Source organism: Falco cherrug, chromosome 11, assembly GCF_023634085.1.
Source record: "Falco cherrug isolate bFalChe1 chromosome 11, bFalChe1.pri, whole genome shotgun sequence".
Lineage (NCBI taxonomy): Eukaryota > Metazoa > Chordata > Aves > Falconiformes > Falconidae > Falco > Falco cherrug.
This window is the reverse complement of record NC_073707.1, coordinates 8,511,348-8,583,436: the sequence shown is the minus strand read 5'-3', so window position 1 is coordinate 8,583,436 and position 72,089 is coordinate 8,511,348.

Below are 72,089 nucleotides of genomic sequence, written 5' to 3'. Positions count from 1 at the left end.
TTAATTCAAGGGGTGAGAACACTAGATTTAGATTAAAGTATTTTCGCTGCAGAGTAGGGAGAAGGATGTGTCTAGTCTGAAGGCAGGGAACATCACTTTCCTGTTCTGTAGTTTTTTATCATAGAATCACTGAATGGTTTGGGTTGGAAGGAACCTTAAAGCCCACCCATTCCCACCCCCCTGCCACGGGCAGGGACACCCCCCACCAGCCCAGGTTGCTCCCAGCCCCGTCCAGCCTGGCCTTGGGCACTGCCAGGGATGGGGCACCCACAGCTGCTCTGGGCAGCCTGGGCCAGCGCCTCGCCGCCCTCATGGGGGAGAATTTCTTCCTCATATCTAATGTCCATGTGCCCTCCTTCAGCTTCCAGCCATTCCCCCTTGCCCTGTCGCTACGTGCCCTTGTCAAAAGCCCCTCCCCAGCTTTCTTGTCGGCCCCTTTAGGTGCTGGGAGGCTGCTACAAGGTCTCCCCGGAGCCTTCTCTTCTCCAGGCTGAACAACCACAACTCTCTCAGCCTGGCTTCATAGAAGTGCTCATCTGATCCTCTTTGTGGCCTCCTCTGGACTCACTCCAACAAGTCCATATCCTTTTCATGTTGGGGGCCCCCGGGCTGAATGCAGTACTGCAGGTGGGGTCTCACAGGAGCAGAGTAGAGGGTGAGGATCACCACCCTCAATATTCTATATTGACAGGGAACACACGTACTGAAAGGCCTGGCCTTTCTGCCTTCTGTTCAGAGATAGCCCTAGAGCACTGCTTTGCGTCATCTTGTCTGAGCTTATGCAAGGCAGACCACACGACTTGTCCAAATAACATCTCCTTTAAATGCGCATATGTTGTTAGATTTTGCATTTTACAGCTGCCAGCAATTAACGTTATGTCAAAATTTTTAAGACATATTAATTGGCTATCAATCATTTTTTGCAGTAGTATATAGTAATAAGAAGTCTCAGCCTAACTACAATTCATTTTAATATGAATTAGTTGAATAGAGCACTGGTGATGAAGCTTTGAGGTACTTACTAGAGGAGAAGCAAACTTCTGTTTTTGTAAAAAGCATTTTGTTCAAATGATCCCTGCCAGGTTCTGTAACATTTCAGGTCATCTGTCAGCAGGGAGTACAGGCTTGGGGAAAACAGAAGTTCTGTGGCTGGGGAGATCTCTCCCTGGGTAAGTCAGTAGGAACTGAAAAAATACTTAAAAATAAAATGCCCTGGATAACAAGGATGTTCTTCAGCAGTCAGCTATTTTCTGTGTTTATTTGCACCTATACAAAGCTCTAAAGTGTCTCCAAAACTACAGCAATGGCTGATTCATGTGGAAAAGATAAGCAATGTTTTGTAATGGAGACTCTCTCTCCGCAGCACAGAACACGAAGTTGGTATGGCAGGCTTAGTTAGGAGCTTCTGTCATGGGGTTCCTAAACCTTCTATGATCTACCACAGCACAAACACACATACACCCTCGTTACCTTCATTTAGTAGAGTCATCTCTTTACGGTAGATAAAGACAAAGTATGATATATTGTCACTACTTGCCTACTGGTCAGTAACAAGCAGTCAATACAGTACGTTCTTACCAGAATGCTGAAGCACTTTGTTGCACTTCTGTGCTAAACTTTCTATTTTCAGCATCAAATTGGGATATGAATTTCAGGACTAACAAATAATGGGATCTGTGGGATATATCCTTGAAATAGCTCTTGCATTGATTTCTCAGCGTAGCAAATAGCTTTCAGTTTGAGAAAGTCCCAGCAGATAATAAAAGGGCTCCCCACTTCTCCCAGCACCACAATTCATACTTTGAGAACAACATATGAAAATTCATTACTGCAAGTTTCCACTGATTCTCTCACTCCAGAAGTAAAGCCTGAACCATGCACTGCAATCAGCCTTGTCCTTTCAGTCTTCCTGTAAAGATTTACTGGATAATTTTTTCATTCTGTCCTCATGTTGTCGATATTGTCACAGAAGTCAGTAGAAGAGTGCACATGACATAGCAAACTGCCTCATTCCAGTCTGGGATTAGATGTCCTTAAAATTTTATATTTTTCACTACTGGATATATATCATGTTCCAGTTGTGCCCAATGAAATACTACATAAACATACGGAAGATTGATGGAGATCCAGCACTAACAAAGCCCAAAAGAAGAAATATATGATCTCTGGATTTGGATGGAAAAAGATTCTCAGGAGAAGAGACTTGGACTGTCATTCTTAGTTGATCTCAGATATCTCACATTCCAGTGTTATTCCCTTACCAAATAAACATATTTTAGCACACTTAACCACACATCAGAGTAATAACCTCATCTCAAGTTTTTGTGAACAGAAAAGTCAAATGTTCTTCAACTCCAAGAAATGCTTTTGCTCCCCCCTCATTTCCTATTTGGCAAGGATCATGCTTACCAAACCAACTTTCCATTAATTTTGCTGCCTGAAGACATCTAGAAGCTTCTCACTACTTCAAACACTAAGTTCAGGGAATCACATGGATGTAAAACTAAAAAAAATAAAAAATATTACAGAACTGAGTGTCAGCTGAACTGAGGGGTTGGCTCTGATTAAGAGCAATACTGAGCAATATAAATTAACCCAAGTAATCTGATATAATTCAAGACTGTATACCTGTATTTGTGCAGAGTGAAGTAACTAAGCTTCTACATTCCTCTGAGCTCAGTTTCCTACAGGGTCTTTGGTTTCGCATTTTTCCACACTCAGCTGGCAAAAACCTCTCTCTCATTTGCAAACTCAAAGCTAAGACTGATGCACTTCAGCTCGCTTTCTGCCATATGTTTCAGTTTCACAACTTTGGTCTTCTATTTACAGAGTCTGAGAGTGGGGTTTGCTATTTTTAGCACTTCTGCCTGATGAAAAGCTTGTTTTCTGTTGAATTGTAGCAGAAAGATCACAAAAGCTCCAAAACTGTCAGATTACAAGTTCTGCAGCATGCACCCCTCTGATGGCTTTTTAGCTTTGTATAGCTCAAAAGCACAGCTCAGGCTGTGAGTGCACATGCTGTATTGACCCAGGGCTTCATATATGCACTGAAATGAGCTCTTTCTTCTCCTTGGCAACAATAAATAATCTGATAAAAAAAGACATAGCATCTTATAAAACGGATTGTTATATTTTTGCAGAACTCCCCACGGGCCAGCAAATTTTGATCCAGCAGACTGACATCTCCAGGCATATCAAATTTTGAAATAAAGTATCAGCACCTCTATCAAAATATATATCACTAGCTTACACAAACCACATGCCACCTCATCCATCTTGGAGTACTCTGGACCTAAAGTCCGTCAAATGAGAATGTAGATGCTCTGAGGTGGTCAGTGGCAGGGTGACAAGGGACAACTTTAAATAAGGCTGCACTGTAGTAGCTAACAGGAAAACAGAATGAATTTATACATTTTAAAGCAGACTTAACTGCTGTATTTGTTCTCTGTTTGCATAAAATTGTGTATATAAATGCAAAAGAAATCACTTTCCAAATTAAAAAAAAATATTAGAGGGATATGACAAAATGAAAAGTAGTATAAAAGAACAAGAATTGTTTATGGTCTCTCCTAGGGCAAAAGAAGGGGGCAGCCCAACGAAGTTACATGCTACAGGTTAAAATAACCAAATGAGGGGAATATTCAGACAACATGCAATTGATCCTAGATAAAAATTACATTAGTCCAACCTATCTCAATCATTCCTTTCTGGGCTTTCATCTAATTGTATTAGTGCAAGACCATTAAGTTAATTAGGTTTGGAAGATCAAGAGCATCTTCCTTCCAGAGAAATCTGATAAATCCACATTAAAATACCTTGGGGGATCAGCCTTTTGTTCATGGGGATGATTCTACTTCGCCAGTGCAGAATCTTTCCCCAAAATACTAAGACTTTCCCCATTTACCATTCAATACCCCTTTCTTTCACAAAATAAAATATTCATAAATTGCAATTATATACTGTCGTGACCCGGTGATATTTGTTACTTTTTCAGCTTCTGAGAGTTTCTAGAGCAGTAAATTTCCCAGCTTCCTCATCACATTTGCTTTGATTAGTTAGACCTGCAATTTAGGAACAGAGCCCAGAATCTCTCCTCCTCCCATGCCTCGGAGAGATCTGATACCTTCCTATTCTATGGCATTATGCCCCTTTTAAAACAACTGAAAACTGCACAGAGCTGCCAAGTTGCCTTCTCATATTACAAATTCAGCTCCAAATTTCTGTCCGCCATCACATCCAGCTCTTACCATTACTGATAATAGGTTTCTCTCCTGTCCTCCCTCCTGCTGTTGAAAGTATGTTTCGGATTATTTTCCCTACAAAGGTGTTAGCTGTAGAAGAAAATACAAATGAAACTTTTCATCCTGAATTTCTAAGTACTGGAGACATTTCTAAACAATGTGGTAGAAAAGGACATTTGGAATAAGAAAAAAAGGTCGCTTGCATTTCACTTCAGATTAACATTTGCAACTTTGGGTTCATTTTACAGTTCACTTCAACATGTTCTGCAGTTGCAAAACACACCCATGCAATTGTTACACTGCAGAAACTAGAACTCCAGCTATACATGCTAAGACCTAGGTGTCAAGATGTATTTAGAAGGATGTAAACTATTGGAAATTAATGGAGTTGCAAGCTTAAATACTGCATTGAAGCTGGGGTCAAATTTTAGACACAAATTAAGACAATGCAGAAGCTAAAACCACTCAAGAGGAAAGTTTTCCATGGCCTTGGCTCCACTGCCATAGTAATGTGACTCTTTAGGTGTTGACAATGCATGAGAATGTCAGGATAAGACTCATTACAGAGCAATCTCCATGAAATTCAGTGACCTGTGACACCAAGTGGATCAGACTAGACAATCTGATTACGTCTTCTGTGAACCTCCTAAGAGAGATGGATTAGACCCTCCAATGAAAAAGAGTTGACAGGGCCCCCCACTGCTCTTAGACCAGAGGTCTCACCATCACTGCTTCCAGACAGAAATGAAAGTCAGCCTCTCTTGCAGTTGTCCCTGAAAGTTGCCAATATTATTTTTTTTCTTGAACAGTAAGGACCAGAAAGAAGCTTGGAATTTTTGTTCTTTATAATTCTGCTGGAATCAAGGAGTGGAGAAGTAGAGAAGCCGGGAATTTGTGTTACTTGGAATTTAAGCATGAATCCATAAAGGTGGGATACTCCACTTGACAGAGTGCCCTTGAATTAAAGGGAACCAATAAAAGTTGTTGTTCTCACAGTTCAAGTTACTTAGGTTTGTGCCCTAATTCTGCACAGGCAGGACAAGATGCACACATATTTTGCTTCACAATTAATAGATGGTGCTAGTGATCCTTGGTTCTCTCATCAATCAGTTTTATCCATCACAAACAGAGAAGTTTCTATACGCAGCCCTGTTTTTATTGTAAGCAATATAAGAGAGTCTCCTGGCAAACAGAAACGGTTGAACAACATTTGCTGCATTTGGCAAATGGGAAAAGTGTCACCTCACAGCTATTATTTCAAGTGCATTCAAAGCAGAAAGAGATAGGCCAGTGCACTAAAATGTTCAAGAGACAATGAAGTATGAAAGATCCACAGAGCAGAAACTGTGAATTATGACAACCACATAGCTTTAAAACACTCTCATGAAAGAATTGCCTGAGTTTTTTAGGATTCTCTAAAATTAAAAGTCAGTAAAATAAAATAACCCGCATTTCTATGACACAGAACAATTGCCCTGTTCCACTCAGATTTGCTCCTTTATAGAAAAAGGAACTGGGTAGAATCAGGCTACTTTACAACTACAAATCCAACTCTGCAGACACCAGTTACCTGCAGAGGATGAAGGACTTTCCACTGGGCAGTGGGCCTCAGAAAGAGCAATCACTACTCCAGGCAGAGGAGAGAAACTGCTGCTAGATTAAAATAAAACTTACAGTGCTTCACAAGGAAATCCACAATAAAGGGTGGCTGCAGAGACAAAGTTCTTACACAGCCTTCTTTCAACAGAAGATAACTGTACGTACCTGACGTGATCTGGGAGCCACCCAACAAACTGCTCCTGCAAACAATCTGGATTGATTCCACCACTTTTAATGGAGCAGTGGAGCTGTTGCAGAGCTCGCAGTTCACCTTGTCTGGAAACAACTTGACTGAAGGCAATCAAGAGTAGTTTTACAGCCAATGACTGATTACAGGGTCCCTCAGATGTCATTTCGGCCTGCTTACAAGGGTCGGTGGTCAACAAACCTATTTCTCCCACCTGAGCAGTTCTAAGGTTGAGTGTCCAGTTAACAGCGCAAACACAAACATAATAAAGCATGCTATTTCATAGTGGGGGCAACATGCAACATTTTTTCTCTGTGACCAAGCTAAACATGTATGACCAGCCTTTTGCTTTTGGTAACAAAAAAGAAAACTGTCCCAAACAGGTGAACAAGGTAGCCTGTCTGGCTGTGCCTATCCTGGTGCAGTTTGCCAAGTGCTGTCAGGTTCTAGCCATATTGATGCTCTGAGTGAGTCACCACAAACCAGCTGTTCTCAGGAGGAAGCTGCTCAGGCCTGTGACATGCAGAAGAATTTATCAGTATGACTCCAGCTGTGCTCCAAAGTTCTTGCTTCATCAGCTTGGACTACATGGGATTAGTAGCCCCAGCTGTTATACCTACCTCCCAACCCCAGACTGACCAGGAATCAAACTAGGCCTCTGAACGCACAAGGAAAAGCACAAAACTGCTCTGACTTAATGGCTGCTTGAAGTCCCCATCTCCCCACCTTCTTGATATTGTTGTTCTAAGTGATGCTCCTACCCATCCCTACCTCCTGAGCAGCACTGAGGTACCCAATGCTAAAAGCAGCTCTCTCTGAGTTCCATATCAACCATGGTGCAAGCTGACTAGGCAAGGAGATGGTTACCAGGCCCAAAGATCTACATTCAAACCAAAGTGCAACTTAAAACTTGGAGTCTTTGCCCTTTAAAATATTTTCCTGTATCATTACATGCCAAGAAAATGAGTGAGCAAACAGAGAAAGGCAAACAGTGGAGGCACTGATTACAAAAGTCTATTTCTGATATTCTTAATGTGCTTAGTGACATCATCCATCACAGCCAGCTGTTAGAGATTTAAGTTGAACAAATTAAAAGCCTGCTTTTTGCCCTAGGCATATTTTGCTTTGTAGCGCATCTCATTAGTGTGGTTTCCTTTAATGGCTCATTTAGGTTTTGGACTGAAAATTAGAAATAAAGCAAAAGCTAATTTAAGCAAACATTTTTGTACAACCACTTGCTGGCACCTCAGAACCGAGGGGGCTTGAGAAGGGTAGGCAAATAAGGGCTTTCTGTTCATCAACCTCACCACAAGTTTTTTGATGCTAAAATGTTTTAGGTTCTAAATACTGCAGAAGGAATATTTATTTTCTTAAGAAATACTTCCATGAGATTTTAGAGGTTTAAAGTTGATATATCTACCCTCAGTGGCCAATTTTAATTGGCAATATCCCTTTTAAAACAAAGAACCCTAGCTCCAAAGAGGTGCCGTGAATGAGAAAACAAATCTGGTTTTGAGAAGTTCAGATGCCTGGAACCTGACATCTTCAAAACAGAAAGAGCTTTCCCCAAAAGAATAAGCTTCCAAAGAAATTGAAGGAAAGGCCCACAGGGTGTGGAGAGGGAATCTTAAGAACTTAACAGAAAGTTTCCAAGGTCTGTCTACATGAAAGAATCAGGTCTTAAGACTACAAAACAATAGTATCAGATAAAAAAACCTACAATTTTTTCTCTGTGGAGCTAATCAAGCCTTAAATTGAATATGCAGAAAATGCTAAGTTTTTGAGTAAAGCAATGAATCAGACAAAGCTCTCACCCTTCTGGCCTCATTATGTATCACAGCCACTTGCAATTACATTCCTGATATTTCACTGTTTTACGTTAATGACACATGATCCTACATCCCAAAGATGCTCCATGGAACTTAAGTGTTTAATGCTGCTGAACTTTTCTCCATATGCTGCTGTTGCAAAAACATTTATTTCCTCAACAGTTTAAGTGACACAAGCAGCATCTTTAAGAGACTGGCAGCAAACATTGATCCTCTTAAATACAAGTTACACAAGTTGTTCCAAGCTCCTTAGACTACCCAGTGAATTCCACAAAGTCATGGAAATCCAGTTCAGGGCTGATGCTCTAGAGGATGAATTGAAAACAAAATAGCTAATTGCATAGGGAGCTGCTGCTTTCCAATCCACAGCATCCTTAAAGAAATTGAATTGTTTGAACTTGTGAATTGTTTCACAGTAGTGCATATTTCTGGGGTACCCTTCACTGTGCACAGATGTTATTGCTCATTTGAGTGCGCATTACAACATTTTCAGTCTGCATTAATTTATCCAGATCAGGAAGCTACTTCTAAGTGGTCACAGCTATCAGCTCCCCTCCTCTGGCTCACAAATCTGTTTTGGCAAAAGCAGTTACTCACTTCAGCAGAACACCCCTTCAGAGAGACATTCCTGCAGCTGAAATCCCACTTGCATGATCTCCCACTTCTTCAAAAAAGGCCCAAACACTTGTCAGATTCTAAGTAACACAGAAGAACAGAAAAGATGAAGTCAAAACCTTTAACTGTTGACTACCTTTAACACAGAGGTATTGCAGATACAAGAAGGGACTGACGAAGGATTTTGCACAGTATCAGTGTAGTATTGATGAAACACCCACACTTCACGTGCCTAGAGGCACCATGGATTGCTTTGTAATAGGCTCAAAGGATGCTACCAAATTTCATAGTTGTGAGTTATTCCTGAGTTGCCAAAGGGTCCTCTCTCTCAGCAAATAAACTGTGCATCAAACCCTGAGCACATAATAACTTCACTAAGGAGAGTGGAACTTAAGCAACCCCAGCTGAGGAGCTGGGCTTGTTAACGTATCAGTTTCGTTCTCAGCCTCACATGCTCAATGCAGGAACTGATTTGCAACAAAAAGTCATTCTCGAAATTGTTAAGCCTCAAGCCAGGCATAGGTAGCAGGGGCCACACTCTGCCAGGTGCTCCCAGAACTCCATCGTAAGCTGCAGAGGACATTTCTGTGCACTACCGGAGAAGGTCAGGAGGCACAGACAGTACTGAAAGGAACAAAGTAAGTTTAGCTCACTTTTTGTCCAAATTTTCTCTGCTGGGCTCAAAGGAAAATAAGACAACTAAAGCTTGCCAAGATTTTTTCCTTACTACATTTGCTTTAAAAATCCATAGTTTGATATCTAAATTATTCATGTATTTGGACTGAACATAAAGAGTTTGAGGAAAAATACAGTTCAGAAGTTTGGGAGTTTTTATATGTTCTAAATAAAACATGTTGGATATTTTTCCCAAAGCTGTTTGTAACTTAAGAGGAAATGTTTTAACTTAAAAAATATTTCTTTAATGTCTGAAAATTTTGGATTAACTAGAAAGGACTACCCACCAGTTTCATAGCCAAACAATAACAACAAAAAATCCTGCTATTTCAATAGCTCTAAAGAACGTGCATTAGAAGAGAGATTGTGTACTGCACTACATCATTTTTGGAAAAATGTTATGAGAAATACTGTGGGAAACCTACCTGCAAATAAAGCCATAAATAGACCTGGTAACTTGTCCATCACTGCTGTCACAGACTGGTAGGCTGTTTTCACAAGTCCCTATGAATAACTCCTTGTAACATTCAGGTTTTGAGCAGGGAAAGTCACTGCACTGAAGCAATCTCAGAGGAAGAGGTACTTTCTGGACATTTGTGCAACAAACTTCCCATCACAGAAGGGATTTAGGTTTGTTGGTTTTTTTTTTTTGGTGGCTCCAACAGCAGCACCCCATTTTGGTAACTTTCTAGAGGCACTGACAGACTAATTCAAAAGGCTTAAAGTAAAGAGGTGACGGAAATCGAGTCTGAGAATTGATTCAGAAGGAGTCTTGTTGGTTTTGTGGTTTGGAAAAGTATTGTAGAGGTTTCAGGCAGAGCGCCCACTGACTGAAACTTGCAAGTTAAACTCTGTAAATCCAGATCTTGTGCTGAAAATACAAATCCTCTTTAAAACATACTCCTGTAACTGTCTTTAGATATAAACAGTGTGCTCCCCAAAGTTGTTTGATTTATTATGACTGTATCAGTTACATAAAAAGATTCTCTCCATAAAACTTTTTGTCCTCTTAAAGTTTGAGGCATGCCTTTGCTCAAGGTAGCTACCTGAGGAGGGGGGAGAAATCTCAAATTATTCACAAGTTTGAATTAAATTCAGTGCTGTGTTTGCTGTGGAATTTAATCATAAATCATAATAACTACTAACAGTAATGTGAGGTATGGGGATAGCACATCACACTGAAAAGTTATCCACTACTGTATCAGCAGATGCTGGGTAAGTGCATGACTTCCAAGTTTGAGCCAGAACCCAAAAGCTGCCAGTTGCAAGGTAACTCCATGAATGACAGTACAAAAAGCAGCAGCAAATAGTATGGCTGTTCCAGATACCGGGGCAGGCCTACGTGCTGTGGTTCAAAGGCAGTGCCACACAGCCTCTTAGCATTATTCTCCTTACATGTTTTAAGTCTTCTTCATGGATATATTTGTTGCCAATAACGGTGTGTAACTTTGAATGTTTCTTTCCAGCCTCTAGCTGGAAATAAATTATTGCAAACAACTGGTAACCCCACTTTGATTTACACTGCTGAAAAACAGGGGTACAAATTAAGTGTGGAACAGGTAAAACTAAGAGCAGAATTACATTCGGTGTCTCTGGCGCCTAACTTCTCCCAAGTAGTGCCATGTGTGGTGAATTGTTTTGCTATAAATTTGACATAAAATTGTGTGAAGATAAGTTTATAGGAATAGCAGTACTTTAAAAAGGGTTTCTAATATCTGTTTTTTGAAAGTGTCTTTTCAGTGGATTTTGGTCAATACCTTAGGAATCTGCATTTACACATGGAGCTATTCAAAACTCTTAAACAAACCTTTAATCTTAATTCCATTGAACAGAAGGGAGGCAACGACTTCATGTTAGATCAGGGATATGGACCTATAAACAGTAAGCAGCTGAATTTAATTTTAGAAAGCTCTCTTCTGTTTTCTGCTCACGGACTGCTCTAAAACCATATCCCCACTGAATTCTCAGTCTGACTGACTTCTAAAGCCAGTTACATTAAAGGTTTAGACTTAGATAATCAGGCAGACGACACCACTGTTCCTATCGCTCTTCTAACTCCTAATCAAAACCATTCCACAGTTCTTCATTTAGATACAGAAGAGAAATATCAGATTTCTACAAAAACATGGAGAAACCTCAGCAGCTGTTAGTTTCTAGATTAGTAAAATGTAATTGGAAGGTAGGTGCTGATTCTAACTCATTAGCAGACCCTGCACAAATACTGTGGATGACTGCCTGCCATGCTCCTCAGCACAAATGTACCATTAAAAAATCACTTTCTGAAGACCAGAGATAACAGAGGTCACTAGCATTAGGATCAAGCTTCCAGATAATCTTCATATTAAAGGTCTTCAGGTGCAATGAAGACCAGGCGGCACACATGTGAGCGAAAATCTAAACATAATCCGCAAACTGGCAAACTGAATACTGAATTAATTATAATACTGAGGGACTACATAAAAGAATCGAGATTACTGAACTCCTAATTACTGAATTTGATTACCCTGGAAACAGGGTAGCTCTTCACTTAATCTTATCACCTTCAATTCTGCTTTGGACAGACACAGTTTTGTTAAACTGGTGCTGTATCTCAAATTAAGTCTCTGCAAGATTTGGCGTGCAGTAGCAACCTTGGTTGAAAAGCCTGAAAAATTGACAGCTAGGTAAACTACCCAAATATTTTAGCTCTTGAAAACACAAATTTCTCAGAATAGGCTGCCTCACAAATATGCTGCCATGCTTCACAAAGTGCTGCAAAACAAAGGAATAGTCACATTCTTGCAGTGCTTTGGTTTTTTTATTAATAGCTCAATCTTAAACAGATCGTACTAAAAAGGAATAGGCGGAAGTAGCAATTTAAATAAAAACCTGGGAAGATTCAGGTTTGTTAATGTAAGTTTTAGATTTATTACAACTGATTTACCCAGGCCCAATGCAACTAAGTTACTCTATTATAACGATAGTTTCCTGCCAGTGAAATTCTCTGCATCTCCAAATAAAAAGTCTGTTCCTCATGCACTTCAGGAATTCAGAAGCACACTGTTTAAAAGGAAATGATCCAAAAATAGAGCAGAACAATGTTCTGTTCACTTTTGTAAGTTAATTTGTTGCAAAGAAACTTGTTAATATATTTAAAATTAACTCACATTTGAATCATGTCATTTATGACTTGTAGAAGTATGCAGACAAAATTTTCATGAACACATTACAGCACTGCATTGATATTCTGGCTGCCATCTGAAATTAAAGTGGACACCTCCCTTTAAAATGTCTCATTGCATATTGGAGTTACTGTTCTGCTCATACCTTCCCCTTCCAATACAGCATTTCTAAACAAAAGTTTTGCTCCTCAAAACACAACAACATACTACAGTATGTCCAAATCCCTTGAGCAACAGCATGGCAAACACATCATCAGCTGATCTCCAGAAAACTAATCATTTCCTTCAAGGTTGGACAAGAACATTTCATTAAACAAAGGTAGAAATATGCCTCAATTTGCTACCCAAGCAATTAATTTTGCCAGAAACATTGATGAGCACTTTATTAGAAATACATCATCATTTGAAGCACAAGGTGAGCAACACTAATGTACTTTCTTCCCACACCATTTCAGCTCAACATTTCCCCCTCATTCCAATCTCAGTTCCTGCTGATTTAAAGCGCCTTCAGGCAATATGAAACACCGTCACAAAAAGTGCACTGGAAGAGCTGGGGGATGAAAAAGGGATTTCACAATCAGGTCCCAAGGATGATGAAAAGTCCTACATTCAAATGTAAGAGACTAGGACTAAGATTTTGGTGGAGCAGCACTTGTGCATTTTTTTCAACAGTACTGTGAACTATGGTGTTCATATTCTGTTCATTTCAAGGCATCCTCCCTGCAATTTGTTCAGAAAAGTAATAAGCTGGTTGATATTAAGTACCTTTATTTCATATTTATTTCAATAGAGATTTTTTCTCCCACCTCTATGATTTTTTCTGCTTTGGACTGCATCACTATTACCTGGCAGTGAAAGTATTGAAGTTTTAGTATGAAATCACCCATTTTCAAATATTTAATTCAAGGCACTGAAAAGTGCCACACAAATGCACAGTTAGAAAGACCCCCTCTCAAAAGTTTACTATCTTAACAAAAAGACAAAGGAGGTATAGTTTCTTAGGAGTCTGTAATTATTCTTTTCACAGGCAAGGAATACGAGCATAAAGAAACCACAATTGTCCAAGGCTGTGAGAGGTTTTAGAATGGAGCCAAGGAAACAATTCAAATCTCCTGAGACCTAATTCACTACTGAATTCTCAGGAAACATGTTGGTAATATACACAAATACATATTTTTAAAAACACTTCAGAAGACTTATAGGCTACTCCCTTCAAAGGAAAAAACACAGTCAAGATGCTTAGTGGCATGCCCCCCCCCTTTTTTTTTCCTCCACTCTTTCTGGAATTATCCAATTTAAGCATTGCTCATTGTTTAAAAAGAAAGAAAACTTTGGCAAAGTAAGTATTCTCAGAAGGAATCTAGTATACTTTCAAGCTAGGTCAGTTTGTAAAGTCCCCAGGGCATAAACATGGAAATAAAATGCACTTTAAACTAAGCAAATAGAAATAAGAATATGCTGTAAAATGAGCATGGCTTTTACCATGATTGTGCTCATACAATTAAAAATAAACCAAAAAGCAAATGCTACCACCATATTCATCCCCTTACACTAATAAAACACTCCGCAACTCTGAACTGGCAGTCAAGGAACTCACATCCCATCTCCAAAACCCCTGTTGATCCCTTCAGCTTCATTACTGAGATCCAATACCCTTCACAGCAACTGCAAGACCGAGTGAGGCTCATACACCAAACTACCACCCTCAGCAAGTGACATCCTGAGGGCCCTGCAGGCCAGGCAACCCCCCTCAGCCTACCGCAGCTAGAAGTGGACAGGTGAAAGGAGGGGTGTACCCACACCCCAGCTGAAGCCTTGCCCTTTTCCTCTATGAGAAGACCACATGCAAGTCACAGGGGTCTCTGAAGGTTAGTCCTAGTAAGGTATAGCCAATGTCTGAACCCAAGAAAGACCACTCTCCGGGTTCAAACCCTGTTTCTTTCTCCCCTGACCCTGGGGGTCCTGGTGGAGATCAAGTTGAACATGAGCCAGCAGTGGGCCCTTGCCACAAAGGAGGCCAGTGGTGTCTTGGGTTGCTTTAGGCAAAGTATTGAGGGAGGTAATCCTTCCCTTCTAACCAGCACTGGAGTGCTGTGTCCAGTGTTGGGCTCCACAGTACAAAAAAAGACATGAACATGCTGGAGGGAGTCCACCAAAAGGCCATTAAGATGGTTAAGGAACTGGAGCTCATCACATGTAAGGAAGGGCTGAGAAAGCTGGGACTGTTCTGTCTGCCTGGAGAAGAGAAGGCTCAGGTGGATCTTATGAACTTACATCAATACCTGAAGGGAAGGTGTTGAGAAGATGGAGTCAGGCTCTTTGCAGTGGTGCCCAGTGAAAGGACAGGAGTAAATGGGCACAAACTGAAACACAGGAGGTTCTGAACATAAGGAAATATTTTTTTACTGTGAGGGTGACTAAGGGTGACTGGCACAGGTTGCCCATGGAGGTTGTGAAGTCTCTACCACTGGAGATATTCAAAAGTCATCTGAACACAGTTCTGGGCCACCAGCTCTAGGTGGCCCTGCTTGAGCCCCCCTGCTGCATCTTCAGAAGTCACTTCCAACCTCAACCACTCTGATACATCTCAGTATCCTTGCTCATTCCAAGGTTGAAAAAAGGAAATAACATCCGCAGATACTTCACTTTGAGTTAATTCAAGAAAAAAAAAAAACACACCAATTTTCATGCCTGATGCTGAGAGCAGAGCTGCTGCATATATTTGGAGCTCTGTTGAGTACCACAAAAAGTTATGTGGGTGCAACAGCTCACTTTCACTGAACTACAGGCTCAAGGCCTCACCTATACAAGTGCTATTAGGAATTGCACAAGCCTTAGCAAATGGCAAGGAAGAACAAGATCCTGCTGTGGTCTCTTGGTGGGCAGCAGTAAGCTGAAAGCTAGTTAGACCCAAGACATGCACCAAGAGGACTACATGGGAAGCAGCTCACTGCCTAAGGCTGGTGTAATGAGTCAGGAGTATCAGACCTGGAAAAAGAATCAGCCAGGCTACAGAAAGGTATTCTTTCAGGCTCCTCTGACCTATCAGGAAGAATTCACCTTTCATACGCTAAGCAACGTAAACACAATCACGAGTAACTTATACAGAGCAATGCCATTTACCACAGGACTTTACAAATATTAAAAGTGATAAAATGTTTAAAAATATATTCCAGAAACAGTGTAAGGCATAAGAAGCCAAATTTTTCATTGCTTAGACCTCCAGCAGCCACTTAAACCAGGACAAAATAGAACTATCTATACTAACCTCATATATGAATTTGAACACACATTGAAAATTGAGTCCAGTAAGGACTGTAAGACAGTAATGATTAGTCTGAAGAACACATTGTTTGTGTTCAATGCTCATTTTGTCTCCATTTGTAATTTAAATGCTTACATAACCAGTAATAGCAACACATCAGAGTTCTCATTAAACAGGAGCAACTTCCTCTTCAAACCTGAGCAAGACGAAAAGTCAACAGGCTAGTGAACTAAATAGAGGTTGTAAAGAAACACACCCCTCCACACACACACACTGCCCCTAACCATTGGTTAAGAAGAGTTTTTAAAATGCAAATTAGATCTCCAGATGGTAACAAATCATTACAACTAGAAAACTTTTCAGCCCAGTACTTTAATTTGAAGATGACATATAGTTTAATGTTGATGCTATAAAACATCAGTGCTGGTTTTAACTTGCCGTTCTCCTTTCCCATCAGATTTACTGCAACAGAATTGAACCAGGGTTACAAAGAGCATGAGTAGTTAAAGAAATTGTGTTCGATCCTGGAAATAGTTTCAGAATGGACAATTAAACCCATTTTTCCAGCAACTTAGATAGTCTCAGCAGTCAGTGTTGTAATTTGTTGTAAAGACTAACACACATGAAATATTGTGGCTATCAGCTTCTAGCTTTTTAATGGTGTGATGCTGACCACAAGAGCGCTTTGATAAAGCAAAGCATAAAAAGACCAGAAAATAGAATATTTTTCATCTCCACTTTTCATAACTGAAAAATCCTCAGACTATTGAGATGAAAGGCACCACTAAGAGGACTTTTACATTAGTTGTCTATGATATGCAATTCGAACGTTCCTGCAGGAAAATGCTAATCCCAGAGTGACATTAATATAAGTCTGACAATGACACCAAGTAAGACTGCATAGGGATCAAACGAGACTTTCAAGAAGTCTTTTTCTGTGGTTTGGGCATGGGGATGGGACAGAAACATCTGACACTATTTTGGTTTTTTTTAAACCTCTAAAGAGCATTTTTTCCTCCCTGACATAATCTATGCTCTTCTAATGAGGGGTTATATTTGTCTTACTGCATACTGTCGCTCACCTGGAGTGAACTCAAGCTATACTGTGAATTTATGCACAGTATCCAGTGCAAACAGCTCCTGATCTCAGTTGTCATGTCTAAATACCATGACAACGCAAAATAGGAAGAAATATTCCAAAAAGGAAACACAAAGCTTGGTGTACAAGAAAGTTAAAAATTCATTCTTATACATACACACACAGAGAATAATAGGATCATTTAGGTTGGAAAAGAACTTTCAAATCATCAAGTCTAACTGTTAACCTAGCTCTGCCAAGTCCAAAACTAAACCATGTCCCTGAGTGCAACATCTAAACCTCCAGTGATGGTTACTCCATCACTTCCCTGCCATACCTGTTCCAAACCTTGACAACCCCCTCAGTAAAGAAAGTTTTTCCTAATCCCCAATCTAAACCTCCCCTGGCACAACCTGAGGCTGTTTCCTCTTGTCCACTTGTTCCCTGGGAGCAGAGCCCGACCTCCCCCCCCGCCTGCAGCCCCTGTCAGGCAGCCATACGCGCCCCCCTGAGCCTCCCCCTCCCCAGGCCGAACCCCCCCAGCTCCCTCAGCCGCCCCTCACAGCACTTGTGCTCTGGACCCTTCCCCAGCCCCGTTCCCGTCTCCGGACACGCTCCAGCCCCTCCATGTCCCTCTGGCCCTGAGGGGCCCAACCCTGAGCCCAGGAGTCAGGGGCGGCCGCACCGGTGCCGAGCGCCGGGGGACGGTCACTGCCCCGGCCCTGCTGGCCACACTGCCTGGGACACGAGCCAGGCCGCTGCTGGCCGCCTTGGCCACCTGGGCACACGGGGGGCTCCCGCCCAGCCGGCCCAGCCAGCCCCCCCAGGCCCTGTCCCGCCGGGCCCTTCCCAGCCCCCTGCCCCAGCCTGTAGCGCTGCCGGGGGCTGCTGTGCCCCACGGGCAGGGCCCGGCGCTGAGCCCTGCCGACCCTCACCCGCTGGCCTCGGCCCCTCGGCCCGGCCTGCCCAGCCCCCCCGCAGAGCCCCCTGCCCCCCAGCAGCTCAGCTCCCCCCAGCTGGGTGCCCCCTGCCCTGACTGAGGGGACACTCGCTCCCCTCGCCCAGCCCGGCGGTGCAGACACGCAGCAGGACGGGCCCCGGCGCTGAGCCCTGGGGAACCCCCCGTGTGCCCGGCGCCAGCGGGATGTGACTCCATTCCCCACCGCTCCCTGGCCCGGCCGCCCCCCAGCTCCTGACCCCGCGCAGAGCCCCCCCGGCCCGGCCGGGAGCAGCCGGTGGCTGCAGGAGATGCTGTGGGGACGGTGCCAAAGGCTTCGCTCCAGCCCGGGCAGCCACCACCCGCAGCCTGTCCCTCACCCGTCAGGGGGGTCACCTTGTCCCACAAGGAGATCAGGGCAGCCAGGCAGGCCCTGCCTGCCATAACCCCACGCTGGCCGGGCCTGACCCCCCGGCTGTCCTGCACGTGCTGGGTGATGGCGCTCAGCACCGTCTGCTCCGGCACCTTCCCTGGCACCCAGGGCAGGCTGGCAGGCCCGTAGTGTCCCGGATCCTCCTTCTGGACCTTCTTGTAGATGGCTGTCACACTGGCTGACCTCCAGTCTTCTGGGACCTCCCCAGTTAGCCGGGACAGCTGATAAATGATAGAATGTGGCTCAGTGAGCACTTCTGCCAGCTCCCTCAGCACCCTTGCGTGGATCCTGCCTGGCCCATAGACTTGTGTCTCAGTGGTGTACCTGGTCGTTGACCGTTTCACCTTGGATCATGGGGGCTTCATTCTGCTCCCTGTCTTCCAGCTCAGTGGGCCGGGTACCTGGAGAACAACTGGCCTTACGATTAAAGACTGAGGAAAAGAAGCTATGAAGTACCTCAGCCTTTTCTTCATCCTTTTTCTCTACGTTTCCCCAACATCCAATATAGGATGAAGTTTAACCTTAGCCTTTCTCTTTTTGCTGATGTATTTATAGAAACATTTTTTATTGTCTTTTACAGCAGTTCCAGAGTAAGTTCCAGTTAGGCTTTGGGCAAACTATACAGTACATATATACAAGTGTGTATTTAATACTTCAGAGGCAGAATGAACCCACATTCTTCCTGTTTCCAAGCCTGAAACTCTTAGTAGCAACAGATGAATAAGTTCAAGAGGAGAGAACAGAAAAGGGGATGCCAGACTGAACTCATGTGAACAGTCATATCGTGTGTTGGTGTCATAATGGAGGGTCAAACTGCAAGTCTACAAACTGGGAAAGACATTTGAGGTAGACTGTAAGGGGGAAGGTTTTAATTGTGACTGATAAGCTGTTAGAAATAGGCCTGTCTGATTGAGCAGCTACTGCTTTAGAAACGTTTATTACATATACTCGGGAGGCCACATTAACATAACATTGTAAGAATTTAAATTGAGAATAACTCCAAGTCACACCAGATTAACAGCTCAGAATCTGTCCTTTTATAACTGACAAATTCAGCAGCTTGTTTAGCATCTTGCCTGACATACAGGAGTTCCGACAGCACACAACACCTCTCATCTTCTGTTGTGCTCTCCAGCTGAAGGATGGATCATACTGAAGTCCCTCAGCTGGAACCTTACCCAGAATTTGTCAGGTGGCCTACCAAGCCATTCCTGACTACTGATGGAAAATACCGTCAAATGCCAGTATTTTACAGTTGGGTTTGAAGGTTACCTATTGTCAAGCACTTCACATGATACTGAAAACTGAAATAGCTGCAACCTATGTGGAATGGAAAGAAACAAAACACAGCTGTCATTTTCAGGGCTTCAGCTGCACACGCACACACACAGAGGCACACACACCTTTAGTTCAGATGTTTAAATTCTTTTAAGTGCAGCATCTTGGGTTGCCCTAGAGCTACTTCTGAATCTCATCTGATGCTTGGATGGGGTTCACTATTCAAAGGGCACATTATCAATTCCTGGTACCCAGGGAGAGAACTGTGCCTGGAGAATTTTCATTTTCAATGTCAGGACAAAAAACACAGTTATAAGTGAAAGAGAAAAATAATATTACATAGCAGTCCACATGTACGTATTCAAGACCCTGACTGCTTGGTGTCTCTAGCTCTGTATTGTGGAATCTAAATTTATCATTAAAGCCATAACCTTTAGTTAAAGAAAATCTAGGGATCAAAAGAGCAAAGCAAAGGGATGATAAAGTCAATACAATCTTCTGTATAACATCAGACATGAATTTTCCACTGCACCTCCTGCAACCAGTAGACTGAAAATGAAGCTTCCAATGCGGGTACTACAACCACCAAGTAATTGACAAAGATCAACTTTTATAAAATGTACTTAAGTTTCAACTTGTCCGTCTTCAGCATTCAGCACAGGATTTCGTTATGTTTAGAAAAAGCAGTACACCTTGAAAACAGCCATAAGATTTCCCCATGTAGTATCCCCGCACATACACCAGTCATGCCCCTGGTTACATACACACACAACACAATCAGAAAGTAACGATAGTGTCTGCTTGTGCCCACAGGATGTGAAAATCTCCCACTCATTCACTGAAATATTGGAACAGATGACAGCATCAGCTAATTTGAAAGCTTAAACTGTCCAAGCAGTAGTATTTAGCTACCATGCTTAGTTCTTAAAACTATTCTCCCCTTGATGACTGCTCCATTTTTCAAGGGTCAAAGGCTACAATTTCACCCAATAGAGAAAAGAATAAAACCAATTTACAGAAAATGCAAGTGATACAACTAATTAACTGTCCTATTTCAGAATACTGAAACATTTGTTTTTAAAACTAACTGCACTTATTCAAAATATCTAGTTTACTGTGACATACAAATGCCAGGATCTACTCAGGCTTAGACTCTGGTGGTTCTATGGACCACACCAGCACTGGCCAGAGTATTAAAAATTGGAGGTGAGCACCAAGACAAGGAGGAATCAAGGAATGAGTGAAACTACAGCAGCCCATCTGACACTTATCAAAGCAAACTATAAGCCAAAGCACTGTCAACAAATTTTTTTAGGCACTGAGGCAAAGCGTTTCAAGGCCAGGAATCAGAAAGTGGCTAAACGAAGTTGCATTTGGATGAGTGACTAGAATAAACATTTTGCAGAGAATTTGCAAGGGATACTTTTGTGAAGTTCATAGCCTTGCTGGAGGATGCAGTAAGGGCTTTGCAATGACTAAGTGACTTGAGTACTGTTCACACTAGTGCTGGGGAAGCTGAGCTGAGGTTTTAGTAATGTTATGCATTAACTTTAGTCCTTGCAGGACTCTCCCATTCAGAATACTTGTTCTTGAGAATCTCCTCCCGCCTCAGTGTGGATAAAAGATTTTTGTCAAAGGTTGTGCTTGCTCTGGGAGTCAGTAATAAAATGCTGGCTGCCTTGTATCATATACAATAAAGATATACGCTTACACTATGAAGCATGAGAGAGTTTCTACCAGAGACAGGGCCTCGTCTTACTAAACACAGCAGAAAATGCTTAAAGAGCCCTTCACTTGCTGCTTCAGTGTGCTCCATAACTGAATTCCCCTCCCTCCCACTTTATATTCACAGCTCATTTTCTTTCTAAGCTGATCAAGCTAATGATGTTTAAAGTCATATCATATTTTTCACCATTGTCTGTTTAAAATTGAACATAGAATCTCTCATACCTACTTTAAGAATATTTTATTTCTTTTATCTTAGTATTATGCACTAGGAGTATGATAAAGTAGTCTACTATCAGCACTTTCCTTAATATTTCGATGAGATCGTTTTGACTGGCAAGGCAGAAGCAGAGCTTCCACAGGAGATCATAAGAACGATGCTGTTGAATGCCAAGGAAATCCATTCTAAACAGGTCTCATTATCACACAAGCTATGGACTATCATGAGCAAATCTAAGCTCTATACATTGCCAGCTTTCCTTTTAATAACCTTGATACTTATTTGTCCCCTTGCTCATCTTTTCCTACCAAATTGCTCTACTTTCCAATGAAATCCTATCTTATCCCAGAATTCTGCCCATCTCTGGCCTCAATCTATTATTACTTTCAGTGAGTAGCAATCTGAAATGTGTTAGCCTGACAGTCCTGGAGAATCAGCCCAATACATCATTGTTCAGGTGCATGATAAATAAACAATTGTTACAGCCATGTTTAGCCTCAGCTATATTCTGAAATGTTGTCTTCTCAGATAGGTTCTCTCAGGCCTTCTGTTGAAAAGATTCTCAGAAACCCACAGAAACAATGTAAACAGAGTAAAAGCAAAGCAAAATGCAGACAGTGTGCAGTCTATACCATGAGTCCAGTTTGTGCATGTATTAAATATAAATTGAAACACAGAGCTTCATGAAAATTGGTATCATAGAGCAAGGTGCTGATAAGACAAGAAACTAAAAACTAAGGTCAGACGTAGCCCAAAGTATGCAAGTCACAGCACCCATTATTAGAAATCTATACCCACATTTGGTGCCAGGCCAGTATTGAGCCAAAAGGGGACTTCATCAAGGTATTACATTAAGCACGCTACTGTTGTGTTCGGCTGGATTAAGTTCTATTTGAAGGCTATGCAATTCCTTCACCCTCTTAAATCCAATGGAGATGAGCACCTGCCATTATCACTGAGCTCAGTGATAATGACTTGAACACACATGTGCAAGAAGCACTGCATTCAGCAGACATCACCTTGTATGTTAGCACCACAGCTGAAGTACGAGGTTATCTAGGATGATGGAGAAAACATACCCTGTGAGAAAGTTTAATAATGTCAGGTACAGCAGGGACCAGGACAGAGATTAAAAATTCAGCCTTACAGTTGTCACTTCCCCAGTGCTTTTCACGACCCTTAAAATAGCAGTCTTTGGTGAAAAGTGTAAGCCTTCACCTCTGCAGAAACAAAAGCATTGATATTTTATTACCAATGTGCTTTCCCACAATTGGTGAAACAATGTCGTGGTAATCTAAATATATTCTGCATGTAACACAATAGCTATACCGTTGCACATTTTATAATTTAAAGAACATTTTTCACTGAAATTACATCTCAACTATTCCACGTTTCTTTATAAGAGCTGCAAACCATGTGTCTGCCCTTACAAAAGGGCCACTGAAAACAAATACTGTATACAGAAAAGAATTTGTTGAAAAAACTTTTAACACACTTTAAAATATAAATGCAGTTAAAGTATGACTCTCTGTCTTACTTTGTAGTGGTGTGATTGTGTCAGAGAAAATTAATTCCTTTCCAATTTATTTATTTACTAGTATCTTAGCAGATTTTAATTTTGTTGACACCTGCACCTAAAAATGATAAAAGCACATCCATTCTGCTTCTCACACTAGCTTATTCTAATGCATATGAGGGCAATTACTTCTTGACAACTCTCTGATGAATAACTGTGCTCTTTGCTAAGCTTGTCACATTGATCACTGGCCAGCAATACAATTAATAAAGTATTGCTGTCCACACAGCACATTAATAACTAGCCTGAACTAGAGATGGCAAGTCTGATAGATCCAGTGCATTTTAATCTTTCATACCCTGCCAGCTCAGAAGATTAAAGGAAATCTCCAAGACAATCTCCACATGCCAACACTGGGTTCCATGGCATCTCAGCCAGGGTTACAAACTTGAGACCTAATATTTTATTAATGTAACTCAGTTGGACATTTCAAGTTTCATTTCCAAATGTTACAATGCCTTCTGGCCAAAGCATTATTTATTTATTTATTTATCCTTCCTATTTATACTTCTGAAAGGTGGAATTGATTAAAGTTGTCAGTTCAACCAGAATTCATTAGAAAATAATGACCATAAATTCAGTGCACTCTGAAGCGTTGCTTAATAATTCCATAACATTTAGAATGGAAACAATCAATCTAGGAAAAGGTCCCACCTCTCCAATACAGGAAAGGATGAATTAAAGCTTGGTTATGAGCAGCAAGTCTGGAGCTTTCCCCCAGCATTTTATGCTAATTTTAATTGTTGCTTTTAGAGTTGTGCCAACAAACAGGCTTTAGGCAGAATATTTGATTTCTAAATGTATTATAATCTCTTCTTTTAGTCAAGTCCTCAAAAGAAAGCAAGTTCATTTGGTAGAAAAATATTTTCAAGAACCCCAAGAAGCCGCTGTGTCATCCTTGGAAATACCTGCTTCCATTTGACATTACAAGAAAATTCCAATTACATCTTAGACCTTGGACCAACATCCACAATATCCACATCAGGTTCTCTCCTGTTGTCGGTCCTGAGCTTTGCCTAGCTTCCAGTCACTTGGGGCTGATCTTTCCTGACAGCCACAAGGAAATATGGTACAGTAGAGATTCTCCCCTAGGATCAAATAATTGTCCTTCAAATACACTAGCTTTACTAGATCAAAAGGTTGATTTTTTCCAAAAGAGAGAAGAAGCATTCAAAATGGGACAAAAATTAAGGGCAGAGGGGAGTAAATAGGATATGTAAAGTGTTACACTTGAATACTCACAGCCTACCAAAACCACTGGAACTTGACAGCAGTCTGTCAATACCATGTCTACAACAATACACCAAGCACTTGGTTAAAAGCTGTTCCATGGAGGAAAATTACAGCAAAAGAGCAGGGGAAGGGAAGCCAAGCCCAGAGAAGACACAATTTATTCCAGCAGTATGAGTAATAAGTACTGACACAACTTACCAGCTGAAAACTCTTGCCTACCTGCCTTCAGATCAAGAGTGGTGTCCGTGCCTGGCATGCTTGTGTTGGTCACGGTGCAGACCTGTATCCTCATTTGCACTGGGCTGATTCTGCCCTTGCAGGCACTAGCAGTTTGACACCTCAAGTAAATTAAGAAACAGAGAGGACATCTAAGGTGGCATAAACCCTCTGTAGCATTTCACTAATACAACCATAATGCTTCCAGGAGTTGAGGTAGCCTCCCTGTTTGGCACTGCACTGTATGATGCAGACCATGCATTGCTAAGATATAAACAAGCCTCCAGGGAGTTAGACCCACATTGTCCTGCATCACAGATACTCTCTTATTGCTCTCCAATTTATAAGTGGTCTGCCTGGAGGGGCAGTGATCCCCCCTGAAGACAGGTGGAGGGGACTATCTGACATGGTGCTGCATGAAACCAGTGTAACTTTCTCTGAAGTATTTTGTAAGGGTGCCAAGGCTGCTCAGCACACCACCTCAGGCAAAGACCAGATCGCCACTGCAGTCTCTCTGTTCCAGCTGATAAGCACAGGCTCACTGAAACACCTCCTCCTCAGGTTGCCAAGGTGCAAAAAGCCTTAGGATAAAGCTTCCTAGGCAACCTAAAGTGCTGCAGTCCTGTCTCAAGGTTATGGCTGACAGCAACCTGCTCAGCTGTAGACAGAGATTTGCTGTCTATTAGACTATCTCATTGTGAGCTAAGCCCAGCTCACAGCCCAGGAATGTATTATACCCATAGGCAATTTGCTAAAAATGTTCTTAGCCTCCTAATAGCCCTCCAGTCTTCAATACCCTGCTTCACATCACCAGGAATGGAAGCTGTGCCATAGGGCTGTCTTGCTATGATATTTTTAATTATGCTTTAGTTTGTCTTTGGTTTCAAGGGCATGTTTAACACCCTTAGGCTAACACAATGGGATATATTATTTGTCTATTTACATTACATTAGAATAAAAGTTAAGAAGAATAGCAGAAGCAATGTGGATTTTGGAAGCTTCTTCACATTCTGTTTTAATAGAAAAGTTTAATAAGGGAATCTTGACTTTCAATAATGAAATGAAAGTTTATTGAAGTGGCATATTATACTGGCAGTAGATTGAATCACAGTTTGCACTTAATTACAAAGGTGGTTTTCATAAGATTAACCATGCAAATTAGTTGTCTCTTTCCTATGTGTTTAAGGATTGCAGGACCAAAAGACATTTGTATTGTAAATTTTGAACAGAAAGATAGCAGCACCCAGTCATAACACTAGTTAAAATTGTCTGTTAGGAGTATGCCTAAAAGCATTTTCCTTGTAACACACCACTTTCCCAGCTTAATGTACCAGTTCAGCTGCAGAGATTCATTCTACCATGAAATTTAGCATGCAAACTCATTTGGGGAAAATAGTATGCATGTGAAATGTCACTAGAAAGGATATCATTGGAAACAATCTTATAATAGCCCACTGAGGATGGATAGATAGGAGCTGCCAGAAGGTATAACCGAACAGACATTTCTTTTGAGATGGCAGAAGCCTCAGGAAAAGGCATAGAAAAACCTGGAATTTAATGCCTAGAGATAGTGCTATCAAGAGCTCTCAGCATAGGCAATACAAGGGCAGCATGAACTGGTGAGATAGCTTAATGATAAATGCTGGAGTTAAGGAAGAGGAGACTGCTGGTGGAACCATTTACCCATCCACCTGGGAGTTATGCCATCAAATGAAAAGTGGCAAAAACCCATGTGCAGTTTTATATAGTCTGTTCTCCTTATTTGGCCAATTTATTTTTTTTTCCAAGGGAAAAGAAAGAAAATTTGACCTTAGGGAGCTAAGCACTAAAAGCAACATTTAGAAACTTTTCAAAGGCAGCAGTTAAAACAAGCTCTTTTCAAATGCATTTGTTCTTTCAGTTTTCTGAAAGGTCTGATGAAGGCAGTTGTCACTGCAGGAAAGTCTCAAAACACTCTCTAGCAGTGACCCTCAAAAAGTCAGAGGAAGAGTGTTTTCAAGGAAGTCTTCAGAGTGAGAAAAGGTACTACGCAGTGATGACAAGTAAGACTGAACTAAATGGTGGTGCTCTGCCTTCCATCAACGCTTTTGCTCTCTGCAAGCCCCAGCATAAATGGGTCCTATGAGGTCATAGTGAGTCTGTCCCACTCAAGATTTTTTTTTTCATTTTTATTTCTTTGATGTAGGGACACAATTTTTAATCAACGAAATGTGCTTACATAAACCAACACATTATTACTGGGAATGCATGGTCTTGGAAGGAGTTTACAGATATTTTCCAGAATGCTTGGAACCAACTCTAGTTAAAGCAGACAATGGAGTGGGAATATGTGTTTTGAGTTGATTTAGTTCTTCATTTTAATCCCTTAGAATTCATTTCAAATGGGAATACCCAGGACAACAGAATAATTGAATAGCAGAACATTTGTCAAACATTCTCTCTCTGCAGGAAAGTAACACATCACAGGAACTGCAGTGATTCCTACCACACCACATGTCCGGCCAGTTCTGCAGTTTGAAAATGATGCCTGAGGCAGCTCCAGGTCTGAGGAAGCTCAGACATTGCTAGCCATTCTAGTATGGCTGCTACATAAAGCATATTTTCAGGGCTGCTGCCATGTGCAAAGAATTGAAAGGCAGAAGGTACTTCCTCCTTGATGGGGAGCTGCAGTCACTAAGGGTCGTGTTCACAGAGAGTATTAAAATGCAGAATAAAGTACAGCATCTTTACTGCCACAGGACTCTGTTCCCTATTTACTAGACTAGTCTCAATTTCAGCAGGGCACAGTGAAGCCTGATATGAGGAGTGACTGACAGGACCAGAGACAACATATAATACCACAAAGGTGTCTGGATGCAGCTGGAATGACAGCAGTGTATGGAAGGAAAGCATATTTTTGAAATAACATGCTTTTAATCATCAGGTGAAGTAAATGGGTGCTAGCCTCCAAGGATTCATTCAAGAAATTTTTGGTGAGCAAATGTCTTTGTAGGTGACAGGAAGTCTTCTGTCTGGAAGAATTCCTCTCTGGAGAGATCACTGGAAAAAAAGTCTTCAGGAGTCTGTTGCAACTCCTACTCTGGGACACCTTGGTGATGGCCTATACAGCCAGACATAGCAGTTCAGCACTCAGAAAATGAAAAAGTGGGAGCAAAACCCAGAGTCAGTCAGGTCAGGTGCTGCCCAAACTAGTCAGGTAGGTGCTGCCCAAAATCTTTGCCTTGGTGTCTTGGGAACAGGAAGGCTATAAGCAATGTAAGGAACAGATAGTATTTTTGAAAGGAGGAGAGAAGAGTAATTGTGGCCATTGACTCAAAAACAGTAACATCAAGCAGTGTGTCTCTCAGCCTGTAACATGTAATATTCACTGAAACTCTGTTAACGACTGGGGAATGAAGAAGAAAACTAAACCAAGATGACACAAAAGTCACAGATTCCAAGCAAAAAAAGGGCATATGGTGGTTCAGATACCTAAAAAGAGCACAGCACTCACATTAAGAACTGGAATTGTCTAATCTTCCAAATTTATCTCAGCATCAGCCAGAAGCAGTAAAATAAATGCTCTATATTTATTGACAACGACTCACTTATAAACTGTGATAGGTTTGTTTATGTAAGCTGACCACTATTTTATAATGTTGCCTTGAAAGTTGCCCCTACACATACTAAGATACTTCTGCAGGAAGTCTTGCTTAGTTAAAGAAAAACTAATTACAAATATATAGGCACACTGTCCTGGGTGCACCAACACTCTCTGCCCCCTCCCCCCCCTCCCTGGGCAAATGGTCCATACTCAGGAGTCTGGGAGACCCTGGCACACACATCCTTTCCAACATCTGTAGTTTATCATGTCCCATAGAGTACCACAGCATTGCAGGGACCTTTTCAGTACAAGGCCATGACTGACTTTTTTCCATTGCTTTGCACATGCTGCCCTGTTTTATACCTTTCCTTGAACAGCCTAAGGCACTATGGCACTGCAGTCAGGAGAAAAATCACCACAGATAAATATTCTTTCAAATAAAATACAAAACTATCTTCAAGAGTGTAGGGGTAAAAATGAGAGAAACACTTTTTGGCTGTTTGATAAAAAGAATGAAAAATGCATGCAGTATACTTACTGTTTTGAACAACTGAGCAGCTGCAACTTGACTGTAGGCAGACAGCAGCTGATCCCATTTGTCCAGAAAGTCAAAGTGAAAAACCAATACATAAATAAGAGACTGAAAACAGCACTAAAAAGCTCCCTTGATAGTCTAGAAAGCTATCAAAGCACATTGTTAGAGTAAAAGAATATGTAAGTGTCCATGTAAGAGCACAGTCTGCCCGATACTTACAACTCAGTAGAAAAATACAGCAATGAAAGTGTAGTGTGTAAATCATAGGCATGGATAACTACATTGTTATGGAGGATAATTGAAGTAGAATAAAACCACAAGAAAATAAGGTGCAAATACTGGGAAGACTGCAATAGAAAAGTATCCTTTTCTCTTTCTGAAGAGACTTGGATATTTGGACAGAGTGTTCAAGCATCACAGCTTATAGGGAGTGCGGGTTTGCAGCTGGTACAGCAGGCTTCTTCCCCCTGCTCTTCAGGTTATATAGCATTTGTTGGTGAAGGGCTGGACACTTCATCTGCAGAGATACACGTGGAGGGGACTGTAAGGATGCTGATTGCACTGCAAGACAACATCCTTGTAAACTTAAGGGATATTTGTTTTTCTTTAAGTGATAAACTAGGACTGAATTCCCAGAGTTTTTGCAAATCAGCATTACTGAATCATACCTTAACCCCAAAACCTTGCTCTTCACAAATTTTAAATATTTGCATTTTGGGAAGGACCATAGCCAAGACAATAAAATTTAAGTAATCGAATATGAAGTTACAAATTTCTTTCACTTGAGAAAAAAACTCCTCTTAAATCTTACACTAGTGAAGCCAAAACAGAATGAAGAGTGAAGCAATTCAGTCTCAACTACTAGTAGCTGAGATCTAGCACTTCATTCTGCTGCGCTAATAATCATTTAATTAATGACTAGTCTTTGGAATAGCTGGAATCACCTCTACCTGGAAGTCTGCCATGGTTCAGCAACCCCCAACTACAGATACCCAGCCCAGAACCACAGATTATTGCTGCTCAGTCGACATGTAGAGATGGCAAGGAAAGCACATGTCATGGAACAGATCCTTTGTTCCTTATCCAAATGGAGCAAGTCCAATGCCCAGAATCCACTATCAGTTTAGGAGGTTTTTTTCTATCATGATTTTTAACACTTGCTCCCTATAAATACATTCACAGGCACCATTTAAAAGTCACTTCTTTGTTCAAAAATAAAAGGAACACAACAGCAGGAAGACATTATGCAGTAACACATTAGGGCAAACTATATGTAAAGGAAGCCTGCCAAAACTAGTTTTTCCTCCTTTTCTGTAAGGCAGCACTGCTGGTTGTATTTTTTTTTTCTTAAGCTGTCTTGCTTGAGGGCTTATATGAGTATACAGTAAAGACAGAAAAATCTTCATTTTATTTTCTGCTTGTTCGGGCTGTTGTCAGCTTCATTGCCATGACACCAAACCTCCTTTTACGTTTCTTTGTGAATACACAGCTGTCATACACTTAAGGCCTCAGTGGCCAGGCGCAGCATTCCAGTGCTTTTTCCACAGCCTTAAGCCCTGGTGCTCTTTGTGAGGAGTTGAGACCTGACTGCAGCACTGCAGAAGACATTTTCCTTCTTCTTTCCTAGGGCTGTAGCCATCAGAATCCGCAAGTTTTACTTTGTGTCTCTTCCATATATGGCTTTCCTCTCCAATTTATCATCCACATAATAGAAGCATGCCCCTAAACTAAATACCTCAAGTCAGGTAAGGTAATATAATACAAATACAAGTTGTCTTTATCTTCCCAAGGCCACACAATGTGTAAAAAGTTTTTATAGCTCCAGATGCCTATATTATTGAATTTAAAATAAAAGCAGCATTTTTTTCTAGTTCCACTGAACAACTAACTTGATGTGATGCAACCTCTTTTTCAAAAAGAACATTTTCACTTCGGTCTTGAAGAAAAAAACCCACAAAAAACCCACACTGATAAAAATCTGTTTTGAGGCCCTGCAACATAAACTAAGCACAGCAGGGCTTTCACTGTAATAATTTAACTTGTCAGTTCACATCACAGACTGACCTGAAGAATTCATGGGGCATAACTGATCAATATTATAAAGGGTTTGGATGGCTCCGCAGGAATAGTCCAGTCTTAATTTGCGGTCAGTTCTTATTCCTTTTAAGACTCATTAGCAGGAGACAACATAAATCCAGAGATGGGAGAACGAAAGCAGAAAGCTTTGTATCAACAGCAAGGCCAGCATAACAAAGCAAAACAATCCTGTGTTTGGTTGAATTGTATGCATCCTACTGCAAATCTCTTCCAGCTCTTCGGCAAGGACAAAAAAAAAAAAAACAAAAAAAAAACCCACAAAAAACCACCACCAAAAAATGAAGTATGGAATCACTGGCAATAAGGAGGAAGAGGCCTAGTTTCTAGGGACTATGTATTTTCTGTAGTTTGAATTGAAGATGAAAATCAACCACAGGTATAACAGACCAGATTCTCAGCTGGCACAAAAAGGTTTCATTCTAATGAATTCTGCAGAGAAGAACAATTTCCATCAACTGAGGTGTTGAAACAGCATCCTTAAACAACTGTTACCTTCACCTTTCATTTTCTCAAGCAATTCCCTGAATGCCCATCCCATCTCATGACTTTGCGCAACAGACTGCAGAGACACAAGCCAGTTTTGCATAAGAGGAGTACCACCGGGAGCAGCACAGCAACACCAGCATTGGCACAGAGCCACTGACAAACCCTGCAAGTCCACTCATGCAGACTCCAGGGATATCTGGAGCCCCAGCCTCACATGCTGACAGGCAGTGCAGCCTTAGGGATGCCAGAGCTACACAGGCTGCATGAACCGAGGCCCGCTGCCCTGTTACCAGCTTAAAAGTTATATTCAGAAGAGGGGCAGTTTTGCCCTAAGTATGGAGTAGTCTCTTTGAATACCAATCTATTTATACAGAGTGCAAGAGGCTGCTGGCTTACTCTTTCCTTCCTCCTTCCAAATGGCTACATTTAATAATTCCCAAAAGAAAGGAACTCCCCAGACCAAAATGTCCAATGTCTTACGAAACAACAGAGCAGAGCAGCAATACATGAACTCCAGTAAAATTAGTGGGAAAACTGAAGCTGTCAGGTAATTTGCAAATGGTCTTTTTTCTCAGCCCAAGATGTCAGAAGCATCTCCAGCTGGAAGAACTCTTAAAGTTAGGAGTCATGGCATACTACCTTCACTCACACCATGCAATCATCTTTAAATGGAGTCCAAGAAGGAAACCAACATCCTAACTAGTTGTGAAGGCTGACTTGCAGGAGTAACTTATTGTGTAGCCAGATGAAGTATTACCGCATGCACCCAGGAGTCAAATTCAGGCAGGATCATCAGTCTGCTGACAGATTCTTCTGCAACAAAGTAAAAATGGAAAAAATATGCAAAGCACTCCTAATTGAAGGGCCAGCTGGAGGTCAAGTTGTAGCCTGAGCAGCTGTAAAAAAGGTTACCATTCCATAAATTCTAAGACTAAAAATGTTTTTTTATCTTTAGAGGGAGGCAGTGAGAAGCAATAGTGCATGGTAGTGACAACATGATGTTAGAAAATAGAATGCATGCAACAATCCTCCTGATTTACTTGCTCTGGCAATCTACATGAAACAAAGGATCAGCTCCTCAGAGAAGAGGTCCTGAGCCCGATTAAAATACAGTTCAACAGGATGGAAAGAATTATTTCCATGGACTGTTACTCAGTTGCATAGGCAATATTAACTGATGGTTACAGAAGTGGCTGAGCTTCAGAGGAAGAGAGATTCCTTAAAAATGCAACAGGGCATCAGCTGCAGCTACTCAAGTCCAAGAGAATTTTGTAAAGTATCATTGCATCCAAGCTCTTGATTTTCCAGCGCCCAAGACTTAACAATTTAATAGAAATGCCATGGAAACATTCAAAAAAATCTTATAACTTTTGTAATTCTATATGTAACAGAAGCACATTCAAGATATGCTTCAAGGTGCCTGCTTCCAATTTCATCTATGATAGACTGTTTACTCTGCTTCATCTGTTGCAGACCAACTGTCAAGCTAGAGAAAGATTGCTGAAGCCCGTTCTGAAATATCACTTTGCCCAGCTAAATCAAACATCATTTGTTTTCTGAAGTAAGGCTGATGAAATCATTTTGATGATCAGAGTAGCTAGTAAATGTTGCAGCACAAACAAACTAGTAGGCTGCAACGAGGCTTCACCATTGGTCAGATTCTACTGTCTATGCTGTATCTCCTTCCTCCAGAGGTCAGACCACACTGCTCCTCCTCCATCTGACCCCCTCTCCCACCAGCCTCAGGGCTATTTAACCACTTAGCAGGAACAAGCTACACCTGCACATCATCCATGTCAATCAACCCACTGCCGCTGAGGCAAGGCCACAGCTGCATGTTATCAATGCTAATCAACCCACTGCCTTCATTCCTCTACAAGTAAATGAGCATAGTTTCAGTCCTTGACATTACAAATATGGCTTCACCTCAGAGCAGTATTCACAGCTCAAAAGGTGTGTGATTTTCCAACTACACAAGGACAAAAAACAAAGCATACATCTCGCAGGTAGTATAGAAAGAATACTCTGAGAAAGCCAGATCTTCACAACATTCAGATTGGTACTATTTTAACTCAGGTAAAAGTGCTTTGATAATTAGCTTTGGACCATCACTATGTTCATATACTTAGAGAAGCCAGTTCCTGTTCTAAACTGTTTTCCTTACTAACGTAATGTCTACACCTGGCAATCTATTTCCTCTGTGTTTATCACCACAAAGGCCATCTCAGTCACAGCTTACCCATACTGTACTCTCAGCCTCCGCTGATATCTGTACACAAACTCTTTTCTTTATACAATAGATTCACAAAAATGGTTATTATTCCCCCTGCCAGGTGTTAAGACACTTGTTCCAAATGTTGGACAAAGTATACTACACTCAGTGCCTCAGCTCTCCCCCTATCAATCGACACACAATACAGGCATAATACAAAATGGACTGTCACTTAACCTTTTAGCGATACTTGCAACAAGAGAAGTGCATGGGGACCTCATCATAAATAAATCTCTCATGATTAAGGTGGAGAAAAAGGCATGCATTAACCTTGTTTACATCCACTTTTCAGGTGAAACAAATCTGTGATACACAGACCTCTAATCTTGCACATAAATATAGGGCAGCATAAAGTGTTTAACTTCTAGTTAACACCACAGAATAGAAAGGTCATTTGAAAGCACTACTCAAAGCCAAGTTTTTGTACGGTGTTTTGCTCCCAAGGAAAAAGGCTTCTCCTGGTAAATGGTTCTTCCCTCTGAAATCAGTTTGCCCTGAACTGAACACTGCACTTGGAAAAGAAATCAGAATGGAGTATCTGGGAGGAAGTTTTAACTTTTCGACATGAAAGATCCTAAATACACTATTTAAGACACAGAATAATGATTCCTAAGATTTAGGTACCTTTACAGAAATAAGAAGAACTTTCACATGGCCCATTTTCACTGGCTGGCTTGCTTCAGAAGAACTCCATTGTGGAAAGCCCCATCAACAGATACCTGCTGTGATGTCTTTTGTAATAGAGGGGAAAAAGTTAGCTTTTTCATTAGAAATATCCCACATCCATATCAGCCTTCATCCTGCTTTTTATTGCTTCAGTGCTAAAGAATGACTCAAAGGTGACACATGGCAATGTAAAACAGCTGAGTATCTCCTGGCTAGTACTCCCCAAACTACTGGACAATACTTGTATTAAGACTGCTTGCAGTTTGAAAGATACGTGATTATATGGATCGAGTGTAATCAAACCCCTGGGAGTACAATTTTCAGTCTGAACCACTTCAACCGCAGACACTGCTTCATTTTCTAGATACTGTATTACCCATCAAGTACCACCATGTTCTGCCTGATATTCCCAGCTTTAGTCCTTACATATGACTAGCACCATCACCTTCCCAGATCAGTAGCATATATGAAGGACTCATTCATGGAGGTGTTAATATTTACTCTATCATCTCCACATAACGGTGCTGAGTTATACTGTTAGCCCTAGTTTTATACATTGTCAATACTGTTTACATTAATTCCTTTTCAATGAACAGCCCTAGTTTTATACATTGTCAATACTGTTTACATTAATTCCTTTTCAATGAACAATACAGCTTTTTCAAGTTCCTATTCAGCACATTGTCCTTAAAGTTAAAAACCAGAGCAGGTAAAAAAACAGTAGCATCTAATTGAAGTATGGCTCAGTTCCATGCTTTTGGTTAAAGGAAAATGAACTAGATAGCAGCCATCTAGTTTTAGATACACTATCAAACATGGCTAAACAGAGTTTAACTTTCAATACAGTAAACCAGATCCAACGAAACACTTAGAAAAAAATATGATAATAAAAAAATAAAAAATCCATTCATTAAGTTCTATGGTATAATGTGAAAATAAAGTAGTTCTACAGATAATTACCAAATTTCCATATTTATAAGAAGATGGCACATATGGGGATAATATCAAAAATGGAAGTACCACTTTCCTATTAATATGGAAATTCAGAAATTATTGGAGTTATCTGTTATAAATCAACCTTCTCATTTTTTGCTGATGGAAATGCCATTTATGCACTACATTAAATTCCAAAATTCCTAATGCAACTCCCCTTTTACTTTGATAAATCAGTGTAATGGTTGTCATGCTTATCCTCAATTTTGGCAGGAGTTCTGCTCTTAGATTAAAATGGGCCAAATCAATACTTGGTGCAATACCACTATAGGTTTTGGAATTAGAGCGAGGAAGGATTTGCTTTCACAATCTTGTTATTTGCTTAGTTCAGCAGCCCAGAATAGATGCCACACAGCCAAAGTATCTGTATTATTCACTCTAAACTGACCAAATCATGCCATGGGATTCTAAGGCAAAATTTCATGTGCTTGCACTCTTAAGAACAACTTAGTGGAAACTCTCAAGAACAAGAGATTTTGCAAGGATTTGTTTTTATAACAAGAATTGCACGTTGCTTGAAATTCAGGGTGATGCTAGCCTATCCTCTTCCGTAAAGAAGTGCAGCAGTGGATGGCTTCTTGTGGAGCAGAAGAGTTCTGTCATTATCTAGCAACCAGTCTGCAGATGTTGAAATCAAAAGTATTTTAAGTGTTGGCCCCCTAAAGACATTCTTCCTCTTTCCCAAAAGTGGTTACACAGTTCTGCAACACCTCTAGAAGGCGTGGCAGTTGACCTGAGATAAAAAGCTTACACCAGGACCTAAACTGGGTCTCCTTGTCAATTAACTTAATGCAAAAAGTTCTGTTTAACAGAAAGGGTAATTGTTATTTTTTGATGCTTAGTGTCGTTCCCCCAGTTTCTCCATGTGTAGAACCTTTGCTTTCTCATATGAACATGAGAACCTATCTAGCTTAGTAATTTGCTGCTCTAAGGTGAATACTCAGCCTATTGACATCATGCTTGCATCTAGCTATCCATAAGGTAAACCACAAATAGGGCAAAAAAAAGCTCAGAATTTTTCAGGTTTCCCAATGGGGTTTCACATAAATGGAATAACATATCTCCCAATGTGATTCTACTTTAATCAAATATTGTAAGGGAATCCCACCAGGCCTTTTCAGATACCACCTGTTTGCTGCACAGCCTGTAAGTCAGTTGCCTGGAGTAGCGTTAAAGTGTGGCACTGTTGGAAGCAGCAGCAACCAATGTGAGCAGTAACACCTCTCCCCATTTTTCTGTAGCATTAATTCACACATAAAAGGTGAAATGCTGAAGCTGCATCCATCAACATCAGCTCCAAAAAACAGTCTCTGTGGGAGACTTTTTCACCCTGAAAAAGTCAAATAACATGCTGCTTGACTACTTAGCAGTAGGGCACTGGTATGCATGAATGAGGAGAGGTGGTTTTCACCTGCTTTGAGGATAAATTTATTCTTCCCAGTGGGTCAACTAAAAGAAAAACTTACTTTTACCCTGTGCATTAAGTTCTAAGTGTATCCCATGATGTTACAGGACCCTCAGTTTACCTGATCAGAGTTCTTCCATCAGCATTTCTTTTTTCTTCCAGACTCCAGTCTCTTCGGTGTAGTTCACACAGCACAGAGCAGGCAGATGGGACAGAAGGCCTGAGAGTCCTTTACAGCATTGTACAGACACATTCTCCCAACAAAAACAGTTCCACAGGCAAAGCTGCAAAGAGCACCAAAGCCCAACCAGCTACATGCTTGTCACCACTCCATACCTAGGTCACCAATCCCATGAGTACCCTTTATACTCTTCCTTGACACTCTGGGTGTGTTTCAACTGCGTGACTTAAGAGTCCAGCCATTACCTTTCCCCAAAGTCACTTCAAATGCTGTTAAAGCAATGTTCACATTGGAGAACGGAAGATTTAAAAACAAACAAAAAACCAGTCATGCAGGTTAATGAGGAGCCATAAGCCCTGCTGATACCTCCTGCTCACTGTGCTACTCAACACCCTGAGCCAGAGAGAACCCTCAGCCATGATTAGCGTGGCTTCCCCTCCTATCACAGCACTCTGTGAAAAAGCATATGCCAGAGCTTAAAGGTCAAACAGAAAAAATTGCAGGATGGTGACATGAATAATTTGTTTCAGTAATTTAGTAACATTGGTTTGTTGTGATTATTGCTACAAACTCCTTTCATATTTACAACTGTGATCTTATTAACATCTGAATAATTTATAGCCAGCGATCAGTGATGTGTGTGTCAGAGAAAAATCAGGAAAATTAGCTCCTCCAGTGTTCCCTGACTTTAAGAGAACATATTTTCCTATCCAATTATATTGTTTTACTGTGGTTTGCATTTTGAATAAACAGAATTACTATGCCAAGAGATTCTGAACATCCATCTTGAATGGGAGCAGCAAGATGCTCTCTACTTAAGATGTAGCCATAAATACAAACCCGTAGGACATACGGATTCCACCTTCCTTACAAGAATCCAGAAAATGTTAAGAAGATGAGAAGAATTGTATTTTTCACCGTGGTACCAATTCACACTGTGCTGAGGTTTCAAAGCAAAAACAAACAAAAAAAACCCCAAACAAAAAAAAACCCAAACCCAAAACAAAATCCCAGAGATTTTGCCTATAAGCACAACACCTCTTTAGCACATCACACAATAAACTGAAGAAAAAGAGCTGTGGAAGAAAAAAATACACCTTGTGATACTCACTTTAACGGTATGCAGCCATCACGGGCAACAGAGATCCTGAAGAAGTATTTCAAGGGAAGTCTTGTAAGTTCACAGATCCCAGAATAAATGGCGTTCTATGAATGTTGCAAGACAAACGAGTAGACAGATGGGAGATTGGTAACACTAAAACTGAAAACAGTAGAAGATCTGGAAAGTTTTATAAAAGGGCTTTAAAGCCTGGGGCAAATATCAAAGGATCTTTCTTTAGCCATCCCATGGGCTGACAACCTCCTACAAATTCTCTTAGGCAGAGATGAATATGCCCAATACTTCCAAGTAACTGCAATCAACGAGTTCAATACAGTTTGAAGACAAGATAACAGAAATCAGGGATTTCAATTTAATATAAGGTATGTCTGACAGACTCACTTTTGCACAGGAAAGGTGATCTACCAAAACAGGGGCTAATTTAATCAAGCTGCCATCATGGCAAGCAAGGCTGGAGGGGATCTTTTCTTAAGAAACAGCAATATCTGGAACAAAGTTGACAGCAACGTGCTTAAGGGACTCAGCAAAAATGCCTGTTCCAGCCCGAAGCTGTAATATTAAGGCTTCCACTAAACAGGTCAACTACAGTGTGTGCATTGCATTACAATTGAGCTTCTGCAAGATCAGGATAGGTACAGAGACAAATTGACCTCTCTAGGGAACTCTTGCAGGTACAGTGCCTCAGACAGGATAGAATCTTCCAAGATCCATCAAGGCATTTAAAACAAAAAAAGCAATAAAAAAAATCCCAGGTCTGCTTCCCTCTCTACCCATGCAGAAAGCTAGCATGTGAATTGTGCCTCAGAAAACCACCACTTCAGCAAAAAAGTTGCACAATATTCCCCACTCCCAACCAAGTGACAGATCTGTGTCAGTGTTAGTCCCCTCCTTTCATGAAAAGTGGAGACAGGGACAACAGTTCCACTGGCTGGGACCAGGCTCCTCTCAAAGTCAAGATGAAGCATTAAACCACCCTTTGACCTGACTGTTACAGATAGTCCTGGAGTCTGTTCCTTTCTGCTAGGCTTAGGTCAAACCTCAGCTGCAGATTCTGGAAGACCCTTGCTCAGTTAACATGGGATTGCTTTGAAACAAAAATGCATTATGAAAACGCCAATCTGGTTCCTATACACAGTTTCCAGAGACTAACAAGCTGGAGGAGGTGCGCTCAAAAATCTGCCTTCTACAGATGCATTAGAGGAAGTATTAATGTATGATCCTGCTACACTGGCAAAGCAGGAGAGTTTCAGCACATTGCAAAGAAAGCAGATTAAGACGCTTATGCTTTAATAGATGAAAATCAGGAAAAAATATGCTGATCCTACACATTCTCCAATATAGCAAATAGAAAAGCAAAATACAAGATGTGTGGCCTAACAGCTGCAGTACTTTGAGCTGCCAGAGCCAAAACTTATAGAATATTCCTTTTGCTGATTGAAATCTGTAAAACACACTTCAACATCTGTTAGAACAAGATGTTTGTTTACCACATTCCCCTACAAAATGGAATGATGTTTCTTACCTAATGTACTGAAGAATTTTTAGATGAAAGGGGGATGTTTATGAGATCCATGCAGGGTATAATTGAAAGAATATTTCCGGATAAAGATACCATATGTTTTGTATTTCCATTGAACCTATAAATATCTCTATAACAGTTTGGGGCCATAAATACCATGATTGGGAAGAGTTTTATGCATTTGCTTAAGGCTTTTATTACTTTCAATTATCAGTTTGCTAACAGCATTTCATTTTCCTCCCCCTACATAGCAGTATTCCCAAGGATAAATTCTGAGATGTCAATAAGATCACTGAAATGTGTACAGAACTGAGCAGTGCTGGGGCTCACGAAACAATCTGGCTTCCACAGGGCACAGACAGTAATTCCTCCCCCAGTCCCAAATGTCATGTGCTCTCTACAGTATGTGACCAGCAAGATTTATTTGCTGCCTTGGTTGCAGGGTATGATGGAGAAAGCCTTAAAAATGCAAACCTTCAGGAAGTCCCAGCTGCACAGCAGAGCTATGTAATGTAATTCTTCCTGCACAGCACATTAGGAGAAATAGTGGAATGTGAGCACAGAGAAAGAAATCTAAGCTCCTAGAGAGACAGAAATGATGACACCTTACAAGTGGCCACATAAGAAACTCTTACTAGCTTTAGAGAAAATAATAGAATAAAACAAATATAGAAGAATTTTCCAGATCCTACCATTAGAACAAATATTTTTCCCCCCTCTGAACAGGCAAAATAGCCAGCATTTTAGGGAAAAATGCCATTTGCACTATCATCTTTTTTTTTTTTTTTTTTTTTTTAATTATGGTAGTACAAGAGCTCTGTTTGCTCTTGTCTAAAAAAAACCCAAACAAACCAAACCAAACTATTTTACCATCAGTCTTATTAAAGTCCAATTTGAGCACTACCTTTCTATTCCTTCAGAAAGATAAGAAAAAGGAACCTTTTCAGCCTTTGCTTATTGCTTTTCCAGTTTAACTTACCACAAAAAGGTTTTATTTCACTGATGTTTCGTACCATTACAAAATTAGAGAATGCCTCCGCACAATTAATACAAGCATTGCAATTTATATGTGCACTGTTCCATGGTGCCAATAATGTTCTTCAGATGCGATGAACATTAAAACAGGGTTTAAAAGTTGAAGAATTCAACAATATGCATCTGCCCAATACAGAAGCTATTGAAGTCAGCTGAAAGTGCACAGTTGTGTGCTTCACTGAAATTTTACTAATGCCACTATATTTTGAAGTCTGTGGTATCCTGCTGATCTCTCCATTTTGCACAAATATCACCACATGGCCCAGACCTTTACCAGATGAAAACCAAAAGCATACTGTGGCACTTCACCAGCTGAGAGCTTTGAGTGATATCAAGAATTCCCCCAGTCAGGAAGACAATACATGGTTCTCAAACAGTTCCATTATCAGAGTTTTACAGTTATTATCTTTAAGCTATGAAGGAAAAAAAAAAAAAGCCGAGAAAAAAATTATTTCTGAAATTCAGACCGAAATTCAACAAATTCTTCAGCTAAAAACAATGGCAAGTGAAGAATTTAAATAGGATTCAGAGTTTAAGAATAAAATTCTCTGAGCCTGTGCCCTACAGTACCAGTTTAAGGATTCAGAATCACAAGACTGAATATGCAAGCTCATTTCAAAGTCAGCACAGAAGGCTGGATGCACACAGGTTAGAAAACAGACCCTCCACAAATCTTGAGCTAAAGTTATGCTGTTACTCTTGGTCTCTTTCTACAGCCGAAGACACTTCTGGAACAACCTGCAGCAACAGTGAAGCCACAGGCTTTTACCCGTTTGTTCATGTGACTGCTGCACCAAAAACACCTGGAGGCTATTTGCTGTCACAGAAGAGAACGACAAGAACACAGAGACTCAAAAAAATCCCTGCCTAAACGAAGTGTTTCTGACATTTTCTCAGTGGCCTGGACCAGACTGGGGAGTTACGAAGAACACAAGTGAGAGCCCTGTTGCCTAGCAAACGGATTTCAGGGGACTGGAAACCACCAAAGCAGCTAGATACGTTCTGGACATGTGTGCGACAGCTGCCTTAGCTAAACATCATTCCACTCAACCCTTCCCTGTTACAACCGTGCATACAGGCTGAAACTAGCAGGATCTTTTCAATTCACAGACAATTCTGAAGTGGAAACGAGTCCTGGATACCTACAGCCAAGCAGAGCTCACACAAAGGTCAAGGTCTAACACAGCTCTGAGCTGCTGATCCGATTTCCTGTATTTTGGCTTCCCAGACACAATATTAAAAAAGAGGTTTTATACTCTGTCTTATATTAAGTCCAACTCAAGGGATTACAGTCTTTTGAAGTAGGCTGTTTCAGTGTAATATTTCAGAACATTTTCTCTCGATGCAGGACCTACTTCATGTTACTCATCTGCCATATTTTCTTCAAGCAAATTTTCTAAGTTTTTTTCCCCTCATCAGGTGTTGCAGTCCCTTATTTTAAGGCCCTGTCTTCATATCACTATATTATACATCAAACTTACAGAAAACACAAACAATACTACATACTTGATCAGCATCTCTCAGCTACCTTACGTAAAAGAAACCCAAGTCCACATCAATCAAACTGCTGATGATCCAGTGTTTATCAATGACTGGTCCTTTTAAGCAAAGATAAGTGATTAAAAAGAAAACTAACAGCCTACGTCTTCAGACCCTTAAAAGGAGCCCCAAATGATGTAGCACCCAAGAAAGCGAGTGCCACTCACTGCACAGGATTGTGAATTAGCCAGGTGCAGAGTGGTAACAATTCAACAGGATAAAAAAGGTCTGCATAGAAAGCTATAAAGTTAAGAGAGAGAAAAAGACTAAAAGAAATTATACTTACATATTACTATAATTTTCCATCCCTTATGAGGATGTTATGTGGATTGCTATTTGGAAAAAAAAATAGTAAGATAAACTCAAAGCCATTTTCCTTAGAACCCTCCCCACTGGCAAGGCAGAAAGGGCACAGTGCGTTATTTCCATTCAAAATGGCATAGCAAACGGGAAGGGAGGCAGCCTGGGCATGGCAGAGATCAGCTAATTTTCTGTTCACTAGAGGTATCATGTAGGTTTGCTACTTCGGCTTTTCTAAGCTGATGAAGCTACTGAATACCTGTTATATTAGGAACACACACATGAATAAATTGGTTTACCCCTGTTACAGGTAGATATTCTCTTCAGTATAGGAGATGTGGCCTAACACAACTTCAAGATTTGCTGCAAAGCTAGTGTTCTATCTAGTACAAGCTGTTCCCTGAGTCTACCAATAAATGCATAGCATAATAGAAGGATCAACAGCAGACTTACTTTTGTCTTTGAGGTCTGTCAAGTTCATTTGTGTATGAGTTTTTTCTCTCCCAAAAACATCAGCTAGTTGGACCTCTACATGTGTTACATATAGTCTTTTTTATTAGATATCATCCGGGCAATAGAGATGTCATCTTCTACAGGTGGAATGCAGAGGAACTTCTGAAGCATTAATAATATTGTTTACAACTGCTTCATGTACTGGTTAAGGCAGGGTTTCTATAAATCTATGCTCATGTATCGTTAAATGCTCAGTGTGTACATGATTGGTGTACACAGAGAAAATTTCTCTCCTTAGAGTTACTTGTCCCAGGACTCACCACTGGTGGTATATGTGTGCAAGGATTGAGCTTGGGACTTCCATGTCAAAATTCTATCTTCACTTCAAAAAAAACTTTTTAAAACAATCAATCTTTAAATAAAAAATCACAGTTTGTAGAACTCTCACATGTCAAAAAGCTATTAGAAAAGAGCAGATGTTGAGGTGCCCAAAGGTTACTGTCTATCTAAATAGTACTAGTTCAGTTTTCCTTAGACTACTCCTCTCAAAAAGCTGTGATTATATTAGAGATATGTAGTCATTTCTGTACTTTCCTTAGCGTAGAGATCAAATCATGCTCAAAAAAACAAACTGGGTATTCAAACTTAGGAAGAGATCTAGCTCTCTTTACAATAAGCTTCATGTTTCAAAAGAAGAGGTTCGTTCTGAGCCAAAAGCTGAGGACAACCACAAGGCTCAAACATCTATGCAATACCTGATACAACACACAAAAGGCATCAGTGGCTCCAGTGAACCGTGCAAGACTACTTAGATAAATGTTGCTGGGTTTACATATTGCTTTTAGGACTTCACAAGCAGCACAGACTGATGCAATAACTTCCGGGAGAGGAAATTTGCACTTATGGATCCCATCCCATCCCACTGAATTCAAGACCACAAGACTTGCCAGAAGTTTTGTATGTGCTGGATTGGACCTAGCCAACACAACCTTGTTAACTGAATTGGTAATAACCTGACCTTGAGGTCAGACAGAAAATGAGTCTCTATGGCCGAATGACAGCAACCAGGTCTTTTTTTAAAAAAGCCTGCATCTCTTTTTAAAAAAAGATTCCTTACTTTCTCACAGGAAATTTGTTACTTCCTTACAGGAACTTCCTTACAGGAATTTGTTAAACTGGAGGGTAGATTTGATGGGTTTTTCCATGGAGAATGAAAACTAGTTCTGAACACAGGACTTGGTTATCAAATCATAGACTCACAGAATGGCTGAGGTTGGAAGGGACCTCTAGAGATCAAGAAAACCAGAACAGAATTGGGAGGTTAGGATGTTGACCGCTGTTGGACACGTCAGTGCTGTAGGGCAGCTTGTACACTGGGACAACACAATGTTGGCTTACTCTGACTTTGTCACAGTGGTGTTCTACCCAGAAATCCAGGGCAGAACTAGGCAGGCTGAAGGTGAGGGTAGATCGCAGAGTACTCAAAGAATCATTTCCAAAAGTAGTTTGAAGGAGGAGGAGCCAGTGAGAAGGCTACCAGATTACCAACCAGATCTGGGCATGTGGATCTCAGAACAAGGATCCTCAATACACAGCTGCCATTCAGGAAACAGTGCTTTGGTGTTGTTTACCGGAATAATGATATAACTTTTTACATGCTTTGTTTTAATAAGAGGACTGCATTACTGAGAATGCTTTGGCATTGTGTGACTACCGTTTATTGGAATAGTTATCCCTTCATTTTAATGCTCTCTCTCGTCCCTCCTTAGAAATAACATTGGAGAGAAGCCAAAGAGGAAATAGGATTTCTAGATCTGCCAAAATATAATTTCATTATCTTGGATATTGAGAAAAAATGCCAGTATTGTTTTCTTTCTTGAATTTGTTACACAGTTAATACACAAAAATTTATATACCCTTTAAAATAGGTGCAAAATTGCCAGCAACAGAATAGCTGTTTCCCATATATATTCTTTGTGCTAAATCCAAAGTACACATTTTTCAGGACATATTATTTCTATTCATCACTGTGCAAGACTTGACATTGCAATGACTTGGTATTGCAATTGCCTCAGTGTGATGCTAGCCCTAGGGCACATTACCATATTGTGATCTGTTATGCTGGGTTAATAATCTGGAAGGAGTTTGTTCCTGCGAAAACATCAGAATAAAGATCAAACTCTGAGGGTTATTTGATGCAATTATACTGGAGATAGAGTGGGCCTAGAAAATTCTGAGGCCTGAGACAGAAAAGGAAAGAGTATTTTTGACAATTATTTTGAATCATTGTTGCACAGCAGTTCTGGCTTCAATGTGCATGGCTTCAAAAACAGTCCTCCTTTAAGAACAGTATTTATAGGAGTTACGAAAGCACTAATTCAACAGTACAGCCTCTGAGGACATCACTGACACCCCTGCAAGAGTTTTGCAGAACTAATTTACTCTGTTAAAGAGCTGGATGAAAGACCTCTTAATAAGTGAAAAAACTTGAGCATTAAAACATATTGAATTCAGAATGCACTTTTCTATTTCTCTACTCTCCGTTTGCAGATCAGGGAGTTTCATGAAAGTAGAGGCTTTTTTTAGTAGAATTTAACTACCTACCAACTACCGTCTTGGAATCACAATCAGTTGTATACTATTTCATAAGTAATTACATAGAGAGTACAATGCAAAAAGATGGTCAGGATAGAAAAAGAATAAGAAGAAGTTCTACAACTGTTTGAAACAATATTGCTTTCTGAAATCACAGTACTGTGATTGAAAGAGGATGCTTATCTTTTCCCATTTAAATCTAGAGCTCCTCATACAACCTTTTGTAGTGCAATAAAAAAATACTTTTTAATGCTCAATACCTCTTATGGTCCCTAGTGAAGACCATTTTTTGGTAGTGAACATAAATTTAGGCTGGCATGTAAGAGATACTACCTGACTCAGTTAATGATCCAAAAACTGAGAGTGACTGGCAAGTGAAACTTCCCTTTGACCCATTTTTTTCCAAAGATTTGCTTGGTAGTAAATGTTTTCACATAGAATGTCATTAGCTCTAATGAGTTCATCAGTGCTACAGCTAAGACCAAAGCACTTGATCAGGGAGCAGACTTCAGCTATTCAACACAGAGTTTAGGCCTTAGACTAAGAAACAGACAATACTTGCAGTCATGACCCATAAACAAACTGAAAATACTTGCTTTTACATAAAAGTAAAGCAATTCGATTTTTAAAGGCTTTTGTTTTGAGATACTTAGGAAACGAATTCAGAAGTCTGAGGGGAAAAAAAAAAACAAAACATCTAGAGTCTATACACTCAAGGCTTATGGCACAGGAAGGACACGCCAGGATTTAAGTACATAATACACTGAAATAAGCAGGCTGACACCAACAGACCTGTATCTTATGCTAGCAATCCACCTACAAAGATGCAAAGATCTTGCTTTACAAGAGCAGTTTTATGACACAGCCCCAAAACTAGCAAAGGATGGACAGACAAATGCAAAGCTCTCTGCTGCCGTGCCTGTCATCCACCCAAACGCAAATCTTGCACTCCTGAAGAGCTAAAGGTAAGCTAGCAATATGCTCAATAATTTGAATGTACAACGAAGAGATGAGCATCACTCTTCTATAACATGTGAGAAAAGCTAAGCTAGCAGTGTTCTAATCAAGAAATACTTTTAGCAGTGTAAATGCAAACATCCTAGGAAAGAAAAGGGTATCTCAGCCTGACCCAGGATAGCAGGAGAGAGGAAAGCAGCCAGGCTTTGTGGTTCCCAGGATCAGAAAGACAGTCCTGATTTAACTTATCTGGCTTTCTCTAAGAATACTGGCCAAGGAATAGTGTCTAATTGTTCTAGTGGCAGCCCCTCACCTTTCCTAGAAAGAGCTGGTTGCCACTACAAATAACTAACTGAGCTGCTGCTGGGAATGTAGTTGTAGTACAGCTTTTCTTTTCACAACACATTTTTCACTTTTACAGAATACTTAATCTCAAGACTTTGATAACCCTTACTAATTTCAGTCTCCTTCCCTTGGAGAAGAAATTGTTTCTGTCTGAGAAACAATAGACAAATGAAGAGAAAAATTGAAATATAGTTAGAGAAGGGACAAATGGAAGGTCCACCTTGAATTAAAGGGGAGATGATGCAGCCACACAGAAACACTGAGCAAGGAGCAGATGAGGGAGGTTAGGTTGTCAGTCCTTACAACTGCACTGAAGTCCACTGTGAAAGGCAATAACAAAACTGAGCACTACCACATTATGTTCTTCAGTTCCAAGGTCTAAGACAAGTCTTCAGTCTGGGAGAAATCCTAAACAAACACTAGGAAGAAAGATTAGTATCAAATACATTTCAAATTGCTGTTTGGTTTGTTTGGTGGGGTTTTTTTTCTCCTGTACAGGTTTCCAGTTGCCTAAAAGCATTTTGCTAGAACTTTTTTAGAACTTATTGGATACTTAAGTTGAACCTAAGAAAGACATTGTTATGAATTTAAGAGTTGTTCTTTCGAGATGGAAACCACAAAAACCACAAACTTTCATGTGCTTGGAACCCAGAACCAACTGAAGAATATCTGTAGATGTGGTTTTTCACATCAAAATGCAAAAGTCAGCACTTTAGGATTAAAATTTCTAATTGCCAAATCCTGGGAGAGATGGTAAGAGAAGCCATGCCTTGGACAACATCATGTTTCATTCAACAGTGTGACTGGCTCTACTGGGCTTGCATTGTTGATGCTGAAGATAAAGCTGTAATAGTTTCTTCTAAATAACTGGACGTCACCAACAGAATTAGGGATTTAGCATGGATCTGAATAAGCAAGCTGAAGAACTTTTAGAAAGACTTAGTCAAGCAGAGGTTTTAAAGGATTGCTTCATATATCACAATCCTAGCTCCATCTATTACGTATATTACAGGGGAGTCAAACTATGTATAAATATAACAGGGAATGATGTAGTTGAACAGTAAGATTTGAGGACGTTTGCCTTACTTTGCAACACACCAATGCATCTGAAAGTATTACTTAGTCTATTAAACAGCTGGCTTGGGTGCAAAGGAGGACAGATTCTCTGTTTCCTTGGATGACACTATACCTCCCACTTTTGTGATTTATTCCTACTAGCCTTGAGGGAAGAAGCCTTTGCTGGCTTATAAACAGATTTGGGAAGTATCTGGCAATACTGGTGATCCCTACTCAAAATTCCTGCCCTTCTCCTGCTTCCTCCTCACTCAAACAGGCTCTTAAAAATATCGGTAGCCAACTATAGATAGTTTTATTATTGTTTATAACTCTGTATGGAAAAAAAAAAATTCAATCTATAAAAGATTTGGGAAAATGTCACACATTTACATTGTGTCTATTCAAGAGCTAGGTATGTTTTCTGTTTTCCACATTATCTGCCAGTCCCGGAATTCACTGATACAAATATCTCACTAGTGCCAGTGAAAAACTCCGTCATGAGGTTTTCACCACAAATTACAGGAAAGTAGGATATTTAAGGACTATTTTTTTAAATTCAGATGCTTAAGTAAAAGTGCTTCTTAATGGCATATTTACATGCTTCATGCTAAAATAAGAACTAGCCAAAACATCTGCATTTGTAATGGAAAAAATGATTGACCCAGTTTTAAATCACACTATCTTGTTAAAACTTTCATGTTTTTCAAAGAATGTTGTGCTTTCTGAAGTTGTTTGAATTTACATTCAATTTGGTTGGTTATTTTTCCTCTCCATCTTGACATTCTTCCTTTCCACTCTTCTCCTTTAAAAAGAACTGGATGTTGTGATAAATGCAGAAACCCAAACAAAATTTCAATTTTAAATTCATTTGAAAGATTTATCAAAGATTTTGTGAAAATAAATGGTTTATAAACCACTTGCATAAGTTAAAATGTTTCCTCTATATATAGTTATATACATGCATATACATTATATATAGTACAGAACATATGGTTGAAGGTACCTCATTTTCATAGCTCCACCTCTGTGGTATGATCTTCCCAACTTTACTATATCACCGTTGAAAATCACAGCAATATATCCAAGATCACACATGATTCCTGAATAGCGAACACTGAATCCAAGTATCAGACACATCCGTGCCCTCTTGGACAGCTCTTCCCTACTGATAATAGACATACTTTCACCCTGATGATGTAAGTGAAAGATTTCTAAGAGCAGCTGTTCCACTCTGTATTTATCAGTTAATTTGCTCTGAAGGTAGTTTCTCATTGTAAAGAGCTTTGCAGAGATGAATTTAAGCTTCTACTTTGTTTTGGATGGCACACTTCAATCCTTCTCTGCAAACAAGCATAACACCAATGGCAAGAATACAAATGCCACAGGTTCTTTCTTGAATCAGATACAGGGAGCATCAAGAGAAGCTGAGAAAGGCAGAGGCTGCAGTATCAGCACTACCAGGGACTAGATTTCTCCTGCTTTAGAGCCTGTTTCAAGTTTCCTTGTAGGAAGTAACACTTACCAAATGCTAAAGCCTATTTTAACTGTCTCAAGTTTGTCACATGCTGGTTGTTAATGACAGCATTTTCAGCCTACTAACTATGAAAAGGAAACAAAGATGAGAGCTGATCCACACTATAGGTTCTGAGAGCTGGTTGAAATTTCCTCAGCCAAACTGGTTTCATCAGGTGGGACACTAAAGGCTCACAACTGGATGCAAGAGAAAGCAGAAACAGGGACCAGTGGAAAACAAGAAGATATGTCTCCTAGGAAAGCAACTTCAACAAGAGATCATAATTTCTGAGAGAAAGGCATTACTAACACAGTTGTCTTTCCAAATCCTTCAGGACAAATAGCATGATTACAAAAAACATTCACTCTCTAATGGTAGATTATATTCTGACCTCATTGTTTGTCAAAATTAAGATAACTAAGGTTTACTTTCAAGTCAACATTCAAGCCACTAAAATGACAGGCTCCATGTATCCCTGGTCAAGAATAGTTCTAGCCCTGACCTTTGTGAGGTATGAATGTTCTGCTTTCTGTTGATTGATCTCCTACTTATATTTATTCCCAAATAGAAAACCTGTAGTACCACTGGACTGCTCTTCTGAGAAAAAAAAAATAATCTAAACATGAGAGTGAAAGCCTGCCCCGGTGACATCCATAGTCAAGTTTTTATATACAACACATGAACAGACAGTAAAACAAAACTCTTCAGTATAAACACGCGCTTTGAATATTTAATTCATATAACTTTATGAAAATACAGAAATAGTATTTTCCCCTATATGCCTATGTTAAAAGGAGATCAGGAGCTTGCTACATGCCTGAGCAGGAACTGCAGCCCATACTGACAGACAGAAATGCTCTTTCCAGTCTCATGATGTTTGCCTTTCCAGAGAGAAGGAAAATAGGGCACTGTTCCCTCCAAGCAGACTATGTTTATAGTGCATGAAATTAAAATATAGACAAGCCACATTCTATCATTTATCAGCTGTCCCGGCTAACTGGGGAGGTCCCAGAAGACTGGAGGTCAGCCAGTGTGACAGCCATCTACAAGAAGGTCCAGAAGGAGGATCCGGGACACTACGGGCCTGCCAGCCTGCCCTGGGTGCCGGAGCAGACGGTGCTGAGCGCCATCACCCAGCACGTGCAGGACAGCCGGGGGGTCAGGCCTGGCCAGCGTGGGGTTATGGCAGGCAGGGCCTGCCTGGCTGCCCTGATCTCCTTGTGGGACAAGGTGATCCCCCTGACAGGTGAGGGACAGGCTGCGGGTGGTGGCTGCCCGGGCTGGAGCGAAGCCTTTGGCACCGTCCCCACAGCATCTCCTGCAGCCACCGGCTGCTCCCGGCCGGGCCGGGGGGGCTCTGCGCGGGGTCAGGAGCTGGGGGGCGGCCGGGCCAGGGAGCGGTGGGGAATGGAGTCACATCCCGCTGGCGCCGGGCACACGGGGGGTTCCCCAGGGCTCAGCGCCGGGGCCCGTCCTGCTGCGTGTCTGCACCGCCGGGCTGGGCGAGGGGAGCGAGTGTCCCCTCAGTCAGGGCAGGGGGCACCCAGCTGGGGGGGGCTGAGCTGCTGGGGGGCAGGGGGCTCTGCGGGGGGGCTGGGCAGGCCGGGCCGAGGGGCCGAGGCCAGCGGGTGAGGGTCGGCAGGGCTCAGCGCCAGGCCCTGCCCGTGGGGCACAGCAGCCCCCGGCAGCGCTACAGGCTGGGGCAGGGGGCTGGGAAGGGCCCGGCGGGACAGGGCCTGGGGGGGCTGGCTGGGCCGGCTGGGCGGGAGCCCCCCGTGTGCCCAGGTGGCCAAGGCGGCCAGCAGCGGCCTGGCTCGTGTCCCAGGCAGTGTGGCCAGCAGGGCCGGGGCAGTGACCGTCCCCCGGCGCTCGGCACCGGTGCGGCCGCCCCTGACTCCTGGGCTCAGGGTTGGGCCCCTCAGGGCCAGAGGGACATGGAGGGGCTGGAGCGTGTCCGGAGACGGGAACGGGGCTGGGGAAGGGTCCAGAGCACAAGTGCTGTGAGGGGCGGCTGAGGGAGCTGGGGGGGTTCGGCCTGGGGAGGGGGAGGCTCAGGGCGGCCCGTATGGCTCCCTATGGCTGCCTGACAGGGGCTGCAGGCGGGGGGGGGGGGGGAGGTCGGGCTCTGCTCCCAGGGAACAAGTGGACAAGAGGAAACGGTCTTAAGCTGTGCCAGGAGAGGTTTAGATTGGGGATTAGGAAAAACTTCGCCACTGAAAGGGTTGTCAAGCTCTGGAACAGGCTGCTCAGGGAGGTGGTGGAGTGACAATCCCTGAAGTGTTTAAAAAACCACACAGATGCAGTGCTTAGGGACATGGTTTAGTGGTGGACTTAGCAGAGCTAGGTTAAGCATTGAACTCATTCTTAAAGGTCTTTTCCCACCTAAACAATTGTAATATTCTACGTCAGTCCTTCCTTCATCTGTAAATTTACCCAGCTTCAGGAGAAACTATATAGTCATTAAAGCTGTGTAATAGCATGATCTGTTCTTAACTTGCTAGATTTAAAATATAAATGCTTGCTTGAAATATTTGCTTAGATCATTTAGCATCTTCCTGTTAGAAAAGTCGCCTGCTATGACACAAATTACTATCTTCTGTTGTTCTTGGGGCTGTCAGTTTTTTGCTGTAAGTCATTCACTTTACTGGAGCCAAATTTCAAAGAAACAAGTATCTGTTTGTGCCACCCTTGCTCATATAGCGTTTACCTTGTTTAGCACAATAGAGTTGATAGGATAGATTGATACAGTGAAGGCTTGGTTAAATTGGACTCTAACACAACTTAACATGAATTAAAATCAAAATAGTCACAGCTGGATTTTAGTTCATGCCTCATTCAACAGTAGTCATGCACAAACCGCAGGTTTTTTTATGCAGGCTATAAAAAAATTGTATTGTCTTTGTACTGTGACTTCACCATGCTGAATATTTAATACTTACAAACTTCAGGTAAACACTCATGAAAGATTTTCTATGACTGTTCAAGAACAGGAGATGTTCTGGCGTGTGCCACTGCACAAGTATATTTCTGAAAAATTAATAAATGAGAAAAATGTGTGTGGTTAAAATACTTTTGAATTCAATATATTTATGAATATCATTTTTGTAAGAGTTGTATGCATTTAATTTGAAATATCAAAACCTGGATTTTTTTTATATTTTCATTTGGTTTTATACTATAAAAAAGCACAGGGACTCTTCTGACATTCTTCAAAGGGCACTCACTGCAATCAAATATAATGATGAAATAAACTATAAATCTTGCTTCAAATATTTGAATTCAACTTTCTGAACTTTGAGATCCAGAAAAACATATCATTACTGGCCTGGATATACTATACCTACTTTTATAGCTTCACCAGAGTAAGGTCATAGTATCTCCCAAGTACACTGGGTTTCCAGATGCACTGAAAATATTAGTGCTGCAATTTTTTTTTTTTTTTGCATTCAAAAGAATGTAAACTTGCTAAGATTAGCTACTGACATCTACAATAATCTTTAATATCAGTGTATGACAAATTAGACTTATAAATTAAATGTTGAATCAATTCCAGTCCTCTTGCAGATCCAGATGTATAAGCATCACCAGAGTTCTGCTCTTTGCTCTGCAGTTTTTGTCTCCAGGTACTACAGCACGCAGACATACATTTTGGATAGACAGCTTTTTAGAATAAAAAGGAGTTTTGCTCTGCCATTAAACATAAGGGTGCACTAATAAAAAGCTCTTTTTAAATCCATGAACAGAAAAAGAAGCTGGTTTAGACTGTAATTATTTCCTAGAATCTTCAAGCAAGAAATGTGAAAAGCTGCTCAAAAATGTCAGTTTGTCTCTGCTTCTGCCCCATATCATAGGGAATGGCATAGGGTGCCTGATCCAAAGCTTAAATCAGGTTATTTCCATTTATTTCAGCTGGCTTTGAATCATGCTCTAAATTAGGGAATGATAACTGCCTTGAAAAAGCAATCAGTTACAATACACCAAAGGCATTTAAGCAGCAACCAAAGAACTGCATGGAGAACTGGCTGTCAGAGTTCACAAAACATGCCAAAACCACTGGAAGTTTTATTGCAAAGTGGGTAAGGATACATTTCTAGATCTTAAATTATGCTTACTTTGTTAAGTAAATAAGATCAGACTGATAGTACACAAACAGCTGGGGAACCCTTCAGGAATTCTGATCTGAAAGGCATGAGCAGCTCACCTGAGTGGGGGCTTTATGCTAGTTTAAATCACAAAATGGTCTCCTATTTTAGTAAAATATTTACTTCCTTCTGAGAGCTGTACTGCAGGTTTGATTTAGAGCACACTTTACCTGGGAAATTCAGGCTGCAGGCACCTCACCTGGGTATCAAACAGCTTCTTTTCATCTTTGTTGAGGTAAGTTTGCCTTGAATATCTTATTATATCTGCATTGTAGCTATAAAGTAGCAAGTCTTGCTGATTTGATGCAACACCTCATCTCATGCTAGGCTATCCTGGGACCTGAATTTTGAAGCACTCAGGTTTTTTTAGCAGCTGAGCACCATTCAGACATTGCTTCTTCAACTCATTCTCATTTTCTCCTTGGGAGAGTTTGCAGTGAGCAGCACCCCACTAATATCCTCCACTTATAACTAGCATTTTACTTTCTTGGATGCTATGGTTCTTGATTGTCACCTCACCATATTTCTTCATATGTCACTTCAACATATCTGCTACAGTCTGAGGATTGTGCAAGGTATGCTGCAAATGTTCACAAGTACTGGCCTTGTACAGATCTGCAAAAATAACTTTTTCCCCCCACCCCACCCCCCTCCCTCCCCGGAGTCCTGTCAAGCTTTTCAGGCCCTCCTTACTTGCCACTTAGCTAGAATTTTTCCTGTCCCTAAACCACTTTGACCACAGTATGTGAATAAAGCATTGAAGTCAAAGTATATATCCCCTTAGTACAAGTCAGTGTCCTAAAACTTTCTCATCCTGGTGAAGATTCTCTGTTGCCACACCATCCCTCTCAGCCAGCCTTGGACAATAAGTTTCCTTTAATTCAGCAGCTCTTTTTAGCATACTCATATTTATGAATATAAATATACTAGATTAACACCTGCTTGGAATGTCCATTAGCTGCCTCCAGCAATGAAGCGTGAAGCATTTCCTATCAGATCACAGCCGATTAAAAGCACAGTGACTGTTTGTTGTACATGGCTCAAAAATCAGCATTCACAGTTTGCACAAAGATTCCATTAAGCATCACAGCAGGGTGATGAAGTTCAAGTAGCACAAAAGAAAGGAGCATCCTTCCCTGTGAAATAGCTTTGTTGGCATCCTAGAGTCTGATTCAAATATTAAGTATTTAAAACAAGTTGCCTTTTAAATTGCTTTTGGTGCAGTATCATGCAGCTGTGTGGGTTCTGTAAAGCTGAGAACCAGAACTAAGAGTTATATACAACTTGTAAGAGCTGTCAATCTGATCACTAGTTTGTAACTTTCTTGCCCATTGTCCTGAAGATGGAGGTTGACCTAGACGGTGCACTGGTAGCAGAGAAGTCTGTTGTTGATTGTCTTGCCTAGCAGGTCTCTCAAAGTAAGCATCGTTATAATAACTGGTCAGCTAAAATAAGGTTTAAAAAAAATGCTTTAAAATGTTGTCAAATCTCCTTATGCAGTTGCTTTTTCATAAAATACTAATTTCATTTTAGCAGGTAGTAACAGCTGTTTAAGGCTTAGAGTTTACGATGTAATCAAAAATTCAATTCTGCTTGAACATTATCCAGAGAAGTCACTGTCACTTACACAAGATCTCAACGTACCACTAGAAAGGGTAAGACTTGGACCTTAAATAGCTAATCCCCGTTCTTGCTATTTTATTTTGTAGTGTTATTTTCATAGTGGGCATAGCAGTATGAACATTCAAACACAAATTAATTTCTGCACTACAGGTCTGCATTTTTTGTAGGGGTGGTGGGAAGTTTTCAGGCCATCAAGTGAACTTGATAGTAATCACAGAGTTCAGGCCACAAAGCTGTGTGACATGGACTTCAAACATGTTTTGACAGACGGCACTTGCAATTAAACACAAACTTAGTGTCCTCTGGCTTCAAGGCTGAAAACTCCCGATGTCACTTAAAATTATTTCATTACATTTTCCAAAAAGGCATTTTGAGATTGGCACTATGGGGTGACTATGGGCTAGCTACATCTCTAAGTTTAAGATAAATGGTAGGTAGGTGACTCTTCTAAATCCCGTGATTTGGCTCTTCTGTCATATAAAGATAATGTCTAAGACTACTTCTGCTCCACAGCCAGAATGTGCTGTAAGAGCCACCCAGCTTTGAGTGCAACAGGCTGGACTCCTTGGTGTTCTGTGTACTTCAGGCAGTTTCCAAACCAGGATGAAGGTTCATCCACATAAGAAGCCTTAGCAAAATCTGCCTTGGATTCAGTTCTGCAGGAAGGAGTTACTCATTGCATGACTATCTTAATCTTTTAAGGCATAAGACTATGTTCATACATTTGCACTTACTTTTTCTGCTTATTTGTGCCAGAAGCCCTGAAACCCAAGCCTGTACTGGAACAGGTAATTCCCTTGCATAACAAAAACCTAGTATCAGTCCCATTTCACACTCAGCAAGGCTGCCATTCCACATCACAATTCTACTTGGCAATCAACCTGGGAGAAAGACAGCTGGTGAATAATGAATGGCTGTAAGAGCTTTTGAATAATAGGACTGCTTAAGTGAGATGATAAAAGATAAATTTGTACTCCTGCATATCCTTTCAAATACCATATGTTAGCAGTTTGTTCCATGTACTTTTCTTAGCACATACATAGGTATTTAGGGAAAATATAGGAAAGGGCATGGTGAGGACAATGGGGGTTCTTTCAGTCTGACAAAATCACTTAATTTATGTAGAGGTCACTTTATGCATCACCTTCAAAGAAATAAACTAATGCATTTTCCTGCATTCAGAGAGCAGGAGGCATGATAGTATCTTCCTATATTAGAAACAATTGCAAGCTAGCTAGAAGCTCAGGCTCCTGAACATAACTTATTTTCAGAACTATAAATAGTTTCCACATTTAAGGACCCAATCAACAGGTCTCCATTAATCTTTTAGCTTATTTAGAATACACTATAAAAGTGACTTCTATTTCACTATTTAATATGGTTGAAGTGGATCAGTTCTGATACATAGCAACCTCAATCATTTACAGCCTTTTGAAAACCAGACACACACTGCTTCCATAGTTCAGAATGCACCTGCTGTCCATACTAAAATCCACCCTTATTTCCCAGAACTCTTCACTAAAGTGCACTTTCTCCATTACTCTTCTAAACCCACATACATATTGCAAACCTAAATTTGCTATCTCTACCTAACTGCCAATTTTCTCTGCAATGGATGCATTTCTTTCTTCCCTTTAACAGTCCTTATCTCTCATTCTCTCCAAAGGGACATGTTGAGTTCTTCCTAATCTTCACTCTCACTCACATATTAATTCTTCTCCCCAAAACTCTTTCCAGTGAAAGCAACATTATTGAGATCCACCCTCACGCTGCTCCCCTGAAATGCATCTGCTCCTACTTTGTTCTAATGATGTGTTTTCTTACTAATTGGTTCAACACAGTTTGTGAAGGGAAATGGCACATTTGCCTGGAATATAATGATTTTTATAGTTAGTAAAATAATATAAATGATAAAATAACCTCCTAGAAAAAGTATTAATAGTCACAAGCACATATAGCTGTGTTTAGGCACTGAAAAATTAAGTGGATAATTAAGGTCCCACAACATTATATGTTTGGTCTTGAAACACACCTTTTCTTGAACGTAACTATTTGCTCTCACAGATCAGCACTTCTGAACATAATTTGGGTTCCGTCCCCATACATATTTATACAAACTGTACTTGAAGCTCATTTCAGCATAATCTTCTTTTAGCACCAAGCTGGGATCATGTAGTTGGTTCTGATCAGTCTAATTAGAGTGCACTTTTTGGGGAAATACGATCTGGCAATAGAATGCAGCACTTTTACTTACACAAAATCCAAGGCAAAATTGCTGCTTTTCAGAAATGCACCAAACCTCACCGCCCATGAAACTGTTCTAGTTCAGTTATTCTGCTTAAAATCCTGCTTGGGCCTTGAGTGTTGATTTGTCTTCAGTAACATCCATGCTTAAGAAAATCCAATTTCAGACTGTTCTGTACCTTGTTTTGTTTTAATCAAAAAATGTCAGTAAGTTGAAGTGACTTCATTGTTCCAATAGTGCTTCATGAATTGCTGCAATTCTAGAAATGTTGTCAAAGAACACTACTCGGTCTGTGAACTTAAAAGGGATCCAACAGCAACAACAGAATGATCACTCATGTTAAGGTTTTGGGACAGCTTCCCCCACTTGCTAAGAAGGATGCCGCCCTCCATTTGCAAGTACATTCCACAGATGTCTACCTACAACTTTAATTAAAGACCCAGATATTCTAATAATTTACTTTTCCTAGTTCACTTCAACTCACATTGTTCAAATCAGCCTCTTGTCTCCCTTTCTTTTGTATACACATCCAAGCTCGTATCTGTATAGGCTAAACTGTCATGGTGATGCTACAGGCTCATTCAGCCTCTCTGTATTTGCTGCCCACAGATGATTTTCTCCATTCGGTGACAGGAATGTGCTAGCAGCTGCAGAAAGTTAAGTTGAAGCTCTGCCAGAAAGACCCTGGAGCCACCCAGGCATTAGGACAGCTGCCAGGCAGAGGCTTACAATGTTACATTACGCTGTTTCCCTTATACAAAAAGTATCAGCATTTCTTTACCTTTCTCCAACTTAGGTAAAGAGCATTTGCTTATCTGCTCTTACATCAGAGGAAGAAGGGACTATGGGAAAAACGTGCCTGTTGTACAGCCGAAGGCAGGGATGCTTCCAGTCCAGAGTTCTTACATGCTAAGGACATTGGAAATGATTTCCCAATTTGATTATTTTAAAAGACAAGGCTTCTTTGGAGAGGAAATGTCTTCCCCCCCCCCCCCCCCCCCCCCCCCAAGAATATATGTGAGAGTTTAAGGCTTAGATTTAAAGTTTATTTCAGTGGGTTCTGAAGCTCTTAAATGCCTCTGAGAACACGAGGCTACATGATTTGACCATAATCTCTGGTACACTTAAGCGCAGAACCATGACTGAATTCTCCAATGACACATTACAGCACTGGTTCAGACTTAGTGAACTGAGCTTGTCTGAGTAGTTCTCCTGATGCTAATTTGGGGAGGAGGACAAATCCTACTAATGGTTATGTGTGGGATCCACGCATTCAGACTGGTAATCCTGAATCTGAAACCTGACAAGGGACAGTGGCACAACTGAGAAGACAGGGCAAATTTAGCTATTCCTGCCTTACGCAATATTGTTTTCTTAAGGCTGTGAGGTACTCAGAGACAGGAAGATGGACTGAAATGGATGAAAAAACAACGCCATTATTCAGTGTACAGGTTCAGACTTGAACAGTTACAGTCTAGTCTTCATTTGATGTGACCTGAGTTGTATAAATTTATATCTGCAAAGAAGTTTATTTTATAAATTAGTAGTATTAATAATGTAGTATAAATAATAAAAAATGTAGTAGTATAAATGATGTAGTTATTTTATAACACAAAACAGGCCTCATTAGGATGACAGCATATTGGTGATGGGCCCTAAGCCTTCTAGCCTGACCTCCCTGGCCATTCTGACAGGAATTTTTGCTTAGACTTCTGTTAGCATCTTTCCAACTTCAGCTTAAGAACTGCAATGATGGAGCCTCAGCTATCCCCTTGAACCACTGTAAAACATGCTATTATGGCTACAGATTCTTTTTCTGTTGTCTAACCTAGACTTAAACCCTTATCTGCTAGTGTGAAACAAACAGTAATCTTGGCTACTGTGAGAAAGAAGCATTATTTACTTGTTTCTGAACCGTTTCCTCTGTCTTTGTGGGGGATCCCCTCCAAGTATGTTTTATCATGTGTCCCTTATTCAGAATTAAGTATGCTCCTCTAACAGTGGGACCATTTATACTATTCAATCAGTCTGAATATTCAGAGTTTAACTATCCGAAATTTTCTTCAGATTTCCACTAAAAATCTGAGCAGCATTCCTTGGCTGATCCTTTACTCTGCCTGAACAAAGCCTCTGAAAACTCCTACCTTTTATGCTTCTGCTTCAAGCTCTCCCTGAAAAAGAGCTGGTTACTAAAGCTGTCTGGCCTGTCCATGATTTCCAGAGCAAGCAGAACAATCACAGGTCTGCAAGAGAAGACAGACCAGTTTTAAAATTATCCAACTGTTACTTGTGCATGGAGTTTATTTGCACTAATTCTTCCCTGTATAAACCACCAGTACAGAAAATGTTTGCCAGACAGCAGCAATATTAATTTTCTGAGGTCTTCTAACTCAACGACACCTACCAGGAAGAATATTCTATCTGGAAAATAATTAAAAGTAAGGTTGGTGTGGGCTCATTTGACAAAGAATAATTTTTTTGGAGTCTATTGTTTGGGTTCTTTTCCATAGGAATGTGATCAGCCCTCACTTTCACATGAATGAGAAATAAATTCCTATTGACAGGTCCGCACAAGCTCTCCCACCACCAGTGTTAAGCTTTAGATCAACTACCAATGGATTCATTCTTTCAGCACAAGTAGGTTTAGCTTTTCTGAAGATAGATGGATAGAGGACCCTCCATCAAGGTAACTGGAATTCTCAGCACAGAAACAGAAATAGAAACATCACACTCTGCTAATAGGCTTCTCTGGAGAAAAATTCAGGAGCTTGTGCTACTGCAGCATCCTACAATTATTTTAAACAGGGGGAACTCTTCAACAAACTCTTCTTGTTGCCCTGTCATTGAATAACTAGCCTATTAGCATAAGACAAGACATATATTGGAGCCCTGACTGTTAGAAGCTGTTTTAAGATGACTCCAGTGCTGCTCTAAGTTTCTGGAGAGGCAAAACTAAACATTCAAGATATTTGCTCATTCTGGGGTGCATCTTTCAAAGGACACTGCATTTAATTTGCCATTTCACCGAGACCAGCATTTAAAGGGTTTTTTGTCAGGTAACAGCTGGGATATCACAGAGTAATTTCAGAGAAATCCAAAGGCTGCCCTCACAGCTATCACAAATATTAGTCACTACTGACCTGGCTTGATTGAAGCCAGTGACAGAAGACTGAGAGTCTTAATCCCTTACTCCCAAACTGCCTGGCTTTGTGTTACAAAGACAAAAAGAACAGACTATTACATTTTTGGGTGGAATTCCTCAGCCTAAGGTTTGTTTGCATACATTACTTTCTGTTTTGACTGTGCTGCTGGCTGCATATGCTTCATTTTTATCCTAAAGGAAAAGTACTGCTACTTTTCCTTTTAGCTTACCGATTTTAGGGACCCGTCCTTTCTTTTCTTGTCAGCAGATGAGCTCACTTCTTTATTTTTTTTCTCCACAGTTGCTACTTTTTCATTTGTCCTTTTTTCTTGCAGCTGTGTTTTGGGCTAGTTACATGCTACCACCTGACAATAAAATCACTTTTTCCTATGCTATTTAATCTCCAAAACACAATTATTATTATTATTATTATATGAAAAACCTAGTGACAGGTGATAGCAATATCTTTTGAAATAGCCAGGGCAAAGCCAACAGTTATTTATGCCACTTATTTGCTTCTTGTGCAGACTGGAGCAGCAGCTGTGCTCCTATTTCTAATTCTATACTACCTTCCACTTGCAGACTATGGGTAGAGGGAACAGGTACTGCTTGGCCCTACCACAACACACAACACAACAAACACAGAAACTGACCAGCAAAAGCCCAGAGAATTGAAATGTTTCCACCCATAAAACAAATTGCATTGGAAAAGCCTCAATAATTTAGCTATGTGTTTACCTTTATCCAGACTTTAAAATCTCAGTTCTATTAATAGATTATGCAGCAGCTTTCTAATTTATTAATAACCCTGCAAAGCTATCCCAACAGGACTATGCAGATAACTGCCAAAGAAAAGGTCCACTGCAAAGAAGCCACAAACGAGAAATCTGATCTTTGCAACATCAGCACCCATGGAGCTCTGCAATCAGAGGCTATCAGCAGTTCACAGGTTCCAACCTCCAGGTGATAACTGCACAATCTACTAAACACAGATTCCGTGTAATTAAACATTAACGGATAACCTAAAGCCTCCTACCCAGTGGGGTCCAAAACCCATTAAAGCCTGCCTCTCATAAAGTATGGCCAGAACACATTTTACATGCAAATCTACAACCAAGCTCCCTGCAGCCATTGTGCATGCAGAATGACTTTGATTTTTGCTTTATGAAATACTTTTTTCTGATTCTGTATCACCACAGCCATATGCTGTACCTCAAACACAGTGATGTACTTTGCCTTTGGACATCCCACACACAGTAAGGTGCATTGCAAACACTCCTGTATCATTCAGGTAGAGCATTCAGTATGAGAATATAATTAACAGGCACATGTAGAAACTTTAGCATTATAAGTGTAAAATTAAAAAATGTCTTATATACTAAAAGAAGTTCTAGAGCTGACATTTAAAATGCCAAGTAAGCTGACTCCAAGGAATCATGTCATAATTTAAAAATTCCTTTATAAGTAGCTTATTGAAGTCCAATAAAATAGCAGCTTTAAGCATATTACAAACACAGGTAGTAGAGGTTAAAGGTGGTCATTATAGGACTAAGCGGTTATAAGCCACAACTAAACTACTCTGACTTGAAAAGCTTTTTTATAGATAAGAGCATCTTTTAATATCTTGTAATTAAAAGCATTGATATTAGTGTCTATAAATCATAAGACATGTCTTCTTGGGTGACCTGCACATGGATTAGCCCAGTCCAAGTGGTGAGCATCACCGCTTTACAAAGCAAAGCTAGAGAAATCTGTTCCGAAATGGTGCTTTCTCCTACATATTGCTGTGATTTCAGGAGCATGTATGAGGACAGGCTGTGCTACAGGAAACTGAATTATGGATTTCTTCCTCCAGAAGAACAAGAATGGGGAGAATTATCTTCTTTTTGAGCATAGGAAGGGACCATAGAAACAATCAGATTATCACAAACTGAGCAACCTCCTCTTCATCTTTAGGGCAAAGTGGAAAGCTTAGCAGCCTGCAGAGAATGAGGACCCAAGCTCTTACCCACACCAGCTAGTTAAGACTAAAGGTACCACCAAGCTCAGAAAAGAGTTTCTACGGATGGAAGATGTTCAGGAACAGAGCTACTCACTGGGATTACAGGAAAAGTGGACACTTGTGGATCCTTGCTCTCGAGGGCTGAACAACTAATGGTCAGAGGCTGATTTCATGCCCTCACAGCTTTTACATGGTACACCGTGTAGTAGGGAAGTTCATTGCCAAGAGCAGTCTCATGGCAAATGGTTCACGTTGGAGGTAAAGGAGTCTGGAAAGGACATAGATTCTTGCCAAACACAGTGCTCTAGCTGCACCACGTGGTACCGGCATATGAGTATCTGGGTCAGCCTGGCAATAGCACCTCTCCAAGGATGACCATCTTGGTGTTGCATAATGGTGTAGAAACATCTCTATTTTTATAAGCAAATAAAAAGTTGAATGTTGTGAAGCCTATGCAAATTATTTTCAAGCTTATCAAATGTAAAGCCACTTAAATTTATCTGTGGGAATCTAGCCTTTCAGTGCTTTCCAGCTAAAGGGTGAATATCAAAGCAGGATCTTGGTGGTGTTTTATACTGCATACTTCTAGCATAAAATACAATTGCTTAGTTGGGAAAATGGTGTTAAATTTTACTTCCTCTTCAGACACTTATAGCTGAAACACTCTGCAGACAGTACACACAGACCTCTTCAAGAACTGTGTTCTGAAGGCTTACTTTAAAATTCAGGATGGAGCCCTGAGCAGTCATCTCAGCTCCTGACTACTTCTTAACCTCTGCTTAGGCTTTTAAGGAAAAGATACACCCTTACTGAGAAACAGCTCTAAGTTGTAACACTAAATCACCTAAGTCTCTTAACTAAATGCAGGACAATTAAGTCTCTGAATGCTCTCACACCTCTTACCATAAATTATCATAACCTTCCAGACTAACATGGCAAACCTAGCTCTATCCATCAGGATACCTTATTTTCAAACTGCTTCTCTTAAAAAGCACAAAAACCATATTCTTAAGAGCAATGGAAAGAGATAGTGGATATTTACACAAGGAAAGTAGTCAATGAAAAGGGAAAAGCTAAGGTTGCAGACATGACACCAAACCACAAAATAAGATGAAGATGTGTTGAACAAGGAGCAAGAAAGTAAGATCTTTCTTTTAAGTTTTCTTGGAACAACACTACTATAGCATTCATTCTATATGTGATGATTTAAAATGGTTGTGCATATCATGAGACACATGAACATTGCAATGAGTACAGATCGTGCCAAGAAGCTCTGGGTTATCAGTTTGGGTTCCATTGGAGTAAGAATTTCTGTGAGGTGATAACAGCACCAAGAACACTGGAGAAGGGTGGAGAACAGAAGGCAGCAGTTTTAAGGCCAGCCTAAGAAAGTCCTGGGAGCTTCTGCTTTGGCTAGTTCCTTGGCCCTTCCTCTTTAGCCTTCCCAGAACTTCAGTCAGAAGTCAGAAAACCCTGTTGTACTAGCACTGGAACTTGCCAGAGCTCAGCCTGCAAAACAGCATAAAATATTTGTCTCCTCAAAAGCATAGTGAGGAATTATACCTGGACTCTATACTGTCCTGAGAAACCTCCCAGACATATTCTTAGAGAAAGAAGAAAAAAAGCCCGCCATTTTTATAGCTCCTATCACTGTACATATGATTCTCTATATTCATCACAAGTAGTACTCAAACTCCTGAAAACAAAGACTGAATTTAAGCTCTGCAGCGCAGGAAGAATAGAGCTATAAGAAAGGATCCTGTAGATTTCCCAGCAACAGGACTTCACCTACTTGAACAAGGGCTCAATCTACTGTGACCCTAATTCCCCCCGGGTTCATGGGTGGGTTCTCTCATGATGCTCCTCTATAAAAATACAGAGAGCAATTCACACTTGAAAGCAGGTTTCTAGGCTGCAGGCAGCTTGGGCAGGTGTGGCTGCTCTGCCTGCAGCTATATGTAGAAAGCTCTTACAGCTAAGATCTGGGAGTGTTACGAGTTGAGGCAAACAAAGACTACTGGAGTCTTGATTAGAGAAACTGAGGATTGGGAAGATACTTTTCATACTTCAGCTGCTGCTGGTCCCTGGGATATAGAAAGCATTACTTTGATCCTTGGGGCTGTGCATTTGCTTTTTAGCCAGGGCCTCACTTCGGTCAGACCTTTGCTCCCACTAGCAAGCAAGTCTTGGAGGAGGAATGTGAGAGGCTTCAGGACTCATTAATAAAGATTCATACCTACTCATGAGGGGGACCTCACCAGTTAAAGTGCTACCTTAGGGAATATCTGCTGCCATCACAGATAGGGGTAATATAAAGATAACCTAGTTAAATTTAGACCACTGTTGATACCAGGCTACCTAGTTTAGCCACAAGCGCACAAAGCTCTGTATGAGCTAACTTGCCTAGTAGGCCTGTGGGTCGCTTTTATTAGCACATCTTATGCTCTCTTAAAATACACCTCCTCAGTTCTTCCAATATACTGTGTGGGAAGAATATGCCTCACAGTAACTTAACTGTTAAGTGGATTTGTATGCATACCACCCACACAACTTGAACATTTAGAGAATTTCCAACCATACCATCTCTCATATATATATATATATATATATATGCATTAATGCAATCACCATTTCAGAGTTTCTTCTTTCTATGGGGCTATGCTGGGCCAGCCTCTGGTTTCTTGCTAACTGGCTGTCTGCTGCAAAAGAGCTGTTAATAGTTTTACCCTGTTGAACTACTCAATCCACAAATTCAGAGTGGGGAAGCTATCTTAATATCCATCCTGTTATTCTCTCAAGGCTGAGATTTTGTAATCATGTAGTGGGCACATTGGAAAGGTAGAAGGCTTCCCTGTCCTCCAGCATTCCCTCTGGGGTCTGCATCTTGTCTTTTCCCTATTTCAAAAGGGAATCATACTAAAGTAGAGGTATATAGTGCTCTCCTCTCACCCCCTGCGCTGAGCAAGAGAAGGGAATCGGTTCAATGGTGGTATCAAAAGAAATCCATGGCTTTAGAATACTCCACAAGTCAGCCAGGATTAAATGAAGCAAAGTATGCTGTAAAACAACTGGAACACCCAAGTAATGGGAAAACGACTTAAATGATGTCACCATGGCAGATCAGTTAGGATCAACTGAATTACGGCTTCTCATATGCTGCTGCTTATGCACTTCCTTGAGACATACATTTAAAGGGCAGACAGCAAGTCATATGTTTTGCTCTTTATATGTAAATTTAATGCATTCAGTTAGCAAACCCTAATCATGTAGATTGCAAAGGTTTTATCTATTTGCAATACTGAGCTTACTCTTACATTTCTAGGTCCTTGTTTTTGGTAGCATGTGTGCTGCCAATACACATCTGGCATATAAACTGCAGATGAACATTCACAGATGGCATAAAATACCTAAGCAAATGGCTTGCCCAAATATAGATGTGGATGAAATTACTCGGATTGCATTGCTGGCAAAGTTTTGCAAGTATGTGAAGCTGTACATGAAATTTCTCTGCAAATAACTTTCAGGCTAATGCCTTTACCCAATGCTTAAGGAAATCTTCCACAGCAGTTGATCACCACCTGGATTAAATTCATATGACTTCAAATTTCATATAGTGTCTAGATATTAGATTTCTAAAGACAGACTTCTGAAGGAAAAATGTTCATAACATGCATGCTTTTTTCTTGCCGTTGCACATACATTTACCATAATTACACGAACAAGCTGAGTGAACAGTTTCTGTTTAGATGACCAAAGATGTCTCCACATTTCACTACTGTAACACAAATTGTACATGCTTCACATTGTAATACAGTTTTGAACAGTGTCCCCCAAATGTTTAACCACACTTGAAACTAAGGCAACTAAAATATGTAAATACTGATTAAATATTTTCACCTGTGCTAACACAAAGTGGATGAGAAAAGCTGAAAGCATGTGGCTAAAAATAAATGTAAACAGCAGTACCTTTATCAAAGAATGATGTTTTGAGTTTACAGTTCACCATCTGCTGTATACATTTAGTTTCTTCTGTTCCTTCATCCCTTACAAGATTAAAATAATTTTATTTTAAACATAAATCCTATTAAATAAACTCTCTACTATACAGTGTCTCTAATCAAAATATATTGACAGTCATAAAAGCCCCAAAATACAAAAAAACCACACAGTGGGAGAGCTGTGCCTGAGGTTCCAGAATTTTGTCCTTAATGAAAAGCCTTACTCAAAGGGTGGTTCATTCTTTAGGAGAAATGGCATAACCCGCATCTGGTTGCCATACTGCAGCAATTTGGCAGAAGGGATAACGGATGCTGGGACTCCAAACTGCTCCCGCATTCTTTTCCCTGTGTCTAAAGGGAGTTGCACAGAGCTATCACTGAACTGTTAATGGGTGCAAGATGTGTATTTCTGCAACACTGAGGACTGTGAGCATGTGCAGGAAGTGAGGGGTGGCAAGGCTTTTACAGCTAAAGGAACCACTTAAAATTCTGTTACTATTCAACTAATGTGCATTTTCCTCCCTTCTCTCACTAGTAAGGCATCTGTCTTCCTTCTCATCCCCTCAATGTGGCCATGAAATGGCTTGAAACATGAAACAGACTAGCAAAGCCTGTGGAGTGAACCATAATTGTTCCCTATGAGCTACTGGTCCCCTGGGGAAGATTCGGATCAGATGCAGTGCAAACCTGGCTAAATCGCAGCTCATAGTAATCAAGCAGCTTCACCACACAGAAACAGACACTAATTGTATGGATTTCTCAGCCAACTATATCTTCATTAGGCATCATAATCTATGCTGCATCTTTTTTACAACACCATCTCATTACTTATCAGCCCTGAGCAGAGACTCACATTGAAGGCAGGGACTGATGACTGCACAGAGAGCTCACTGGTTTCAAACACCAACCTTAAGAGATGCAGAAGGACTGCGGAAGGAGCACAGCAGGTCTTAATTGCCAGGGAACAATTAGAACACTTGGCCTATATGAGATGCTGTTATCCTTATTTATGCAGGTAAAGCAAATTAGAATCACTAATCCACCCATCCACAAATAAGTTTCGAAGGATAGTCTGTGAATGCTTTCATACTTTCACAAGTCCAATTATATTTTGCATAACTTGAGTGGCTACTCAGCAGGTCTCATACAAGTGAGAATTGCACCAAACTTGGAACTACTAATTTTAAGGTGACCTAAAGAAGCATCTGAATGACACATAATTTTGGGGTGGAGGGAAACATGCTGGAATCCTTCAAAGTGTAGATTATTTAAATTTTTATTTATCTGGCACAAAAATAAATGTTCTATATGCAGAACAATCCCGTATGAATGCCTCATGCATTTTGGGTTTAAGGACAACAGCAAATAGAAGCACTATGAAGTGCTGGTAAAGTCTTGCTTCCAGTAATAATGACTTCTCCAGAATAAAGCCACTCTAGGTCCTAGGATAAACTTATCCATAAAGCTTTTGCCAAGTAGTACCAAAAAATCTCAAATAAAATTTAGCTGTTATTTCTGGGTATTGCCAGAAGAAAAACCTCAGCTGTTCATTGCCAGAAGGGATTAATGACATGAGCATGGGGATTTTTTTGGCACTAATCTGGTTTATTCCCCTAAAGCAAGTTAGAAAGTAGGATTGGATAGGAAAAAAATGTGGGTTTTCTTTCATTATGTCAAATGTTCTAGTAAACTGATACAAGGTGCAACTTGTTCAACCACCATCTTTTGGATAGATTTGACCCATATAGCTGTTTCCCTCTGCATGGTGAAATTCAAGAATAAATGTAGTACTGCGCTGAACACAGTGGCAAGCCATAGTCAAATTTAACTCCCCTTGGCATGAAAATTAATGGTGGATTTCCATTTTCCCCAGGATTGGTCTGTGATGTTACTATTGTTACAACAGAAAAAAACCCACTGAATTCTTCCAGAAGTGATCCCAACTTTAGTCATGCTTATAATAGAACTATGCATCTAAGGGTTCCTCAGCTTGAAAATGAGCAAGATACAGGTAAAATAATAACAGTGCATGCCATACAGTTGCTCACTCATGCTTCCTACTTTCTGACATCACAGGATGGTGTGTAATTTAAGCTACGCTGTGTGTTCTTAGCAACCAGATGGCAGTAAAGAATCCTGCAGGATTTTGTGTTATTTCAGTCTGGGGAATTGCATTTTTATTCCATGAACTCTACTTCCTTGGCTCCAGCTCAGGCAGTTCTGGCTCTTACGTGCTTTCCAGTGTAGAGTACTTTGCATGACCTCCTCTAAAAACCGATGTTGTGTCACTGAGCACCATCTGTTGGGAGGTGCTCTTCTGTGTATAATATATGCTGGGTTAAATCCAGTCCACTGACTTTGTGGTGCTGTTGCTGAGGCTATCAGTAAGTCAGTAAGGCTTTCCAGGGACCACCTTAACAAGTGCCAACACTCTGCGCAGAAATACACATCCCAGGAACTACCTTAGTACCATGGTTCATCAGCTCCTCTGAGCTTCCTCTGGAGAAAGGCTGAAAACTTTAACTGGGAACAGGCTGGAACGTGGTGCAGCTCCTCTGCCAAATAGTATCTTGTCATCCTCCAATAGTATTTCTAATGATACAATATTCCTCTGCAGATACCACCCAAAGTTATAGAATCATAGAGTCATATAAGTTGGAAAAGACCCTCGAGATTATCAAGCCCAACTACTAACCCAGGACTGCCAAGTCCATCGCCAAACCATGTTGCCAAGCACTGCATCTATGCATTTTTTAAACAACTCCAGGGACGATGACTCCACCACCTCTCTGAGCAGCCTGTTCCAGGGCTTAAATTACCAGCATTTTAAATAAATACTTGACATTACAGCCAAAGCTACTAGATTACTGATTTAGCTTGGTTTCTGCAAGTGAACACAAATTTAATTTTTTTAAGCATCTGATTATGTGTAGAAAAACAAGAATTTTGTGCATGCAGAAATTAAAATTAACATTTATTCTCTGACACATAAGACAACTGTAGTGGATTTCTACCATGCAACTAACTTCTCAATTATTGCATTACAAGCTGGTTATAAAGCTAGTACTTTGACAGATGAGAAACACTGTCTTAAATCAGCATAGACTTCATCTTTTCAGCTAGGTCTACCTTGAGATTTTTAAAGTTTTATTGAATTATTGTAAAACTCTTCATCTATATGTACACTAACAGTTCCCAATGTCTGCACGCTTCTAATATGAAGCATTTACATGCTTCAAACTGAAGAAACAATTAGTGTGCAAAGAAGAAATCCAGTTAGTTCTATTCCCCAGCTATACTATGCTGCCTGAAAATCTTAGTCACAGAAATTACGTTCTGTCTAGGATTGAATGACGGTATCAGATTTCATTGAAAGTAGCACATAACCAATTCTCCTCAGCAGCTGCAAATCCATTTCTGCTGAAACAACCAAGTTTCTCTCTAGATTTTTCATTATAAATTTCCCAAGAGATAAGCAGATCACTGGTACAGTAGGAAAAACTTGACCAATTATGTTGGCTGCTCTGTATTGCTGTAATCTAGTCCCAGTGCAGAGAGATACTTCTGACTTCTGGGGAATCTGACCACATCTATGTTCAGGTTAATACCTCATAATCCTCCAAATATTACTCCCTGGCTTGCCAGAGCTCCTCCTTACAAACCTGTGCCAAAAGCAGAGAAGCTCAGAAATGCCATCCAGTACCTCCATCAACTCACTTGACAGATTTATTCACTGACGTCTGCCACTATCATGTTTTAAGTGGTGTATCTTAATTCCCTACTGTTCCAAACATTAGACTTGAAATGAAGAAACTTTACAAAAAGGTATTAAATCCCTTCTCTATGTGCATTACCACATCAGGTCACTTCTGCTGCTGCAATATTCTGGCAAAAGGGCATTTCAAAGTTCACTCCTAGAGAATTACTTTAACACCAAAGAAACTCTGCAAGAAGTACCATATAAAATAACACATGGAAAAGAAATCCTGTCAGGACGCTTGGAAGAGAAGCTGGTGATGTGACCACTGGTCTTGGAGTGATAATTAACGGTGAGAACAGAGATGAAGCCAGACAGTCCTTTCCAGCTTTTACCAGGAAAGCTTTCATCCAGGAGGCACACAGGAGTTTCTGAGTGTTCTCAGTCCCTCAGTGCAATTCAGAGGGGAGGGAAGGGAAGGAGCTTGTAGAATTTTCTGCAGGGTGTGCACAGACTCTCTCATTTGGGCTGGCTGGCTGGGAGAAGTGAGTGCACAGAGTGATCTGCTTCTTATGGGAATGCAGTGAAGACAACTAAAACCGCTGGTAAAAGACTGGGATTCCTGAAGTATACTGCAATCCAGACCATCTTCAAGGGAGCCAGACATTATCCTTTGCCCATACTAATGTGATCGTTCTACTAAGGGAAGGAAGCCTGACCACAGTGAAGCATGCATGCCATATACCTACACATAAATCCATATATAGTGCAAAAAAACCAAGGTATTTTGTGTACAAAGCTTTCCAGCACTGCTGGTGTATTTACACGTATACATTAACAATAATGCATTTGCAATACCCAAAATTAAACTGTAAAATCCTGATTTAGTTGTTTAGCAGGTGAGATTTCAGTCTCTTAGCCACTTACACTAGCTGCACAATTTATTGACTGTACCTTTTCTTTCCCATTCCTGAAAACCTACACCATTATGGGTTTTCATTACCCTATCAATACTATCTCCTACATCTGTAGGTCCTGCCATGAAACACTTTCTATCAATCTTCTTGTAACATTACCTCCACTCTGTCTCCTTCGTGCCAGTAAATAAATGAACAAATGAATAAATGAATGAATAACACAGGATCTGAAAGAGGCAAGTACCTTGTCATCTCATGCTGTGGTTGAAAACACCAGTGATAAATGCACTTAACTCAGTACTAAGAGAATAAGTGACAGAAGCAGAACCTCCAGTAAGACTTTATACTATCAAGCAATGCAATATTCTGAAAATAGAAAATGAAGATTACATCAGCTGTTAATTTTTTTGACCCAGAACCTTGTCTGGTCCCAGTACATTATTGCTAACCTCTTCATTATAGCATTATTTCAAAATGCAAGGTTGGGAGTAGAAACTATGTAGGTCTACACAATTTTATTTCTGGATGACAAAAAATGAGTACTGAGAAAATATGAGGAAAGTAGATGGAGAAAAGTAAAAAATGAGCTCTAAAAAAATCCATCATTTTCAAAAGTAGTTCTTATATTTATCCCACAAACAATACAGTGCTACCTTAGGGTTTGCTTTGTTTGCATTGTTACATTACTTTATTATCAAGAGTGCTAATGTCCCTTTTTATGAAATATTTAAAGCAAATTATGTTGCTGCAGTCTACAACTGGAGGCTATAAAACTTGCTTATGTAACAAGGAACACTGCAGTTGTCTCGATTATTGTAACTTCAATTAGCATGTTAATACAGTTAACAGGAAGCCCAAAAATGTTTACAGTTTCCTTAGTTTGAACAAAACTACTGTGTTGCAGTACATCACGAAGGTCACACAACAAGGAAGCACTAGGTAGTCGCGAAGCCTTCTCCCGCTCAGCACTGCAGCTGCTTGAAGCCCTGTTATAAAAAGGCTGTACTGAATGATTTTACAGTTGTATTTGTTTGCTTCCTGTCTTAATAGCTTACGTACCTGTTACTGATTTTCAGTCCAGAACTCCAGTCTCCAAGTTTACATGTTTTCACAGAAATAATGTTCTCTAGAACTATCACTCTTTTCAGACAGGTTGTTTAGTGTCAGTGCTGAAGAAAGATTTTTGGGATTTAAGAAATATCTGAAAGCAAATGAGCTCCAAATACATAAGACCTTTACACATAGCTACAAGTTCGGGAAAAAAGTGTGAATGTAGTCTTATCTTTCTGCTTTTCACAATTTTTGACATGTGGCTAAGCTGGTCTAGCAAGTGCTCCTCATTATTTAGAAGAATTTCTATTACAAGGCCAATATGCAAAGTGAATAACATCACCCACAGCAAGTT